The sequence below is a fragment of the Anolis sagrei genome, chromosome 2 (genome assembly GCF_037176765.1).
Source record: "Anolis sagrei isolate rAnoSag1 chromosome 2, rAnoSag1.mat, whole genome shotgun sequence".
In the NCBI taxonomy this organism is placed as follows: domain Eukaryota; kingdom Metazoa; phylum Chordata; class Lepidosauria; order Squamata; family Dactyloidae; genus Anolis; species Anolis sagrei.
Genome location: NC_090022.1, coordinates 85,878,366 through 85,950,454, shown reverse-complemented (window position 1 = coordinate 85,950,454; position 72,089 = coordinate 85,878,366). Strand labels below are relative to the sequence as shown.

The window sequence follows — 72,089 nt, the reverse complement described above, 5'->3', positions numbered from 1 at the left end:
TTTAGTGTCCAATAAAATTTTGGGTCCACAGAATCAGGGGAAACTGGTGGCAGTCATGATAGTGGAGCAGTGAATCCTCTCTAGGTTTTGGTTTTGGTTTTAACTTTAAAAGAGCTATTGGGGGGGGGGGCTGCACAGAGTATGGGAAAGAAGAAACTCGAACTCTTAACAAAGACATATTCATCACATTTGCAGGCCACATGAAATTGGGTAAGATACTCCAGAGAACAGGATCAGGATTCAAAACACCTTCACAGTTTAGAGAGCTGAGCCAAAACTAACAAAATGAACTTCAGCAGAAAGAAATGTCAATTTAGCCAGGAAAAAATGAAATGTGCATGTATAGGTTGGGTGACACCTGGCCTCACAGTACATGTGAAAGCAATCTAGGAGTCTTAATAGACCACAAGCAGAACATGAGCCAACAGTGTGATGTGGCAGCTAAAAAAGCTAATGTGGTTCTAGGTTGCATCAATAGGATCAAAGTGTCTTCTAGATTTTTAGGCAGTCATAAAAAGATAGTGTCCGAAGAAGGGCAACCAAAATGGTCAAAGGTCTGGATGCCAAAACCTATGAGAAGCAGCTTAGGGAGCTGGGTATGTTCAGTTTGGAGAACAGGTGGTTTTTAACTGCAGTTTTCAAATATTTCAAAGGATGCCATACTGAGGAGGTCACAGGCTTGTTTTCTGCTGCTTTAGAGACTAGAATGCAGAGTAATGGATTCAAGCTGCAGGAAAAGACATTCCACCTAAACATAAGGAAGAATTTCCTAATTGTTATTAAACAGTGGAACTCACTGCCTTGGAGAGTGGCGGAGGCTCTGGCTTTGGGGACTTTTAATCAAAGGCCGGACAGTCATTTGTTAGGATTGATTTCATTGGGTTGGATTGGATGGCCCTTGTGAACTCTTCCAATTCTATGATTCCATTATTCTATTCAAGATGCTGGATAGCTCCCCTTTGGCCAAAAAGGATCAGCACCTTGGAGAGCTCCTTCAATGTTCAGGAAAGGATTTATTGCTTCAGTGATATCAGAGCTGCCACCTACACACACAGAAGTCTTTTTAAAAAAAAACTCTAGAAGCTTTTAAAGATTTATGTGGTGAGGTGGTCCTTTGGGGCTAAGGATCAGATTGCAACATGGTAAATCTTCAGAAGAGTCCAAAGGAGATTGGTCAGATCTCATACATTATTCACAAAGATGCATCTTTCTTTTGTACGTATGTGTGCACACAAACAAAGACTTTCCCACAACTTGTAATCACTGATGCATACAGATTAACAGAGGAAGTGAGCTGATTTTGCTACTCAGCACTAAAAAAGGACACTCTTTTAATCGCTGAACATAGAAGAGTTTTTTGGTTTTTGATTACATAGTGATCAAAATGGTTTCCCTTGCTTGTGAAAAGAGATTTGGGGACCCAGAAAAGAAGTGGGGGTGGATGAGAGGGATAGTTACACTGACTTGTTTTGAAAGGAAATGTAATGATGAAAGAGGGATATTTTGAGTGAAGAAGAAGGTGGCAGGGGAATAACACATGTTGGATTAAATTCCCACATTCCCCAAGCCAGTGTGAACATTGGCCATTCTATCTGAGGAACTTGAGGGCTTTTAATCCAAAAGAGTAACTTTTTCCAAGCTCTGGGGAATGTAATGCTTTACCTGCTTAATGCCTCTCCCCTATTCCAGAGAACTCCTTTGTGGGATTTGAAATGCACACAGGGAGATTTAGAGCAGAGGAACAGGAAGTAGAGTGACCAGTCATCATCTCTTCTTAATGCCATTTTACTTCTTCATCATGCCTCTGAAATCTGCTTTTATTTTTGTAAAATAAAATAATATTTTTTCATTATATGCATTAGTACCATTTTATTGGAAAGTGGCTTCAATCCTATTTGTGGGACACATGTTACATGAACAAATTAATAATTAAATGTAAGTTTTTGAGGATGCGATATTTGATGCAGAGGCATCAAACACATCTTCTGGCTTTTGCTGCTTTGCTTTGATTCTCTTAAGACGAAGGACAGGGGGCGTTCATCAGCCTTGTTCTCAGGAATGAAAACAATGTGCTCTAAATACTTGGCATTGCTTGGACTGGGGTGGAAATGCTGCATCTGATGGCCGCCAGCACATCAGGGGACAAACTGTTTGTCAGCATGCCTTGGAATGTGTTGGCATGGGACAGAGGCTCCCACCAATCTAAAATCCAGGCGATGAGACCAAACACACTGGGAAATCATCAGGATATTATTGCATTCTGCCTACTTTATCTTTTCCCTTTCCCCTTAATCCTTGCCGAATTTCTTCATCTAAGCCTACACATTCAGAAAATGATTGGAATGAACAAATAAACAGTCTCTGTCTACCCCCTCTAAGCAGAATTTCCCAGCTCATATCAAAAGCAAAAGCATGAATTGGGAGAAGCGTTCAAAGAGCTGCCATTGTGTGTTATAACCACAAGGTCTGCATATGTAATTGGCATAAATAGTGGAGGAGGTAACAATAATGATATTAACTGTTCTTCATTAGGAAATCTGTTACTTCACCACTAGGTTTGTTGTTCAGAAATCAATCATGCTGCCTATCACTTTGCAAGGTACCGGTCTGTTGATGATAAGCGACAAAAATAAAAATCCTAAAGGGTCAAACCAAATAACTGTGCCACCAGCTGCTGGCCTTAAACAGTTAAGATGTAAAGGGAAAAGGGAAAAGGCAATAGAGTGTAATGGTTACAGTGTTGGACTGGAACCTGAGAGATCAAGTCCCCCTTGAACCAAGAAACCCTGGTGATCTTGGACCCTTCCTTACTCTCTCAACCTGGCCTATTTCACTGGGTGGTTGGGGTTCAAATCCTTGCTTGGATGTAGAAGCTCACTAAGTGACCTTGAGCAAGTCACACTCTCTCAGCCTCGGAGGAAGGCCGAGACAACTCCCCCCCCCCCATATGAATAAATCTTGCCAGGAAAGTTCTGAGATGTGGTTGCTTTAGTTTTGTTTTAAATTGGAAATGGAAACAATGTGAAAGCACCCAACGACAACAACAACAACAACAACAACAACTTACTTCAAGCCAGAAGTTGAATGAAGAGCAGAATTTGCATCATGGAAGGAGTCGTGATGGAAGAAAGGATGATGGTAATTAAGGAAAAACATGAATCCCCCCCCCCCCCATTGTCTTTGCAAGTTGCAGCAGTGACTTAATGTGGTTTCCGTCAAGGGCACAGCACTTTCAAAGCCTTATTTCTTCTTACTGATGGCTTCAGACGAAAGATGGAGTTATCAATGACCTCCAATCAATGACCATGGAGTCCTACTGAACCTGCTCCAACAGACGGGAATAGCAAATATAGAATAATAGAATCACAGAGTTGGAAGAGACCTCATGGGCCATCCAGTCCAACCCCCTGCCAAGAAGTAGGAAAATTGCGTTCAACGCACCCTCAACAGATGGCCATTTAGCCTCTGGATAACAGTTAAACCATATGCTTCTACAGTGGTGCAACTGTTATCCATGGGAGTGGTTAAAGAGTGTAGCATCAGGGGACTCCTGCTCAGCCACATGACCACTAAGCTGTGTGTCCTCCATGGAGTATAATGTAAAAACCATATTACACTGATTTAGAAGAAACTGTAGTGGCTGCCAATATGCTTCCTGTCCTCAAGGTGCTTTGAAGACATTTAACACTCTAAGTAGCTTTGGACCACTTAGAGAGTGATTCTCAGCCTGTGGGTCCCCAGGTGTTTTGATCTTCAACTCCCAGAAATCCCAGCCAGTTTACCAGCTGTTAGGATTTCTGGGAGTTGAAGGCCAAAACATCTGGGGACCCACAGGTTGAGAACCACTGACTTAGAGTGTTAGGAGCTCTTTTTTGCATTTCCACTGCCGAAGGTGGAAGCCCTCTTGGAGGGGACTTCCCTGCATCACATCAGGAAGGACAACATGATGTGGGAGGAAGGAGAGGACCATCTCTGTGGTGGCACCCCAGTTGTGGACACTCTTCCTTTTGATGTCTGATTGGTGCCAACATCACTGTTATTTAGGCACCAAATAAAAACATAAACATTAATTAATATTCTTGGAACTTAATTACTTTTACAAAAAAACACACCTTCCCACATACATTATATTAATTCATTTTAAATTATTTCATTTTAAACTCTATTAGTCTGTTATTTGTTTAATATGTTTTTAGTTTTTTAAATAACTTCAGTTATTCATACTGAGTAACCGTTAAATTTATGGCATGCTGGCCTGGCCTCCCTGGATAAAGGACAGGATATAAATATTTCAATACCTAAAATAATTAAAGTAAATGCCCCTGTCAGTAATTTCCGGTTCAGTTTGCTGCATAAAGGTGGGGGGAGGGGGCAGGTCAAATACTCAATCCTTCCTTTCAGCACCACCTTCTGGTCAAGGGATGTAAATGCAGATGTTGCGGTTCAGATGATATGTAGTAATGGAGTCAGTGAGTCAGTCCCTAGACTCCACCATCAGGATAATCCTATCTATTTAAAGCACAGTTTTCCATTTTGATTAATAAAGCAACTCTGACCTACTCACTCTTGCTGCTCGATGGATACTCTTTTCCCCCCATTCCTTAGGCAGCCTTGAACTTGATAATGGGGTGACCATTATTGTGATGTTTTAAGTGCCCTTTAAACAATTTAAATGTATATTTTTAATATGGGTATTTATTTAATTTCCCAATTCTTTGACTGTATTTAGTTTTAACTCTAATTGTAAACTCCAACAAAATCACATGAAAGAAAGCCCTAATGTGCACCAGTGCTCTGTGGTTTGTGTAACCACCATCCAAGAATCCAACTGCACCATGAAACCACTTTTTTCAACACCAGTTTGAAACTGCATTAAATGAGGCCATGTCTGAGTTCAAATAAACAGAATTGATCTTTACATCGGTCCCCCCCCCCCCCCTAATGTTATTGACAAATTACTTTGGGTATTTTCTTACATTGGAATAACAGGGCAGAATTTTCAAACCAATACATAATTAGTATTAGGTGGAAGAAGCTTTGGGCCTTTTGTTACACAGCTCATTTTACAAACAAAAAACAGCTCTCCACCCACCCTTTGACGGACTATAGAGCGGAGACCTAATTCCATGACAGCTGTTGCAATCCTGAGTTAATGACTTCCTTACTATTTTCAGCATTTTCATTCCTTGTATCACTCATCATCAGACACAGATTTAGACACTTTTGTTCTCATGCCCCACAAGGTGGCACTGTTCTATCAGAGATAACAAAAGTTTAGGAATCTGGACTGCCCTTTACTAACGTAATTCTCCCTCCCTCTCTTTTCTGAATCTAACAATATGTTGTTTGTTTGTTTGTTTGAAGTATCCATGTATTGCCTCCCAGCCCACATGAGCTAGCAAGGCAATCAATAAATAAAAACAACACAACACAAAGATTTTTTTAAAAAATGCATTTAAATACTATCTTAAAACTCATAAAAGCAGTCTAAAACAATCTTAAAGTGTAGTTTAAAAACAGTCAAAATGGATATTTAAATATTGCATGCCATGAAGAACAGCATTGTTTTGGCTGCACACTGGAAGCTTAAAAGGGATGCAATCAGTTTAACTTCCTTGGGTAGGGAGTTCCATGGTTGGGATGCTTCTACAGAAAAAGCCCAGTTACGACTACCACTACCACTATAACCACCACCACCACCACCACCACCAATAATAATAATAATAATAATAATAATAATAATAATAATAATAATAATAAACCTGCCTTTCCCTGTAGCTCAAGGCAGGGTACAACATTTTTTTTAAAGATAAAACACTACTGAAACGCATACAACATGGTACACAGAGCTAAAATACAAGTTAAAATCCATTGATGAAATGCAGATTAAAATGCACAACTTAAAATTGACTAAGAGGCCTACCAGAAGAGATGGAACATCAGTACTGTCTTAAATTCTGACAGCTGACTTAGCTGTTGAAGCTCTTCCAGCAGGTCGTTCCACAGTCCTGGGGTGGCCGATGAAAAAGTTCTCCAGTTCATGGTTGCCAGTTGGGTTCTGGCTGGTTGGAGTAGCTGCCCCCTAGAAGACCTTAGTGTCCTAAGGGGTAGATGATATGGGTGATCCTGTAGGTAACCTGAACCCAAACCATGTAAGACTTTAAAGGTCAAAACCAACACTTTGTACTTTGCACAACTTTATTAGGTGTTGAGATATGCAACAGGGTCTCCTCTGAAGATCACCAATTTCTGACATAAACAAATGAGAGAAAGTTGTCTTTCAGATATTCTTGAATATGGCTCAAAAGCAGATTGGAAGCCCATGCTGGCTTGCTGGTGCCCAGTGTATAAACTCAGGGCCCTTCCAGACAGTCCCTATATCCCAAGATCTAATCCCATGTTTTCTGCTTTAAACTGGATTATATGAATATGCACTGTCAGATTTTTTTTCCATGTCAGGAGCAACTTGAGAAACAGCAAGTTGATTCTGGTGTGAGAGAATTGGCCATCTGCAAGGACATTGCCCAGGGGATGCCCGGATGTTTGATGCTTTTACCTTCCTTGTGGGAGGCTTCTCTCATGTCCCCACATGGGGAGCTGGAGCTGACAGAGTGAGCTCAACCCACTCTCCCGGAATTTGAACTGCTGACGTGTCAGTTAGCAGTCCTGTTGGCACAAGGGTTTAATCCATTGCGCCACCGGGGGAGACAAACTAAGCTTGTCTTGTATTCTGCTCAGGTATTACTAAAAAATTATTGTTTGTATTTCTAAGGAAGATATCAAAGATATCACCAAGGATCACATGCAGCTTCAAGGCCTAGATTTTGTCCACCTCTGTACCACTAGATATTACTTTCTGTAACTAGATATTACTTTGCATGTCAGCCAACAAAATCAAGCAGAGTCGACTTCTGTTGATAGGGGAATTTCTCATGATTTGGGTGGAAATATAATTAATGTAATTCATTTTCATTTTCTCTCCAAAGTGAAGCACACTGGATGCGAAAGAGTGCTGCATCTTGATCTGGATCTATGTGTGGCCAGGAGCATCCTTTACCATCTTTAACTCCTTTCATAACTGCAACCTTATCTGGAGAACGTAGATCACACTCGTTTTATTTTTAGAATGGACCATTACAATGCTTCCTACATGGGTTTGCCTTTACAGATGGTTAGGAGAAAGTAGCTAGCAAGAAATCAAGCCATGAAGATCCTGTTAGAAGCAAAATGGTAGGGGCACATTACAACTTTCACCAATTACACTAGTTGCCACGTGGTCTTACATATTGTTTCTGTTGACAACATTTACAGTCCTGAGTGGTCCACAGGATTGCCTCTACACATATTAAACTGCCCTAGCCTTACAACTGCCACCAGACACCTGCTCACTGAGATGGCTTTTACAGCTTATACAGTTAGGAAGCAAGAGACATAGGACCTTTTCAATAGTAGCACCATCGCTCTGAAAACATCTCTCATAAGAGATCCAGAACATTCCCTCACTCCTGTTATTCAAAAGGTTGAAAATGCTTTTATTCGAGAAGCTAATTGGACTGAATTAGCACCAATTACATTAGTTCATTTCTTTGCATGCATTAGCACTTGTTACTTGCCTGTGTTTTATTGTTAATGTATTTTAATCTCATTATTGTGAACCATTGTAATGACATGGGTTATAAGTAACCCAAAACAAACACACCCACACACCCCTGTCTTTCCTTTCTTTCTTCTGGTGCTTGCTTTGATCTCTGCCTCCTTCGATCCATGCTCTTGCTACTAGACTGCAAGGGATTACAAGACCAGAGGCTCCAAACCCCTTCTTTAATCTGCCCTTGACTGTCTTAAAAAGATTAAAGCCTGATGCATCTGACTTGGAACAATAAACTTAGTTTCCTACTACTTCTTGATTCAGTTAGCTGTAATCAGGTGGCTTGGGTAGGCATGGTTCAAAGGTGGAGACTTGGTTCAAAGACACATGAAGGGTGTTCAAAAGCAGATGTTGTTTGCAGTGAGGTTTGGCCAGAGATGTTTGTAGAAAGATTGGCAATGAATGTACCATGCCATACCATACCGCTGGAAAAGTACTAGGGAGAAAGTGCATTCGCAAGTTGATAGAATGCCGCAAAGAATTTCCATCCCTTCAGTCAAATACACAAATGAATTTGAGCTGATTCAGTTACTAAAAGCAGGTTGGGGAGATAAGGAAGACTAAAACTTGCTCTTTCTCCCAGTTATAGTCCTCTGCTTTACTGCATTTTGCAACAGTTTGGGAGGTATGAGAGAAAGAGGATTGACCACAATACAAAATTATACCCCCACCCCATGCAAATGCTACAGTTGCAGTATTGACTTTTGTGGATTTCATAATTTATACTTGAGATTAAAATGTACTCTCTAACATTCTCGAAGTCCTCTAGTGTGACTATAAACTTCCTCTGGTTATGCTGGAGGACTAAGAGATTTCAAACAAGAATACTTATCTGGGAATCTCTATGTCCTCCACTCTAACCGTATCGTCACCTTGCAGCAGAACTTGACCACAGAGTCAGACTGGAAGACCTAGAAATTCCTAGAGAGATGTTATCCCAGGTAAAAAGAAATTACAATTTCATTATTCACAGTTTTTCACTTCCATGAGATCCTGTGCGCTCAACTCCAGTGAATGTGGAGGGCTGAATATACATGAAAACCAATGCCAAAGTGGTCCAATAGCAAAGATACAGACTCAGGATGAGTTACAGATGCCTCCAATAATCTGCACACAACTAACAATTAGTGCAGGGCAAGAAAGACTAATGTTTTCCTTGTAGTACCCGATATAACTGATAGCTAAAGCTAACAATGGGAGCCCTGGGTAGCGCAGTGGGTTAAAGCGCTGAGCTGCTGAGCTTGTTGACCAAAAGGTCGCAGGTTCGATTCTGGGGAGTGGCGTGAGCTTCCACTGTCAGCCCAAGCTTCTGCCAACCTAGCAGTTCGAAAACATGCTAATGTGAGTAGATCAATAGGTACTGCACCGGTGGGAAGGTAATGGCGCTTCATGCAGTCATACTGGCCACATAACCTTGGAGGTGTCTACGGACAATGCCGGCTCGTCGGCTTAGAAATGGAGATGAGCACCACACCCCAGAGTCAGACATTACTGGACTTAATGTCAGGGGACAACCTTTACCTAAAGCTAACAATATTTGCTCATTTTTGACCTGGATGCTCCAAGGCAGCACCACTAGAGGGCCTATATTTTTGCAAAATGAAAATCCTACAGTTTTTCTGTCTGGGAATCTGGAGTTCTTTGATATGTTATATGAAACCCCTCTTTCTCCCAGGATATTTTACAAGTCATTGGTGAGAATGGTCTAGGGGAAATGTTGCCTTTTATATATACACTAGCCGTCCCCTGCCACACGTTGCTGTAGCCCACATGGGGGTTCTGTGTGGGAGGTTTGGCCCAATTCTATCGTTGGTGGAGTTCAGAATGCTCTGTGATTGTAGGTGAACTATAAATCCCAGCAACTACAACTCCCAAATGTCAAGATTCTATTTTCCCCAAACTCCGCCAGTGTTCACATCTGGGCATACTGAGTATTTGTGTAGAGTTTGGTCCATCATTGTTTGAGTCCACAGTGATCTCTGGATGCAGGTGAACTACAACACCAAAACCAAAAGGACACTGCCCACCAAACCCTTTCAGTATTTTCTGTTGGTCATGGGAGAACTGTGTGCCAACGTTGGTTCAATTCCATCGTTGGGGTTCAGAATGCTCTTTGATTGTAGGTGAACTATAAATCCCAGCAACTACAACTCCCAAATAACAAAATCATAAGTTTTTGATGGTCACTCCTTGTGTTGTGAGATGTTTTGTTGCCAAATTTGGTGTGATTTCGTTCATTGGTTCTTTTGTTTTTAAGGTACTCATTATGCACAGATCATTTTTATATATATAGATTATGTTGCTGTGCTTGAAGTGCTGTATTTCTAGGTGTTTCAGAGGAAGGACTCATTATAATCAAGATCAGATATCTTTCACAGAAACATATTGCTGCTTTTAAATACAGTATTACCAATATATTCATGGGAGATTTGTTCCAGGACTTTGCATGAGTGCGTGAAATTGTGGGTGAACTGTATTCAACCAATGATTTTCAGTGGAAGCATACCACAGAGTCATGCTAGAGGATCTAGGAAATGCCTAGGGAAGACACCTCTCTAGGCATCACTAGGTCCTCCAGAATGACACTATGGTCTCTTTCCAGCAGAAGTATACCACAGAATAGAACTGGAGAACCTAGAGAGAACATATTTTTCTTCAAACGTGGGTAAATTAAACTACAGATACTGGTCCCATGGATATGGGGGTCGTACTATATCTAGCCTCCATCTGAGAAGCAATACTATTGGTATGTTTCTAGCCTCAGAGAAAAAGGAAAAGAAGCTAAACAATCTTTTAAAAGCCTGCCCGCCTACTCTGCCTATACTGTCTAGACACATGGGCAGCTGTAATGGTTTGTGTTAAACCGAACACTCTTAACTTACAGGTCTATATCCCAGTTGTAAAATGCATGCCCCTTTACAATCCTGATTGGCCCCCAACTCTGGTGACAAACCAATATCAAATAAAACCATAGGTATGGTTTTAATTAAAGCTATTGAGCTATCTGACCTTGAAGGAGCTGGGGGTGGTGACGGCCGACAGGGAGCTCTGGCGTGGACTGGTCCATGAGGTCACGAAGAGTCGGAGACGACTGAACGAATGAACAACAACAACACTGAGGCTAACTGAACTTACCTATAAATCAACAATGTTTTATTTTAAATTTCTTTAAACTCTTTTAATGATACTGTTTTAATTTATTAGATTGTTTAGTGTGCTTTAAATCCGTTTAAATTATTTTTTAGAGTTTTGAAATGGGGGCCATCTACAGGTGTCAAAAATAGTGGTGCTGAGCTGGAGTAGGGTATTTTGGATCAATGCCACTGAAGTCCACATGGCCAGGTGGCAGGTGTCTACACTGCATGGCCCTGAACAAGCCCAGTGGCTGGATAGTGTCAATGGAAACAGAATTGATTTGGTGTGGCTGGACCACCACTCTTACCTTCCCTCTATCAATGAGGCCTTGGTGGCAACTACCAACCACAAAAGTGGTGGTGGTGGTTGCTCAGCACCTGTATAATGCATAGTCAGAGAGATGAAATGAAGCAACTGATGAGAAGAGGAAAAAAAGAAATCACTTCCTCCTCCCTCCCATTTTCCAATCAGCTTGTCGGTCTGGCTACCATCACAACAGGTGCTGAGTGACCACCACTGCCAATTTCAGGCCTGGTGGTTGCCACCATACCCAGAACAACAGGAAAATGTAAGTTCCACCCCCTGTTCCTGGACTGCCCAAAAAGCAAAATGGCTTCTGAATAGGAAATGGCCCAACTGTTTACATTGGCCCAAAATTCAAGTGAGTTCTAAAGCTTCTGGGAAGCATAGCATAGAGTCATGATATTGGACCTAGGAAATGCCTTGGGAAGACACCTCTCTAGACATAGGTTCTCCAGAATAACACTATAGTCAACTTCCAGCAGAAGCATACCATAAAATTGCCTGGAGAAACTAGACATATTTTGTCAAATGAGGGTAAATGAAATTGCAGGTTTGGGTTCCATGGATATGAAGGTTGAGTTGGAGAAAGCAGAATGGTTGTGAAAGGAGCCATAACCACTTTTGAATAGGAAGACCCCCAACTCTTTACACTGGCCCAAATTGCAGGTGATGTCTGGAGCTTCAAGCTCCAGAGCAACCCTTAATTTTTAAATGCTGGAGGAGGCCTTATTAAGGAGCCTTCTCCTGCATTAAGGTGAATGGACCTTGTGCTCAAGTGGACAACACAGAATCCATTCACCCTCAAGCTGACTCATTTAGCTTATGTAGAAGGGGCCTTGGTTAAAACTGCGTTTCCTCTACACACCCTTGAGACTGTATGATCTAGGGTCTATCTGGAAGTGAGATTAGATATTAGATTTTCCCACCACTGACCAAGAGGAGCACTACAACAGAATGAGAATGTGACAGCAACTTTATCTTGTGCGGGAATATTGGGACCTTTAAAAGATCCCTTTGGAGGGAGTAAAGTAATTACATTCCCAAATCTAGAATGACACTCAAATAACACCTTCTCCTGAATCTAATCCACTTGCTCTCCTATATTAAGAAAACAGGGCTGGATGTGAGGCTTCTTCTAAAAAAACACTGTGGTGAAATTGCATCATTCAACCAGCAATGGAAAGTTACAAAATGGCCAACCTTAGCCTTCTGTAGCCTTTTCTTTGGTGGTGATCATAATGCAGGATGGTCTGATGCCAGATCACAAAGGGTACAACTGTTTTTCACGAACAAACTTTTCCGAGCATAATTCTCTCTTCTGTCATAAAAGAGACCAAAAGGAAACGTTATCAGTAGATCTTTATGGTGCTATTGTGTTTGCAGCTCATCTCTCTTGTTTCATCTCACCCTTCCCACCAAAGTAAATTTTCACCACAGAGAGAATTCACTCAAGACATGGAGGGAGAATCCATAAGCAAGAAACTGACATTTGGGTTCTACACTTTAGGTCTTAATCTGCTTCACTAGACATAGTGACCTTTTTTTTTTTTTTTGTCGTGTCAGGAGTGACTTGAGAAACTGAAAGTCACTTCTGGTATGAGAGAATTGGATGTCTGCAAGGATGTTGCCCAGGGGATGCCCTTTAGTGACCATAAAGGGTAGGGATGCATCTACTCCATAGAATTAATGCAGTTTGGCACCACTTTAACTACCATGGCTCTATGCTATGGAGTCATGGGAATTGTTTTTAGCCTTTTCTGCTAAAGTGGGCTGGTGTGTCACCAAACAACAACTCCCATAATTCCATAGCTTTGAGCCGTGGCAGTTAAAGTGGTGTCAAACTGCATGAATTCTGCAATGTAGATGCACTCTGGTTGAAATTCTAAATTCCCTGCATATGATATCTGCCCCTTCCTAATTTGATGCCCTCTAGATGAAACTTACAACAACTGAAACCATCAAAACAAGCAAAAATGTACTGAGAATGATGGACATTGTGTCCACATTAAAGTGGAGAACACACTAAGTTCGAGAAGAGCTCAATAACTTCCGAGAGCTTTTTGTGAAAGAGTGCTGGATGAAATGTTCAGTGTCCTTCTCAGCACACAAAAGACTATTTAAAAACTGAATAGTCTCCATTGAGGCAGGTACTTTGAATGTACCAAATGATAAGACTGTGGGAGGAATACAGGGACACTATTGGTGCTTGCCCCACAACTGTGATTGCCTCTCTGTCTGGAACCTTGTCTTAAAAACTTGTTTGAACATTTTTAGAAAAGTGGTAATAGTTTATGGAATCCGTGGTTTAGCTCAAATTTTGGAAGCTTAACACATATGATATTATAATTGTATTTAATTAAATGTTACCTCTCTCCAAAGACCTGTTATTAAGACATATCTTCCTTCGATGCCAACCATTTACCATCCTTGTATTTTCTTGATTTTCTTTATTCAGGGTTGCGTATACCTCATTTGGTGCTTGGGATAATTTTTCATTTTCAACTGTAATACATCTGTGCATTTCTATAGTCCTGCTTAAGTGGTTTACATCATACAACTATCAAAATCAATATTAGGATACAATTCAGATATAACAACAACAACAACAATTTATTTCTATCCCTCCCTCTCTCCCTGGGGACTCAGAGTGCAACAAAAAACTGCCACATTCATATTTTCAGTATGCCTAAAAACTGGTGGGATGCTTGCTTGCCAGCTGTGACTGTTTCTGAACTAAGATAACTAAGTTTCAATGACCTATGTTCTAGTAACACTCTAGACTGAGTACTGCAACACTTTCTTTGTGGGACCATCTTTGAAGAGGATTTGGAAGCTAAAAGTAAGGCAAAATGCTTCAGGTACCTTATACTCAAATCTATCTAGCATTAGAAACCATTACTCTATATTAATCTGGATGAGCAGATTTGTGCTCTATTCTTACACAGATATACAATAACATTCAAGGACCATATGTTTGGGGCTAGGGGGTTCTAGTCCCTTAATGGTAACAGGTAAAAGCAACTGCTTAACCTTAGTAAATTGAATTCAGTCTTATTGACATTAATAGGATGACTTCCGAATGTATCAGATTATAGCCTGGAGTTCAACATCACATCCTATAAATACAAAGAAATACAATGGTATATTTTCTTTTCTTTTTTTCACAAAACACCGCTATCTTGTACTTTAGTTTAATTTCATGTTAACTGAATGAAGATTATGTTTCACATACAATTTTAGCACAGAGGTAGAAATCACGTAGCCCTCCAGTAGCTGCTGGATTATTATTATTATTATTATTATTATTATTATTATTATTATTTACAGTATTTATTTACAGTATTTATATTTCACACTTCTCACCCTGCAGGAGATTACAACGTACATATACATGGCAAACATTCAATGCCATCGACACACAAGATATATAGACAGACACACAGAGGCTATTTAACTTTCCAACTTTCATGAGGGTATTCTGGCCACCAGGGGGGCTGTCGCTTCACCATCCATTTGAGACACTTATAGAGTACTTCCTCATTACTTGCTTGCTTGCTGGAGATTTTAAATTAGTTAAATTAGCCTCCTCGCATAAGCTAATTGACAGATGCAACTGTCTTTCAGGCTGCAAAGGTTGACAGCAAGCTACACACAATGGTTAGAAGCGCACTCTGACCCAGGATGGCTTCGAACTCATGACCTTTTGGTCAGTAGTGATCTTATTATTAAATATCAGCATTCCATGCCAGCATAATCCATGATGAGAAATGCTGATTTTTCAGTCCCACACCATCTGGAGAACCCATCCTAGTTGTAGAACTGTCAAGTCAGTGGCCTATTATAGTGCATCCTTCTGACTGTATGCATGTTAAAAAGTAAGATTGAATATATTTTTTTTATTTTTTTATTTACCATATTTATATACCACCTTTCTCAGCCCAGAGGCGACTCAAGGTTTTTTTGCTACTCTCAGTCCCATCAATAGAAAAATAGTGGCATCATAAAGAAGCAGAATGAACAGAAGAGTATGGGGTGGATAAAGTGCAACCTTTGGGAGGCATGTGTCCCCTAGGAGTAAAAGAAAGAAAGAAACAACAGCCCTCCAATGCCTTAATGACAGTCAGAGATATTTTTGCTTCATTCTCCCCAACTCAGCCATCTTAGACCTGAGAGAAGCATTTTTAAAGAGGAAATAAAGTTCTTCTGCACCTATTTTACTCCAGAAAGGTACATAAATATGGTGAAATCCCTCCCCAAAGCATGGAGGGCATCTGGGAAGACTTGAAGGCAAGCGAGCTCCAGCCATCCAATTTCTTCATGAAATCGAACAGCAGAGCCAGACTGAACTTGACCAAAGGCCACTGTCATCCAGTATTATGTTCCCTTATGGGTCTATCAGCAGCCAAGCATAAGATGTATAATATCACCCTCCACAATTTCCCTCCTCAACCTGCATTGGATGCCATGCTGATTTTGATCCTGGAGGAAATACACAATCCTTACAATCCTTGATAACTTTATGCAAGGCCTGTGATTTTTCTGATACTATATTTTTCCATTGTTCTGCTCAGAGAAAGGGAGAGATCTGGGTTAAAACAAAGGGATTACTAGTTTTAGATAAGCATGACAGGAATGTGACCATACCTTGGTGACACACACATTCCTGTGATCCCATGCACATGGTATGCTCTACTCTCCTTGCTGTTTTCCCTCCTGGATGTTCCCCCAGTAGGTATGGCAGGGTGAGGAAAAGAGTCAAAGTATCTGTTGTATATTGATTGTTTAGCTTCCCCTACTGTTATCTTAGAGAATGTAGATGTTTTCAGTGTCATGAGAATGACTGCCCCTTGTAGTACCAAAAACTATCGGTGTGACACCTGCAAGAGCAAGACTGGAACTGGCACTCCATGCTTTTGCAATGTCTGGAAGAGGATCTCCTACAACTTGTGGGGTGGGGCATATACTGGAGCACATGGGTTTTCCTGTCAGGTGTAGATGTGGCTGAAGGGAGTTGCTGATGCTCACTGTGGAAAATATAAGTGAAGAGTCTAGAGGACAACATTAGTTTCACAAAAGCTTTTCCAGAAGGCTTATGTCAAATATGAATCTTCAAAGTGTTTCACTTTTGCTGTTCAATTCTATGTTTTTGTTTTTGTCACAAGGGATGGACAAGGTTTCCCAATTCACTCAGGAATGTTTACTGAAAAGAAGGAATCTTAAAGGGAAACTCCAACATGAAACTGCTGAATAGAACTTATCAAAAAGTGTGATGCTATCTGTTTGGGTATGAATAGAGGCAATAGTTTCCTATCCCACTACAGCTGTTATCTTAGGAATGCTAGGATGATTTTGTTATCACCAAAACTAGTTTGGTAAGGAGTCACTAGGCTTTTGCATACATTTGATGTGTTTTACCTGAATTGTAACAGACAGTTTTTAAATGCCATTGCCGCTTGAATCCCACGGTTTTCCCTCCACCTCCCTCCTTCCTGTCTTTCCCTGTCAAAAGAATGGGGGGGGGGGGGGGGAGGGAGGGAGAGCAAGAAAACAAGAAGACTTGAGACCAAATTTTCTGGAAAATGTGATATTCTGACCTGACCTGCAACAGTAATAAAGATAGGTTATGCTTTAAGATGCTATGCCAGAATCTTGTTACTACAAGTGTTCCCCCACTTATCGCGGGGGTTCCATTCCAGCACCACCCGCAATAAGTGAAAAGCCATGAAGTAGGGATGCTATATTGATTTTAATATTTATACATTATTTTACGTATTTTATATATTATTTTTTTACCCACACTTCCTTGCCCGCCTCCTGGCCCATCCTGAGGGCACCTGCCTGCCTCCCTGGCCTCTGCAGACCCCAGCAGAACCTCTGAAGCCACACAGGCAGCAGCGGGCCAGGAATGCAGGCCTTCCCCACTGTGCCTCAGGCCACCGCACTTCTGGGGTCTGTGGAGGCCAGGGAGGCAGGCGGCCCTGCCGTTCCTCCGGCTGCCGCACTTCCAGGGTCCCTGGCCTCCACTGAACATAAATATTTTATATTTTATATTAATATTTTCAAAAACCCATGAAACAGCAAGTCCGCATGAAACGAACCACGAAACAGTGAGGGAACACTATACATTGCTTATCTTCCTTTGCCAATCTGCCATCAGCTAAAAATGGATCACACTACTGAATAAATATTTTACTTTTGAAAATTGGGTCTCATTTTCATTTCTGCTCTGCAAGCTTATGTGGTATTTCCATTATTTCCACTGCTTCATCTTTTGGGCTTACTTTGTACAAATATCCCCTTTCCTTATTATTGTCATTTAATTTGATACCATTACACTTCACAAATTAAACAATAAAATTGACAGTTCTCCCAAAGGTATACAATCTATATACACATATTTTTAAAACAGAATATGTGAGGGAAGGAGTAATACAGATATAAAACCAACATAACATGATGGTGAAACAAGCTACATGCATTTTAAAATCAATGCAACATAATGCGAAAAACAACATCAAAGGATACAAGATTATTTTAGTAAATTAAACTAAACTTTAGGAAACAACAAGGTTTTAACTGAGTTGTTTTTCTCAAAAAAGGGGTGGGGATAGGAAGAAAAATCTGTTCAAATTTAGGAAACAATTCCAGGTATATGGAACAGCAAGAAAAAGGGTGAATCTGAAGAGGACATTCTTGGTAGATGAGAAACCTCAAATTCATAGAATGAACATCCTAAAAAGACTAGTAAAGAGCAATGACAACTGAAAGAAATGTTATTTATTGGTTGAAAGAAGAATCTCACACTGGATCCAGAAAAGAATAGGCAACCAATGAAGAGACATCAGAAAGAAGCTGACATTTTAGCAAAAGAATGGCAAATAGAAACCAGAAGACTTAAGGCCCTTCCACACAGCCATACATTGCCATATATTCCAATTCAAAGCAGAAAATGAGGGATTTTATTCAGCTGTGTGGAAGGGGCCTAAAACAACATAATGGATGACCAGTCAAAAGAAGATTAGAAGATGATTATAATGAACAAGATCAAGGTATGAATGTTTCTTTTCTTTCTGTATATCTCTGATGCTCCAGATCTCCATATCATACACCTGATGAAATGGACCCTGCTTTATGAAGGCTTGTGCCGCAATCATGGGGATGCCATTTAAATTATTGATTTATTTTAATGAAATAAGTTTGGGTCTATGGGTCTATGGGTCTATTCATCTAGAACAAACCCAGCTAGTACACTCAACAAAATGTCCCAGATAGATAATGCCTTGTCATTTACTATAACTCATATAAACAATTAAGTAGATTCTGCTAACTGGCCTAAATTTAATCTATACTATGCTATCACTTTAACTGTCATGGCTCAGTAGTAGGGAATCTTGGGGTTTGTAGTTTGGTCTGGACCTAGACCAAACTTGGTATGCATACCCATCATGATCCAGCTTAAAATACTGGTGGGGTTTGGGGAGGAGTGCTACAGGATGACAGGAACTGTAGAAGATAATGGGAGTTGGAGTCTAGCCACATCAGGAAAGCCACATGATTTCCACCCACAACTGAAGGCATGACTCTATTTCTAACCACTCAGACAGCTCAACCTGCTTACTTGCCTATATCTCCCAACATCCTTATCCTTTGCAAGGCAGGCTTAGGGATAATAGGAGTTACACCCCAACAACAACTGAGCTGTATGACCAATTAGGAGGAGAGCTGCAAGTTGCAGCCCAGCCAAATCTGGGGCTGATGGGAGTTGAAGCCACCCAGATTTACAGCTAATGGGAGCTGCAACCTGACCAGGTCTTGGGCTGATGGGAGTTGCAGCTCATCAGCTGTACATTTTTATAAAAGATACCATTATACAAGTATGTTTTTTTCTAATAACCATTCATTAAATAAACAATGAGTATTTATAATAAATACTTTTACAAAATGTCTTACCTGTACAAGGGCGAGCGTTTAAGATCTAGTCAGGAGATGCTATGGTTTTGAACTTTGACTATGTTTGATGGATTTTAACTGAATTTTTAAATACTGGTTGTGTTTATTTCTGTTTTAATGTTTGTAAATGTGTATATTTTAAATTGGATACCAACGCTTTTATGTCAAGCCGCTTTAAGTCCCCTTTGGGATCATAAAGTGGGGTATTATTATTATTATTTGTTAGTAATATATACACTCCCAGGATTCCATAGCATTCAGACATGCCATTTAAACTGGTGTCAAAGTGCATTTATTCTACAGTGCAGGTGTATTTTACATTGTGTCCTGGTGGATAGAAAGAGGGAAGTTAAATTGTATCAAGAAGGACTGCAGTTTTAAGTATTTCAATCAGGTTTGTTTTTTGCCCCCTAGAACTCAATATTCACTATTCTCTGTTTAGTCAGGCATGAATTTAACCAGACAGAGATCTTGTCCAAAGGTATTTCTGTTCCTCCTATATATTTTCCTATATGTATATATTTTCCTCATTGCCAACAACGGTTTTGCTGAAAGCCTGCTCTTCTTTTGCTCTTTCCTTTATCTTGTCCTCCTTTCTTGAACAGTCTCAGATTGGACCTTTCACCTCACTACAAGAGGAACACAACAAGCAACTTATGCTGTGTCAGGTGGAAAGGGGAAGGAAGGTGGAAGTACAAAACAGTGTATCCAAGCACCCAAAATATTTCCCTTCAGTCTCAAGCTGGTTGCAGAAAAATCTCTGGAATTTCAGGGATAGCATAGGAATCCTATATCTGTGTCCAAATAGGCTTATTATCAGGTCAATATTTTTAGGACAACCACGTATATTCCTACCAAAGAACAAATCATTAAATGATTGTGCTGGGGTCTTCAGTATTTATATTTTTTCTTTCTGTTTGATCATGGGTGTTATGTGTTTGAGACATTTTGAAGAGTCTTGGGGGTGAGTGGGCATGGCCTGAAAACTCTATATATTCTGTTACAATATTAACAGAAATTATATGTGTAAAAAGTGCTTTCAGATTTGTATAGTTGGGAATTCTGTGGTGATGGCGATAGAGCTGATGACCTCTTGATGTTGTACCTGTTACCTTTGCTTAAGGGAAAAAAAACTTGTTTCAGAAAAGTGTTGGGTGTATTGTAAGACAGCACTTTGATTGGGTCTGCTGTGGAAAAAAGGGGCCATGGTGGCATAATGGGTTAAACCACTAAGCTTCAGAACTTGCTGACTGTAAGGTGTGGGATGATCTCCTGCTGTTACCCCAGCTTCTGTCAACCTAGCAATTCAAAAACATGTAAATGTAAGTAGATCAATAGGTACCGCTTCTGCGGGAAGGTAATGGCACTCCATGCAGACAGGCCAGCCACATGACCCAGGAGGTGTCTACAGACAACGATGGCTCTTTGCTTAGAAATAGAGATAAGCACCACCCTCCAGAGTCAGATACAACTAGATTAATGTCAATGTTACCTTTACTATGGAAGAAAGAAAGCAATACATACACAATTGTTATGTTATTGCTTTCATGAGAAAAAAATCAGTAGATACTGGCTTGATCTGGGATAATATTAAATATTAAGAAAGAATGTGTAGCAGAGTTAAGTGAGGGAAAGGAATGAATGAAGACAGGCAGCACTGATGCCATAGCCTCTTATTGCCAATATAACAACAAAGCAGACTGTAGCGTGTAGCAAAACAGTGCCAAGAACATCTGAAATGGACATATCTTTAAGTTATCAGTGGAAACCTAATAGGTGTTAATGATTTTGGTTGTTGGCAGCTCCAGGCCTTTTGTTGTTGTTGTTGTTGTTAGTTTCAAGAAATATATCTAGCAGATCTGAGTGACTCGTGATCCTTCAAGCTGGATATATCCCATCACCCTTTCACTGAGACAAACCTTGTACTTGACTATCACTTTTGTTTGTTTTGCTTTCTTTCACACCCAGCAGGCAACCAAAACCAAGATATCTGGGCCCTTGGCGGGACAATTCAACCTTATACCTAACTGGTTTCATGCAGTTTGATCAATCACACATTACGCAACTCTAATTTTTAGCCTTAGATAATGGTGACACTTGGGTAGAAAGTTTGGGAGGCCTTGCTCAGGTGGAGAAGCGAACCCATCAAATTGAATAAACATGATAATCCTGAAGATTTGACTTCAGTGTGAAATCCTTTTCTAGTATAAGCTTTAGGGAGCAGGGTAATAAAATATTTGCTCATTGCAAAGATTTGTCATAGTATTTACCTACTGACACCTCAGTTTGTACTTTACAGAAAAAGTATCCAGTACATCATAGTTGATCCTAAACCTGATGCACAGAAATATAGCTGCAGAAGAATTAACACTGAGACAACTTAGTGCTTATGCATTACCTGAGGGCCATACCACCAAATGAGAAAGTATTACTTGGCAAATAACAATTAAAGCTATTAATTGGGCTATATTTCAGAGGAAAACAATGACAAATCACCTTTAAGCCCAAGAAAACCCTATAAAATTCATGGAATTGTTCTAAATCAACATGCATCTTGAAGGTACAAGTGTAAACATTTCCTAGCCCTTTTAATCTTATCTAAGGGTGAATTTACACTGTAAAATTAATGCAGGTTGACATCACTTTAATTACCATGGCTCAATGTTATGAAAGCATAGGAGTTGCAGTTTACAAGGTCTTTAAATTTTCTCTGCCTCACCAAACTACAAATCCCAGAATTCCATAGCATTGAGCTAAGGAAGTTAAAGTTATGTCAAAGTGCATTAATTCTACAGGGTAGATGCAGTTCAAGCTAGTAGCCAATCTCACATCATATAGTGAAATAAGGTATGCATCATTTAGGCAAAACCTTCTAATTTTAAATTCTGATCATTGCATGCCAATCACTTTCAATAAAATTAACTGATTGGAAATTCCTGATAAAATGAAGGTGATAAATGGTTATTGGTTTTTTAAAATATTAATATGAATTAAACTTGTAGACAAAATGTGAAAATTTAAGAAGAGAGAGGTAAAATTTAGGAATTGGCATAGAACGGTAGAAAAGATGGTTGGAAGTCATATTGTTCATGTATTTTTAAAGTGTGTGGTCATCATATATGTGTGCTTTTCTTTGTCAGGTTGTTTTGAGTATATGTAGAATTCTAATAAAATTATAGCCTAAAACAATTAATTTATAATATTATGAAAGACAGAGAATGCAAAGGGTAAATTCCCTCCATATCATTCAGCTTTTCAAATCATTTTTTTTCTTAAATGAAAAAAGTTCAACCCATTTTGGGCACCCCTGATAAGGGAGGCATACCAAGATCTCCTTTTAAGACAAGCACACAATATTTTAAGCATGGCACTATACTGAAGATTTTACAAACTTCAGGGGGAGTATAACCCCATCCAACACAGGTTGTAACCCCATGCCCTTTTACGCCTTTTGACTAACCAGGAGGACCTTTGTCTTATCTGGATTTAATTTCAATTTATTCCACACAGCTGAATAAAATCCCATATTATCTTCTTTGAACTGGAATATATGGCAGCATGGACTCAGATAACTCAGTTCAAAGCAGATATTGTGGGATTTTCTACCTTGATATTCTGGGTTATATGGCTGTATGGAAGGGCCCGAAAAATAGCAAAGCACCCCTGAAGGCTATGCCTTTTTTGCATGCAAGAGAAACTTCCCAAAAAAATAGATTAAAACAGAATCTCATTGATTGTATGGTGGGTGACTCACGTGGGAGTGGGGGAGGGGGGCAGAGAATATAGTGCTGGTTTTAGCCTATAACGGTTCTGGCCCAGCTTACTTGTCTGATGGTATCTCCCTCTATGACTCACCTCAGAGGTTCAGGTCATTGGGGGAGGCCCTGCTCTCAATCCCACTAACCTCGCAGGCGTGGCTGGTGGGGACAAGAGACAGGGCCTTCTCAGTGGTGGCCCCCAGCTGTGGAATGTCCTCCCTAATGAAATCAGATCAGCCCCCTCCCCCTTAAATCTTAAAACTTAAATCATGGTTGTGGGACCAAGCATTTGAGCAGCAGATGCAGCGATACTAATGTAAATGACTTATGTGACTGACAATGAACAGACTTTGGATTGAGACTTTGGATTTGTTATTAAATTGATGTTTATAATTGATGTTTTTAACTAATCGTTTTAAGTGTAAATGCTATTATAATTGTTTGTTTGGCATCTAATGGTTGCCAGTTATGAGCCGCCCTAAATCCCAACCCTCAAGGACAAGATATAATATCTGAAATAAATAAATAAATAAATAAACGAAGGGCCTCAGACTCCCTGTTATGTGTTGCCCTTGTGCTGTTCTGTGACTCACTTCTTTCTGAATTTCCCACAATTACATCTGACAACCTGTAGCTTGAGGTCAATTTGTTGTGAAAGGCTTTGTAGCAAATTGCTGCTCTTAGGAAATGGGACTTTGCTTTGGCTTCAAATTAAATTTTATAGCACAACACTCTCCATGGAAAGAAGTGTGAAAACATTCAGTTATCCCAGTTTCACCTCAATGGTGGGGGCAGGTTGCGCTGCAGATAGTAGAAGAATCAAAATGAAATGCCCAATGCCTTTGCTCAAGCATTGGCTTGCATTAGCTGCATTTAGAATCCCCTGAAATAAATATGCTTAAATTCATGCTTAAATTGGAATGTTTTCCCAGTACTGGATGTGTATATTTTGTAACTAAAATAATATTCTGTTGTGCTTAAGAGATAAGACTAGGTCTATAATAATTTCCTTTATTTTATTTATTGACTTCATTTTCATCCTACCATTCTCCTGATGTAGAGACTCAAGGCAGCTGACAGCAAACATGACCCAATCCAATTAAAAACAGAGCAATTGTATTATCTTAACATAATGCCTTACATTTATGACATTCCTCTAACGTTGGTTTTGGTTATGACTATTATTTACCTGCAAAGAATATTATGACTAATTTTTAAAAGACACGGGTATACAATATTCCTATATCCAAAATGCTTGGAACAAGAAGTGTTTGGGATTTTTTTTTCAGATTTCAGAATACCTATACAGGTATATGCATTTACTTACATGAGATATCTTGCAGATGGGACACCAAATTCACTGATGTTTTATATTCGCCTGATATACATAATTTGAAAGTATTTTTATACACAATGTTTTAACAGTTTTATGCAGGAAACAAAGTAGGCATATATTGAATCATCAGAAATAATAATAATAATAATAATAATAATAATAATTTTGGAGCACAATACTTCTGACCTCACAATCATGTTAAAAAATAAAGTATGGATCATAGATGTTGCAATCCCAGGCGACAGCAGGATTGAAGAGAAACAACTGGAAAAGCTGACATGATATGAAGGAACTGCAAAGACACAAGCCAGTCAAGGTGGTCCCAGTGGTGATCAGCACACTGGGTGCAGTGCCTAAAGACCTTGGCCTGCACTTAGCACAATCAGGGCTGACAAAATTACCATCTGCCAGCTGCAGAAGGCCACCTTACTGGGATCTGCATGCATTATTCACAGATACATTACACAGTCCTAGACACTTAGGAAATGCCTGACCTGTCTGATCCAATACAACAGCCAGCAGAGTGATCTTGTCTGCTGTGGACTCATCCTGTTGTGTTTCAAATAATAATAATAATAATAATAATAATAATAATAATAATAATAATAGCTTTATTTACACCCTGCAAAGACTCTGGCACAAACCAGTCAAGGTGGTCCCAGTGGTGATCGGCTTGGCCTGCACTTAAACACAATCAGGGCTGACAAAATTACCATCTGCCAGCTGCAGAAGGCCACCTTACTGGGATCTGCACACCCCCCCCCCCCCCCATACATCACACAGTCCTTGAGAAGTGATCCAATTGTAATCCAATTCAACAGCCAGCAAAATGTCTGGTGTGGACTCATCTTGTTGTGTTTCAAATAATAGCTTTATTTACATCCTGCCACCATCTTCCAAAAAATGTTGTTATAATAATGTCAAAGATTAAGTGCCCTTTTAAAAATGCTCTTAGAATGTTCTTCAGGACTTTAGGAATTGTATTGGCAGCCACATTATATAGCACAGAGGTCCTCAAACTGCTGGCGGGCTGGATTATAATTTGAAAAAAACATGAATGAATTCCTATGCACACTGCACATATCTTATTTGTAGTGCAAAAAAAACAAAAACAAATTTAAAACAATTCAATAATTAAAATGAAGAACAATTTTAATAAATATAAACTTATTAATATTTCAATGGTTGTGTGGGCCTGCTTTTGGCTGAAAATATTGTTGTCGTTGTTGTTGTTGTTGTCGTTGTTGTTGTTGTTGTTGTTGTTGTTGTTGTGTGCTTTCAAGCTCTTTCAGACTTAGGTTGACCCTGGGTAAATGATCTTGGAGGGCCATATCCGGCCCTGGGGCCTTCGTTTGAGTACCCCTGATATAGCGTCTGGATTTTTTTTCCCCTTTAAAGGCCAAGATAAAGTTCCCAAAGAGTTAATACCTTTTCGGTCCTGTCTTCTGCAGAGACCCTCATAAAATAATAAACATTAGTGAATCCTGTTTGATTTGCAGTTAGTTATAAAGCTGGTGCACAGTCCAAAGTGAAGGGCTTCTGCTTCTCTCCCGGCTTTGAAAGAGAGGGACTTGGAGCACAGTCACTCTCCCTCTCTTTCTCTCTCTGTGGATAAATACAGGAAGATCCCGGTGAGAAAATTCCCTCGCTCTGTGTATTTCTGGAAGTGCCTCGACCCTCTTCCCTTTCCCAGCAGGATTAGGATATTTCCTTGCGGTCATGTTCTGCAATGTGGAAGGCAAATTAGCACTTCCAGCGATGCTTTTCAGGAGCTTCCTCTCCCCACGAGGGCATATTACTGGAGCCAAAGCTGAAGCGACTCTCGCCAGAAGAGAAGTGGCAGTCAAACGGGATTCATTTTCCGCACTCTTAGGGAAATCTACCTACCTGCCTATCAGCAGCCCCCGGTGGCGCGGTGGGTTAAACCCCTGTGCCCGACAGATCGCAGGTTCGAATCCGGGGAGAGTGCGGATGAGCTCCCTCTGTCAGCTCCAGCTCCCCATGAGGGGACATGAGAGGAGCCTCCCACAAGGATGACAAAACATGAAAACATCCGGGCGTCTCCTGGGAAACGTCCTTGCAGACGGCCAATTCAGTCACACCAGAAGCGACTTGCAGTTTCTCAAGTCGCTCCTGACACAACAAAAAAAAATCTATCACCTATTAATTGTCTATCTATCCCTCGGAGCGTTCCCATGATTTCTGTATGTCCTGCTTCGCTCTCCAAACATATCTATATTGCGCCATAAGAAGAAGCGAGTAACATAAATGTATCATCATCAACAACATTATGAACTGATTTTATTGACATCGAGGGGAATGCTAGATTCAACTTGGGCCTCATCACACTAGAGGAAAAAAAATCAGTTAAAATCCGGTTTCTGCCTCCTGCAGAATTTTGGGGTTTATAGTTTAGGGAGGAGCCTTTCACAGCCTCACTAAACTACAAGCCCCAGAATTCTGCAAAGCGCATTTTAAGTGGTTTTTTTCCTCTAGTGTGACGAAGTTTTTGGAGCTGGAAGGGGTCGCCAGGAAGGGCAAGTGCAACCTCTTTGTTGTTGTTGTCAACTGTTGTCAACAGGGAATGAGGGGGAGTCGTCCAAGGGTGCCTCTCCGATGCAGAATCAATGCAGATCGGCAGGGCTCCATGCTGTGGGCTCCTGGGAGTTGCAATTTGGTGAGGTGCCAGTCCTTTTTGGCAGAGAAGGCTCAAGAAAATGCGTGGCCCGGCTTCTTGCAGGGGGTTGGACTGGGTGGCCCACAAAGTTTCTTCCAACTCTAGGATTCTGTGAGTCTAAGTGCTTGCAAAACCACGGATCTCATGATACAATAGAGCCATGTCCATTTAAGTCAGGCCAAGCTGCTTTCCTTCTACAGTGCAGATGCGCCCCAGATCTTGAAGACTCGGGACCCTTCCACACAGCCATATAACCCAGAATATCAAGGCGGAAAATCCCCCAATATCTGCTTTGAACTACGTTATCTGAGTCCACACTGCCATATATCCCAGTTCAAAGTGTGGGGTTTTATTCAGCTGTGTGGAAGGGCCTTCAGAGCTCTGGTTTGATTCAGGAAAATACAAAATTAAGCAGTCTCTTTCCAGAAAAAAGAAAGACTCGCCAATCTCCCAGGTAATCTGACATGCAAGAAGCTCTTGCTCTATAAGCATGTGGACAAGAAAGGAGGAAACCATGAAAATGAACAAAATCTGGCTACCAGTATTTTAAAAACTCTAAAATCAGGACAGTAAATAAAGAGCAACACCCAAAAAGCAGGGGAATTCCAGACAAGGATCAATCAGGGCCAGCTAACACCTCCAACAAAGGATTCCCCAGGCAGCACTCAGTCAGACCTTGGAGCTGCAAGACCATTAAATACTAATCAAGGTGATTAATTGCAACATTCCCACTTGTCTCCAACAGACAAGAGTTCTTACTCTCACCCTATACATTCTTCCACAGATATATAAACCCCACTTGGCTAGTTTCCAACAGACCTCACAACCTCTGAGTATGCCTGTCTTAGGTGTGGGCGAAACGTCAGGAGAGAATGCTTCTGGAACGTGGCCAGACAGCCCGGAAAACGCACAGCAATCCAGTTTTTGCTAATGTTTGGGTGGAATTTCCTTAAGGCTCATGGTGTCGTGCTTTAATTTATGGAGCAGCAGAAAACAAGCGGACCCGCTCGTCTACGGGTCTTCCTCCCATTCCCACGTGTGTTAACCCCATGCTTGTCGTCGACCACAGGGCTCCACTCCACTGGACCTCCTGGCCGGCTCTCCAGCGCCCTGAGGAACACTCCGCAAAGCTGAGTTTCTGAAGCCTTCCGAGGTGGGAGGTCGGCAATGGTTTTAGGAGCTGATACTGGTACACAGACCAGCACTTTGAGTAGTACTCCTCCTCGTCAAAAATATATGAATAAGACAACCTCTGAGAATGTCTGCTATAGATGTGGGCGAAACGTCAAGAGAGAATGCTTCTGGAACATGGTCAGATAGCCCTGAAAACTCACAGCAACCCAGTGCCTTCAAGTTGCTTTTGACTGATGGCGACCTTAAGGCCAACCGGATCGTGGGGTTTTCGCAGCAAAATCTGCTCAGTGGGCTTTGTTCTTGCCTCCATCCGAAGCTGAGAGAGTGTGACTTGATTGAGGTCCCTCAATGGGTGACCTCAATCATCCCAGGAGCTGATCGCAGGTTATGGGCCCTTCCATATAAGGGCCCTTCCACACAGCCCTATATCCCAGAATATCATGGCAGAAAAGCCCACAATATCTGCTTTGAACTGGGTTATCTGGGTCCACACTCGGATAATGTGGGATTTCCTGTCTTGATATTCTGGGATATAGGGCTGTGTTGAAGGGCCCAAGGATTCGGAGCAATGGCTTCAAACTACAGGAAAGGAGATTACATCTGAACATGAGGAAGAACTTCCTGTTTAGCAGTGGAACTCTCTGCCCTGAAGTGTGGTGGAGGCTCCTTCTTTGGAGGCTTTTAAACTGAGGCTGGATGGCCATCTATCGGGGTGCTTTGAATGCGACTTTCCTGCTTCTTGGCAGGGTATTGGACTGGGTGGCCCAGAGGGTCTCTTCCAACTCTATGATTCTATGAAATCAGATCATCTGGTATTTCAACAACATTTTATTATGGTCCAAATACCCTTTTTGCAGTTTAGGCATACAAAGTATGCAGATAATGGGATTAAGAACATCCAGTTGATTGAACACAGAAATGGATAAAATTTACAACAGCAAAAACTGCTTTAAAAACATGTTGACTCCAGTGTGTGCGTGTAATATATATATATATATATATATATATATATATATATATATATATAAACATGTTGGCTATATTATATGTATATATCGCCAACATGTTTTAATATATATTATATATTACAATATTACACAGACACATTGGCTAGAATACCAATCAACACACTTTCTAGCCAAACGACTATCCATAAACGTTCCAGGAAAACATTTCCGTTCAGTATTTTTCGATCTAACATCAAAACCCAAAAACCCGAATCTCTCTCTCTCCCCCCCCCCCCCCCCCATATATGTTGTATTGGTCATATTATTTACCACTGAGGAAGCTTAGTGTCATGCCAACTGGAATGACGGTTTCGCTCAGGCATGGGCAAACTTCGGCCCTCCGGGTGTTTTGGACTTCAACTCCCACATGCATGATATGGAAGGCTGACTGTCAAATATCAGGAGGGACATCCGCAATAATAAGGGACACTTGCCAGCCCTTTAAGCTCCCAAGAAGACGAGGTCCAGCTTCCCCAGTTCAGCTTCTCCCCTCAAGAAACCTTAAATTGGGAAGGCCCCGCAGAAACTTGTTCCTGACGGTAATAATAATAATTACAATAGCAACAACAATAATAATGCACTCTTCAGATTGAATCCGCTCCAGAAGCAGCTAAACCAGGCCTGGGCAAACTTCGGCCTTCCAGGTGTTTTGGACCTATATATCCCATGGGATATATTGAGCATGGTGATCAGATCATGATATGAATAAACATAACAGTTTAAATAATGTACCAGTAAGGCCTTCTCACGGACCACCATGAGAATTTCGGGGGGGGGGGGCTGAAGCCCCCCAAGCCCCCCCCCCCCGGCTACATGCCTGCCTGGAGGGCCGAAGTTTGTCCAGGCCTGAGCTAAACCATAATTCCAGTTGTTTCCCACTCTCTTTTCCTGTCCGAGTCCGATTTCTTTTGCTTTCTACAACGGCAATGAAATCACCTCCACCTCCCTTCAAAGCGTAACACCTTTTTAATGGATCCGAGTCTCAGTTTTGGGACAAAGGCAATCACAACCACAACGATCAGGGTTTGGGATCAGGACCAGGCTGATCCCAAATCACAACCACAACGATCAGGACCAGGCTGATCCCAAACCCTACTCGTTGAGGTTGTGATTGCCTTTGTCCCAAAACTGAGACTCGGATCCATTAAAAAGGTGTTACACTTTGAGCCAGGCTGACCTGGATTATATACCTCGAAGGGGGGATTTGGAATCTAAACTGGAGGAGGAGAGTCGGATTTTTTAAAGCCGCCACTCAATTTTTGGGCACTTCCAATTTTTTTTAAAAAAAAATCACTAGTTTTGAAAAAGCCCGACTTAAAAAAATCGATATCTTCTCAAACCATGGAGTCCGTTCCTTCTACTTCGGCTTCTACTTTGTTTTTAGAATTTGTTTTAAAAGGAGAGAGCCTTCGAGGTGGACTGAATTTGGGAAAAGTATAAAAGGAAAAGTATAAAAGTATAAAAGTTTTTTCTGGAAATGGAGAATAATGGAGAGGTGAGGGAAGCACGCACCTGGGCTGCTTTTGCTCGCGAGAAATGTTCATGCGTGTTAAGAAGCGGGAATGTCGGGCTGAAAAGCCGAGAAGTAAAGAAACTCTTTGGACCTTCCTCCTTCAAGCCTGGTGTTTATTATTAGCTTTGCGATCAGGTGCCAGGGAGGTTTCCAGGGATGCATCTGCACAGCGGAATTAATGCAGTTTGACGCCGCTTTTACTGCTATGGCTCAATGCTATGGGATCATGGGAGGGCTGCTTTGGCGAGGCACCAGCGCTCAATCGTTGCCAGAGAAGGCAAGGCCTTGTAAAACTGCAACTCCCACGATCCATTGATAGCACTGAGCCATGGTAATAAATGTGGGGTCAAAGGCATTCCTTCTAGAGACCCGCCTTGGGTCTCTTTTTCAGAGAGAAAAACACGCGATATAAACAACGAAGACGGCTGGATCTACACTGCAATATAATCCAGTTTCAGAATGCCAATTAGTCAGTCATAGCAGAGCACTTGATGAACCAACCTGGACACAGGATATTATCTGAGAACATAGAAATGCTGGCCCACTCTAACAACCACCATGTCAGATTACCCAGAGAAGGCACTGAAATCCACAAGTATGTGGACAAGTTCAACAGAAAGGAGGAAACCATGAAAAATGAACAAGGCCTGGACAAACTACCTGTATTAAAAAAACCTCTAAAATCAGAAAGTAAATAAATAACAACAATCAGAAACAGGGGAATTCCAGACAAGAATCAGTCAGGGCCAGCTAACACCTCCCAACAACGGATCCTCCAGGCAGCAACCACCGGGCTTTGAAATTGCAAGGCCCCAGCTAACACATCCAAACAACGGATCCTGTAGGCAGCAACCACCCAGGCTTGGAAACTGCAAGGCTATTCAATGCTAATCAAGGTGACCAATTGCAACATTCACACTTGCCTCAAGCAGATAAGAGTTATTTCTCCCACCCTGGACATTCTTCCACAGATATATAAACCTCACTTGCCTAGTTTCCAACCGTTCTCAAAACCTCTGAGGATGCCTACCATGGATGTGGGTGAAACGTCAGGAGAGAATGCTACTTGAATATGGCCATAGAGTTTAGAAACTCTGCCAATGAACTGTTTTGAAACTGATTATATAAATCTGGATCTCCATTTCTATATCATCCAGTATCTCATCCCAGTTTATCTTGCTTTGAACTGGATTATTTGACATAGAATCCAATGCAGTAAATCTGCATTCAGAAACTGGATTATATGTTGTGCAGATGGGGCCTAAATCTACACTGTCACATAACCCAGTTCAGTGCAGTTAATTCAGAAACTGAACCCAGTGTAGTAGATGGGGCCTAAATATCATAATAACTGATATACTGTTTGATACAGTGTAGATCAGGCCTGGTCCAATTTGGGCCTTTCAGGTGTTTTGGATTTTAACTCCCACCATTCCTAACAGCCTCAGGCCCTTTGGCTGAGGAGGAAAAGGAAGGGGCCTGAGGCTGTTAGGAATGGTGGGAGTTGAAGTCCAAAACATCTGTAGGGCCCAAGTTGGACCAGGCTTGGTGTAGATGCACCTCAGGCTACTGTTGAGACCCATTCGGGGATGGGACCTGCTCCTGGTGTGGGAGAAACCCCCGACTTCTCTTCCTGGGCCCTCCACCTGAGCTCCCCCTCCCCTTTGGTGCCTTTTTGTCTCTTCTGGGAATCTCTCGTCCCTCTTTCCTTCCTTCCTTGGAGTCATTGGCCCCGTTGGAAATCGCCCCTCTGTGATCCCTGGGCTTTGAAATGCAAGGCGGCCTTCCCATGCAAAAGAGCTTGGCCCCATAAAAAAAAAAAGAGAGAGACCGGGAAAGAGAGAGGAGCCCTTTCCTCAGGGAGGTGCTTTGGCAAAGCCAGGCAGGAAGAGCGACCTGAGCCAGAAGTTCAGGTGAGGCGCAGGCAGGCGGAGGAGGGAAGCAAAGAAGGAGGGAAGGGAAGGGAAGGAAGGAAGGAAGGAGGCGGAGGAGGTCGGGCGCAGCATGCCCTGGCGGGCCCTGGGCCAGCCCGACCAAGAGGAAGAGGAGGATGTACGTGGGCTACCTCTTGGATAAGGAGGCCAGCATGTACCCCAACCCGTCCCGGCCCCCGGGCCTCGGCTTGCCCCCGCAGAACTACGTGCCCGTGGGGCCCCAGTACCCGGAGTTCGCGGGCTACCACCCCCACCACCCGCACGCCCACCACGTGCCGGGCCTGGGCGGAGAGGCCCACCCGGGGCAGCCCTCGGGGGGTGCCTGGTCCTCGCCCTACACGCCGCCCCCGCCGCCCCCCAAGGAGGACTGGCACCCCTATGGCCCGCCGGGGGGTCCCTCGGGCAACGCCGCCGGCCAGCTGGGCTACGGCCCCGCCGACTTCAGCAGCATGCAGCCCACGGGCCTCCTGCCGCCCCCGCCCCCCATGGGCGCCCCCGGGGCACCCCAGATCTCGCCAGGTGCCCAGAGGCGGACCCCCTTCGAGTGGATGCGGCGCAGCGGGACCGTCGCCGGAAGCACCGCCGGACACAGCGGTAAGGGGCCTGGACTCTCTCCCCACTCCTGCTTTGCTTTCCAGTATCTCCCGCTTCTCGGCTTCAGAGTTTTCAGAGTTTGGCTCCTTGAGGGATCCAGGGCCAGTCCAGCGAGACAGTTCCGACTCAGAAGGAGAGCCCTTGCCAGGACAGTCAGACCTGTCCTCTCCCAACTTGCATGCCCCTCACACAGACTGGCAAGGGACCATACTTTAGGACAGTGGCTCTCAATCTTCCTCATGCCGAGACCCCTTAATACAGTCCCCCACGTTGTGGTGACCCCCAACCATAACATTATTTTCACTGCTACTTCATAACTGTAATTTTGCTACTGTTATGAATCCTAATGTAAAGATGCAGGATGTATTCTCATTCACTGGATCAAATGTGGCACAAATATTCCTTGCGCCCAATTTTGAATATTGGTGGAGTTTGCCGGGAGAATTGATTTTGTCATTTGGGAGTTTTAGTTCCTGGGATTTATAGTTCACCTACAATCAAAGAGCATTCTGAACTCCACCAATTATGGCATTGAACCAAACTTGGCACACAGAACTCCCATGACCCACAGAAAATACTGGAAGGGTTTGGTGGGCATTAACCTCGAATTTTGAAATCGTAGTTCACCTACATCCAGAGACTCAAACAATGATGGATTTGGACCAAACTTGGTACAAACACTCAACATGCCCCAATGTGAACACTGGTGGAGTTTGGGAAAAATAGACATGACATTGGGAGTTGTAGCTGTGGGATATATAGTTCACCTATAATCAAAGAGCATTCTGAACCCCAACATCAATAGAATTGGGCGAAACTTCCCACACAGAACCCCCATAACCAACAGAAAATACTATGCTTTCTGATGGTCTTTGGTCACCCCTCTGATACCCCCTTGCGATACCCTCGCCCCAGGGATCCTGACCTTCAAGCTGAGAAATGATGCTTTAGAGGTAGGACACATGCAGAAAGATGCATGTTTAATCCCAGTCATTTTCAGCTTCTGCATGAATAAATATGTAGCAGGGACTAGGAGATCTTGAGATATGGGTTGCTGTGAGTTTTTTGGACTGTTCGTATCTTGAGAAATAGTTGGAACCAGAGCAGATAATATTAGATGGAGAAAGCAGTACGCCATCTATTAAAAGCCGAACTCAGGGCCGAAGCTGGATTCAGGCCCCTTCTTCCCTGCCATATAAAATCATGATAATCTGCTTTTATATGGCAGGGTAGACCAGGCATGGGCAAACTTCAGCCTTCCAGGTGTTTTGGACTTCAACTCCCACAATTCAAAGTCCAAAACACCTGGAGGGCTGAAGTTTGCCCATGCCTGGTCTACACTGCCATATAATCCAGTTCAAAGCAGATAATCCATATTATCTAATTTGACAATCTGAATTATATGGTAGTGTAGAAAGGCCTTAGATGGACCCGACTTAGTATACAATTGTCACCTATACACATCTCAATATCGGAAGTAGTGCATGTGTTTGTCTCATGTGGAGAGACGGGAGAGTAATTGTTCTAACTTTAGTGCCACTTGTAAACTGACTGGGAATAGTCTGAGGGCCACAGGTCACAGTTTATGAGAAAGGCACAGTTTTAGACCCACTGAGGTCACTGTGTCTTGAATGTGTATAACTCTCATGTGTCAATCACATTGGTAGTAGTGACCATACATGTATTTACCTTGAATTTACCTTGAATTAGTCAGTCTGTGCTGAGGTTGTAGTCAGATTTATAGAAAGTGCATTACTCAGTTAAAGCTACAGTCATTTCAACACAGAACTGCATTCAAAGGAGAATGTTAAGGGGATAAGATGGCAGTGACAATAACATGTAACAACAATTGGGCATGATTTATGGATTTTGGCTGTTTGTATGTATGTTTCCCTCTCTTTCTCATCTACACTGAGAGGCATGATTAGAACTCTCTAAGAATTATCTGATATTTCAGTTGTTTTCAGTATCACTGTCAAACACTTCACCCAGATTCTGACACTGAGTCACAAGTTAATTTTTCTCTTGTCTAGTAAAACCACAGCCAACCACACTTATAAGGTCTACATTGTTAAAATCCTCAGTGCAGGTAAATATCATCTTTCAGTGACATAGAAAAGAAAATGAAATTGAACTGATTACCAAGTTTGTTGAACGCAGTTTTTCAAAATGAACACCTTATTATGTCTCCCAGTTTGTGGGGCATTTTCTCACTTCTTGATTTTAGTATGCAGTTTAATTCAGAGTTCAGCCTTGTTGTAGTATCTTTCAAATTGGTTCTGATTGACCCTAAGGTAAAGCTATCTCATTGTTCTCTTTACAACATTTTTTTCTGTTGAAGTTTACCATTGCCTTCCTCTGAAGTTGAGAGTGTGTAATTCCATAAGGTCACCTAATAGCTTTCCATGGTTTGGCAGGATTGGGACCCTGGCTTCCAGACTCATCAGGCCCTTCCACACAGCCCTATATTCCAGAATATCAAGGCAGAAAATCCCATATTATCTCAGTGTGTACTCAGATAACCCAGTTCAAAGCAGATATTGTGGGATTTTCTGCCTTGATATTCTGGGATATAGGGCTGTGTGGAAGGGCCCATAGTTCATGCTCAAACTGCTGCACCACATTGGCAGTTTTACAGGGACAATATTTGAGACCAACAGGTATTTGTTCTTGTAAAAGCATTCATGTTTCGGTTTGATGCAGCATTCTATACCATTTTGAAATATGTATATTTGATTTTTACTAGATGTGAAGTGGTTCTGTTGTCTGCTCAGTTTCAAAAGATGTGCATATTTAGAAAAGGAAATATGCCAAGAGGGGAGAATGGCATATCTTAATAATTCTATTTCTTCTTACTCCATGGCTAGAAATTTAGCCAAACTTCTGAGGGCTCTTCCACACAGCCCTATTTCCCAGGATATCAAGGCAGAAAAATTCACATTATCTGAGTGTGGACTCAGAAAACCCAGTTCAAAGCAGATAATGTGGGATTTTCTGCCTTGATATTCTGGGATATAGGGCTGTGTGGAAGGGCCTCAAGTTGAATGATTGAAATGCTCTTATAGAAAACTCATTTAGTTCATTTATTTCCTTAGAAGTTTTCAATGAGAGGCTGCTGTGTCTTGATTGCTTATGGACTCAAGTTGCAGAACTTTCTTGGCTCTTTTCTAATGGTAATTTGGGGAAATTGCAAACTATGGTTTTCTACTGAATTGAGGCAGTTGTTTTCAGTATCAAGTGAAAATGTTATGTAGTGCTGGGAACTTTGATTAAGTATGTGGAAAACTCACTATACTGGCTTTGCTGAAAAATCCTGAACTGGCAGTATCCTGTGAAGTAGCAAGGATGTTATGTATTCGCATAGGAAAAGGAGTTAGGTGGAATGGGATGTGAATTGTTGTCATGTGCCTTCGTCCTTTTCAATTTATAGAGATCCTAAGGAAAATCTATTGTGGGGCTTTTTAGGGCAAGATTTCCTCAAAGGGTTCCTTTGCCTCCCTCTGAGGCTGAGAGAATGTGACTTACCCAAGCTAACCCAGTCGGTTTCCATGACTGAGTGGGGATCTGAACTCTGGTCTTCAGAATGGTATTCCAGTTCTCCAACCCACTACACCAGGCATGGGCAAACTTGGGCCCTCCAGGTGCTTTGGACTTCAGCTCCCACAATTCCTAATAGCCTTGCGTCTCTTTCTTTCTTTCCTTTCTTTTCTGCTTGAGCAGTTTAGGGGGACAAGGAAAGGGCCCGAGGCTGTTAGGAATTATGGGAGTTGAAATCCAAAACACCTGGAGAGCCCAAGTTTGCCCATGCCTTCACTACACCATGCTGGCTTTTGCAGAGATGGGAGGATAGGGAGTAAGAAGTATTTATTATACTTATATCCTACTTTCTCTAACTGAACTTAATGCAGTGTACTTCACAGGTAACCTTTAGCCCATATGCTTCCTATATCCAACCTTCAGCATGGTTGTTGCATCACGCACCTTCAGATCCTCTCCCAATAGCATGTGAGGTATTTAAGGTTATATCAGCCCTGATTTTCATTATCACCCTTCTTTCCTTACTCATTCAGTGATAAATGGTTAAAGCACTAACTCCTTGGACTGCTTCATTGGGAGCACATATGCTGGGAGTGTGATATCTTTGGATACAAGGAAGCATAAGAAGAAGACTGGGCATTATCATATGAAAAATGTAGACATCTGAAGTATACCTACACCTGTGCATGAGAGACAATAAGGCAACCAGTGAATCCGATATATGCTTTGAGGTGGAAAAAGAAATTATGTATATGGTGCTATGAAGCGTGTGCATTCATTTCTAGAAGTACAGGCATCTGTACATCAGTCATATAACTCTTCCACACAGCCATATAACCCAGAATATCAAGGCAGAATAATATGGAATTATGATTGCAATATTGTGTCCTGTCTCCCTTGAGGAAGCCTTGTTTAACCCAGGGCCCTTCCATACAACCATATAACCCAGAACATCAAGGCAGAAAATCCCACAATATCTGCTTTGAACTGGGTTAACTGAGTCCACACTGCCCTATAACCCAGTTCTAAGCAGATAATGTGGAGTTTTGTACGGCTGTGTGGAAGGGGCCCTGATTGTAATGGGAAGTTGCCTTGTTCCCCTTCCAGAGTTCTGTGCTCCACGGATTTCAGATCAGGAGAGAAGGACATGCCCCCCTTTTCTTCGTGGATGACCGACCCAGAGGGAATTTCCCGGCAGGATCTCCACTCCATATTTCTCTTAATTTCTTTTTCAGGGCAGTTTGATATTGCAAAGTGTCAACAGTCCCCTGAGATAGGCTGATGAGGAAAGGCTTTGGACATCAATTAAGTGGCATATGCTGGGAGTGGAAAATTCTTGTGTGCCTTCAAGCCGCCTCTGGCCATAGCGTCGCTCTCACCTGCTTTCTCTGACCAGATTTGTTCAGGGGAGGCTTGACTTCGACTTCCGACGAGGCTGAGAGAGTGTGACTGGCCCAGGTCACCCTAGGGTCTGCCATGGCTGAGCGTGGCTTTGAACCCCGCTCTCCAGGATCCTAAAGTCGGCAGTTTGAGCTCCAGTCTGTCAGCCTCAGCTTCCCATGCTGGGACATGAGCGAAGCCTCCCACAGGATGGTAACACATCGGGGCGTCCCCTGGGCAACGTCCTTGTAGACGGCCCATTCTCTCTCAACAGAAGCGACTTGGTGTGAGCGAAGTCATTTCTGACCCGAAAAAGGTTGCTTTTGACATGACAGAAGCGCTTCTTAAGTCGCTTCTGACACGAAAAAGGTCGCTTTTGACACGACAAAAAAAAAAACCCATTGGGCTTGTAATTTGAACAGCCATCTCTGCCCCACCCAATCCCAGGATCATCCCATAGCACTGAGCCATGGCAGTTCAGGCAGTGTCGGAGGGCGCCACTTCTCCAGTGGAGATGCGGCCCTGGTCCGACGGTGGCTCGGCGCCGCGCTCGCGAGCGCGTGGAAATGGCGAGGCGCGGATGGAGAGACTCGCGTGTTTGCAGGCTCTGCCGCCCAGCCTCTCTTCTCCGGGCCGCCTTCGCTGGGATTTCCTCGCCTTGGCCCTGGTGGGCAGCGCCGAGGAGGAGTCGCCTTTGGCCCGGGGTCGCCCTGAACTCTTGACCCGGGACGAGGGCTCCTCCAAAAGCGGGGCGGGGCGGGCAAAGGGACCCCGCGGCGCTGCCTCGGCTCAAAGGCGAAGGAAAGGGCCGCCCGGCCAGCGCCTCCCCACAAGCCCAGGGGCGCCCTGGCCCTTTCTCATGCAGATTGGACGGTTCCTTCGCCGCTCGGAGTCCCTTTGATGCCGGAGGTCCGCCGCCTGCCCTTTGAAGTGGGGCCGGGCTCTCTCTCTCCGCCCCTCCTCTCACCCGGCAGAGGCGGCGAGCCGAGCCAAGACCTGCCGGAGCAGGCCTGGCCCAACTTGGGCCCTCCCTCCCGGTGGTTTGGGCTTCAACTCCCACCATTCCTAACAGCCGATTAAGCGGCTGAGGGGGAAAAAGAAAGGGCCTGAGGCTGTTAGGAATGGTGGGAGACAAGTTGAAATCCAAACCACCGGGAGGGAGGCCTTGCTGGAGCCTCTTGCCTTCTTTGGCAAAAGAGGGGCACAGACCTTTCCAAGGAGAGCGCTCTCTGGGTTACCATGCAGTGGCATCGGGGCACCCAGGGGGTTGCAGCCCATGGAAAACTCCTGTCTGCCTGCTTGAAACTCCACTACTACTACTACTACTACTACTTCTTCTTCTTCTTCTTCTTCTTCTTCTTCTTCTTCTTCTTCTTCTTCTTCTTCTTCTTCTTCTTCTTCTTCTTCTTTCGTGTCAGGAGCAACTTGAGAAACTGCAAGTCACTTCTGGTGTGAGAGAATTGGCCATCTACAAGGATATTGCCCAGGGGAGGCCCGGCTGTTTGATGTTTTACCATCCTTGTGGGAGATTTCTCTCATGTCCCTGCATGGGGAGCTGGAGCTGACAGAGGGAGCTCATCCATACTCTCCCTGGATTCAAACCTCCAACCTGTATGTATTCAGTCCTGCCAGCACAAGGGCTTAACCCATTTGGCCACTCTATTCCATTGTGCTGAAGTGTGCTTAAGCACAGTCCCCTTTGGTTAGGAGGCCCCATCTTCCTGTCAAGTATTTTTAAGGCAAGATTTTGCTTACATGGCGCAGTTCTCCATTTGAAGGCATCCCGTTCTGAGCAATTCCAGACACAATGATAGAGCTGGTATTCTATGGGAGAGTGCCACAAAGCAGGCAGTGAAGGTCTACCCGCCCAAGTAAGGAAGGGGGCTCCTAACTGAACGAGCACAGGGACTCATTCGTCCTAAATCCAACACTGACTGTATCCAAAAGGACTAGGAGCAAAAATGTGGATTTTGATTACTTGTCAATTTTGGAATGTCTGTATTTGCCTGTTTGTGCCTAAGGCAATTTCTTGGAGATGGGACCCAAAGTCCACATACAAAATGCCTTTTACGTTTCACATACGCTTTGTACATGCAGCCTGGAGATAGATAGCGATGACAGTATATATAATTTTGAGCACAAAACACGAGTATTTCAGAATTCCAGAGAAGGTTTGCTCAATTCGTTTTTGGAAAGCAAGGTTAACATTGAACTATGCAGACAAAGTCCTCAGGTCCTCTGGCAGAGCCAACAAGGCCTTGTCCCTAAGGCCCATTGATCCTCTCAAGAAGAATGAATGGGCATGTGCTTCATAGAGATAAGAAATCTACAAAAAAATATAGAAAACCAGCTAATGAAATTGCCCAGAGTGTACTTAAAGAAATAAACTAGAGTCTAAAACATTCTGCTTGGGCTTGCTCAAGTCCCACAGTGTTTGTTTTTCTTAGTAAATAATGTATTCAGTCATTGCAAAATTGTCTTCTTTTTGTGCCATCTCAATGAACAGAATGAGGGCGGGCAGCCTTGTGATTGACAGGTGCTTGCTTTCCTCCTTCTGGAGCAAGCATATTCACTGTACCATCATCACTGCTTTGCACTGAGTTTGGGGGAGATATATGTATGTGTTCCTTTAAGATGCCTGTCAGCTTATGACAACTTCTGAATTTCAAAGGGCTTTCTTAGTCAAGGAATACTCAGAGTGGTTTTGCCAGTTCATTTCTCCAAAATATAGCCTACAGCACATGGTATTCATCTCCTATCCAAGGACTAACCAGGACTGACCCTGCTTGTTTTCCAAGATCAGATGAATCTGGTGCCTTTAGGGTGGCCCCTGATAAGCCTGTGATTCCCAGATCTGGCTTAGTGGGTTGAGTCATTATTATCAGTGGATCTTAAATTGTACTTTAACTCTGTGTATTTTGCTGTATGTCTTTTAATAATTTTTCATTTCTTGTTTTAATGATTTATCTCATCTCCAACCATAGAGAGAGGTAGGCAATAAAATTATTATTATTATTATTATTATTATTATTATTATTATTATTATTTGAAACACAACAAGATGAGTCCACAGCAGACACTCTGCTGGCTGTTGTATTGGATCACATGCCGGACACTTCCCAAGTTGTTGTTGTTGTTGTTGTTGTTGTTGTTGTTGTTATTGAGTCAATAATATTTCACTTGCCTGGCTTTTGCCTTCTTGATACTATGCTGTAATGACCCACACAAAAGCAGATGTTGAGTCATTTAAGAAATGGCAAGACATTCTTGCGTTTGTGTATCTTTGTAATATCTGACTTAAGGTGACACTAAGGTGAATTTATTGCGTGATTTTCTTGGCAAGATATGTTCAGAGACAATTTCTTGCCTTTCTTTGAGACTGCAAGGATATGATTTACCCAAAGTTACATAGTGGGTTTCCATGGCTAAGTGAGGGTGCAAATCTTAGTTTCTAAACTTGCAGTCCAATGTTCCAACAGCTATACCACACTGGCTCCAGGTTAAAATTATGTGATAATAACCAGTGTTGCCTTGGCAGAAGAGAATCCATAGCTTTTTGCTTCTTTCTCCTTTCTCTGATATCCCCCAGTCTGCCCAGTGTGACTTAGTACTGGGTAGTATTAGTGAAGGGTTTGGAGAGAGAAGAGGAACTCTGCAAGTATCTGAGCTGTTCATTAAAAAATCAAGAGCAACTATATATTTGCAAAGTAAAAGAGGCAGTAGGTAACATGTTTACTGTTTTAAGGCCATAAAGTCATAAACAATCCTTATATTTACTAAACTCAAGAATGATGACCGAATAGAATGGAGTTTCTGTTCATTTTCAGATTGATAATGCCAATCCCATGGAACAGATTTGGGGACTTTATCTTTCATTTCGGTGATTTGTTTACTTCCTTAAGATTCAGCAAGATGGATAACTTTGGGCCAATGAAATAATCACACTTTTGATATCTTTGTGGTTATCCTCAGAACCCCTTCTAACAAAAAAGAAAGAAAGATTAAAATCCAGTTTTGACTTGATTTGGTGTTGTTTTGTGCTTTCCAGTAATTTCTGAGCAATAGTGACTTTAAGGCAACCTGTTACAGGGTTTTCTTGGCAAGACTGGTTCAGATAGTACCTTAACTTGATCAAAACGTGAGCCAGGTAATATTTTAAAATTGTGGAAGCAAGAATGGCATGTTTTATTTGGTGACAGTGAGAAACACAGGAATAAAGTTTTCATCAAATTTTACTTTTTACTTTTACAATGTTATACAGTAAAGTTGTATTAATAAAAATGTAGTGTCAAATGCTAGTTAAGCTCAATGTGAAAATTAACATGGGAAGCCCGCCAGGTGGTATGCTAAATAAAAGACTAAGAAGCTATTGTCTCCTTCAGTGCACTGGCCTGTTATTTCTAAAATGTTGTGCTCATAGAAGGTGTTATGTAGAATAACTCCCACAATTCCTAACAGTCAGTAGGCTGTTACAAATTGTGGGAGTTGAAGTCCAAAATACGTGGAGGGCCGAAGTTTGTCCATGCCTGTGATAGATTCTCATTAGGGTCCCTGTAAGTCAGAAATCACTTGAAGGCAAGAACTATTATACTGTGTTGTAGACAACCTCTGAAGATGCCTGTCATAGATGTGGGAGAAACGTGAGGAGAGAATGCTTCTGGATCATGGCCATAAAGCCCGGAAAACTCAGCAACCCAACTATTATACTATATATCTAATGTAAATATTATAGCAAAATGAAATTACAGAAGGATATATACACATTTCCTGCTGTAATTTTATTTCATTATAACACCTATCTATTTATAGTACAATAGTAGTAGTAGTAGTAGTAATAATAATAATAATAATAATAATAATAATAATATTTTTTATAATGTATTATTATAAATATCATTCTTTACATGGTTCCATCTATGTATACCGCATTTTGGAAGCCAGCATGGTATAGAGATTTACTTGCAATTCTGGCGACCAAGGTTTGAATCCCCTCTCACTTCTGGAAACTCACAAGTCACTCAGCCTTAGAAAAAACCATGATATTGGCGTCATGACTTAAAGGCATACAACAACAAATATACACATCCATCTGGTGCTTATAACAGTGACAAGAAAACAAATAACTTCAAATTATTTGAGAACTATTATTCTAAAACACGATTATTATTGTTATTGTTGTTATTATTATTATCATCATCATCATCATCATCCTCCTCCTCTTAATTATGGCACTAAGGAGTGGGGTACTGAGAGATGTTGTGTTAGTCTCCTTCCCGCTAGCAAGCCATGCTCACCAGCACCACAAAACTCCTCTTTTCAGAATGACAGCCTGACTCTAGTGAGTTTTGGGGAGTGAGATCAGGAGACAAAGCATAGCGAAGACATTGTAGTTAGTTACATGTCCCATGCAAGATCTTAGCCATCATCCTTTCTGGGCCTAGGACAAAATTATTACATCACATGAAATATTGTGTTGAAAAAGTTTACAGTGATTTATAGAAGTTTTTACAGTTGTGGCCTGAACATAATATGGAACAGTTGTGAGCTCTGAAATCAGAAAATGACGAAAGTAAAAAGCAGGTTAGAGATATGAACTTTCAAAATACACAATGCTGTGTTTGTTAAACTATCAAATAAAAAAAAAAGAATGCTACATCAAAGCAAAATATCATTAATTGGGCAGGATTAGGGGCAACAGTAAGAAAAGACAAAACTCTGATTAGTTGTAGTGTATTCTGCATGGGATTATGGTGCGAAGAGAGTAAAAAAAACCTTCCTTTAACTATTGAGAAAGATTGCCCATGAAAATTACCTAACTATGTGTCAATCTTATATATATATATATATCTGTATATGCAGATATGAAACTCACAGGGTGCATGTCACACACCCTATTCAAGTCCCCATTAATTTCATTGAATTTCCTTAGGCAAGGAATACTTAAGGTTTGCTATTACTATTCCTCTAAAATATAGGCAAGTAGTATTCTCCTGCAGGGTCTCTCTACCAAGTATTAACCAGGCTTGACCCTTAGATTCCAAGATCAGACAAGATCTGATGCCTTCAAGGGACCTACAGCTAATAGGTAGGAATACTTCTGTTAGTATATGACACTTTTACTTGGATTCGTCTGGTGCTGGTAAATCACTTCATATAAAGAGAGAGCATATCATATTCTGTTCTGCCTTCTCGTTCTTCTTTCAGAGTCAAACACTTTGAAAAAGATTTTAATAAGTATGAAACAATTGAATGTAATTGCACAATTAATCAATCCAAATAGATGAACACTTGGTATCATGCTGCATTGGGATAAAAGACTAGCATTTCCCTTAGAAGTATCCACTGTTTAATCATGCAAGTTATAAATCATAATACTGGCGGTTTGTAAATTAAAGCCTTCTGCTTGGTCTCTTCTTGAGTAAACAGCTTCCAGGATGTTTTCTGGGGGGCTGCCTCACTAATCAGGAATGAGAGGTTTCTAAGGATTCTTTGATTTTTAAGATACTTAGGTCACATTATTAAGATGGACCTACACTAGCATTCGATCCTGATGGTTTTGATAACATTCATTTCCACAGTTTTCATGATTCAGATAGGAGTTGCAATCAATTACTTATTGTCTTGGAACCAAGGTTGAGCACAAAGATGTTTTTTTGAAATGTAATTTAATGAACACAAGTTCAGAACTAGACCTTCTAGATTCAATACCAGGCATGGGCCAACTTCAGCCCTCCAGGTTTTTGGGAGTTGAAGTCCAAAACACCTGGAGGGCCAAAGTTGGCCCATGCCTGTTCTATACTATGACCTTTTGGATGTTGTTGGTCTCCAGTTTGTGTCAGGCTCAGGTTTCATAGAGATGCGTGTTGGGTGTTGCTGTCCAAAAATATTGAGAAAGTGACTGGTTCCTCAATTCTTTTAATTTAAGAATAATGGATTTTAAAGCAGTTTGGACACCTTGGTTCCTAAAATAAACAAGTTCAGTGCCTTGTATATATTATGCACCATTGTCATAATTAGGAGATCGAATCATTTCAAACAATATTTTCCTAATCCATGGAGTATGTAGCATTTTAAAGCATCAAATAAACTTGAAACTTGAACAAATAATATTAAAATAATATTAGTCACAATCTTAAAACAAATAAATTAAATATACTTAAAATATATAAAACTCAGACCATAGGTGTACATAATATATTTGTATTTGTTCTCCATTTCCTCAGCAAAAATAAAAAAATTCAGCTCTAAGATACACTCTAGAGAGGAAAGCCTTAGAAATATCATATCTCTTGGAAAGGAATTCCAGGCCGTGAGTAGAACTATAGCAAAGGTCTGCCTGCGCCTACAAATCCAACCTGCGTTGACTGTGATATGAACCAAAACTCTCCCTTAAGACCTTCAGAACAGTGAGAAACACAGAGATAAAGATGTTTCTCTATAAATGCCAGAGCTGGAATGCTGGGGGCATTTTAGAGCTCATACTATCACACCGATCTTAATTCTAAAGTCAAGGAAAACAGTTGATCCAGAGTTTGTGCAATGGGTTCATTGGCTCCTTATTGTTATAGAAGGAATACATTCTTCATAGGCTACACCATGCACTGGTGCTGTTGGGCATTCCTTGTGGTGGCATTTAAGACCATGTTGAGTGAAAGTCTGTTTGTATAATAGGTCTTTCTTCTCCATTTAAAGTCTGCTCCACAATCTGCATTAGAAAGCAGAGGAAGCTCTAAGACTGTTAAACTGCTGACATTTTACTCACATAGAACAAATCTTCCCAGTGAGCTAGATAAAAGTTTACAAAAGGCATGAATGACAAAAGCAAGATCCCAACCAGAGGAAGCCCTGTGTCCAACTTTTAGTCTAACTTCAAGACCAATGCTAGATTCACAAATATTCTGAAAAAGTATGTCTGCACCTTCTAGAAAATATTAAGTTGCCAATATAAAATGCCTTTTTATAATTATAGTGCTATTTTTCACACTTAAGAAAATATGTGGGAGATCTGTGAAAACTGACTTCCCTGGGTTTTTTTTAATGTTAATAATGATCTAGATTAGGACTATGGTGTGAAGGGAGGAGGATTTTGAGATTTTAACCCGCTTCCTGCTATTTCCCAGTTGAAATGGCCCTGCCTCATATGTATGCTCCTTGTCATGCAAAACAAATAGCAACTTTAGGGAAGTATCCCTCATAGGGAAATAGGGCTGGGAAAAAACTTATTCCCCCTTTCCCAGTGACATGACTCACTTCTGAATTCAAATTCTTTTTTCTCCCTATTGTTAATTTAGCATGAAGGGGGAATGCCTTAAAAGCATTACATTAGAGATTTGAAAAGTTTGATTTATCCACTGTGGGCAGGAAATTGGAAGAGGCAACTTTTCAAAATTTTAACTGTACTTCTTAATAATTCAGTTGTGATTCTAGATACAATATGTGTGTTTGCGTGTCTTCTAGTTACACACAAACCTATGGATTGAGTCTCCTCGGGTAGATAGAGCAGAATATAAATAAAGTACACTATTATTATGGATGTCATAGGGGTTTTCTTAATCAAGGAGTATTCAGGATGGTAATAAGACATGTAAGGAAAGCAATTTAATAACAAAGCTAACTCATCTTCACCCTTTGCTACCATATTAAAATATGTAGAGGTAGCCATATGGGTGCTTCTAAATCTTGGTGAATGTTCATATAAGCCTGCAAATATTTGTATAATTATGATTCAAAGACTGCAATTCTAAATGTATTTACTAGACAGTCAAATCGTATACAATGGAATTTACTTCTAAATAAACATGCTTTATACTACATGGTAGAAGCATGAAATGAACTGTCACAAAGCTTTGTAATGAGTAATAGACATAGAAATTGATGGAAGCTAGTTGCAATGAACCTTTGCTGTTTTACATGTATGTAAATGCTGAGCAGAAGCAACAAAATGCATTTCAGCAATTATTGTTAAATATTTATTCTTTTAATGTGCAGAGAATGCTTACAAACTATTTGTGAAATGTACACTTCATAATTGTAATTTTTGAGAGCTTTCCTTTTGGCTTTCATTTCATCCAACCTTTAAAAATAGTTTTAAAATGGTTTTTGCATGTGTTTTATATCTGAGCTTTGAAATGTCTTCAGGTAGTTATATAGATTGTATGATGTATCTTTTCCCTATTGTTCAAATAATTTTTCGAAAAGAATGATTCCTGTTCCTTTGTTATTGAGTTGAAATATCCTGACGGCACCACATCCCATCTCATCTCAGAAGCTAAGTGGATTTAGGCTCGGATAGTACTAGGATAGGAATGGAATACCTGATCGTGATTCCAAAGAGGCAATTTGTATTTTAAATAGCACACCTTCAGTTTTCTTGAACAAAAGGGAGAAAATGAAGGGTTTGGGCAGAGCATGTCACCATATTTGGGAACTATATCAAATCTGTATAGATATAGGGAAAACACTTCTCTCCGGCCGGCTCAATTTCTATTGAGTTTCCCATGCATAGTTTAAGATTCTCTGGGGAGGCCCTGCTCTCGGCCCCACCTTTATCACAAGTGTGACTGGCGGGGACGAGGAGCAGGGCCTTCTCGGTGGTGGCCCCTCACCTGTGGAATTCACTCCCTGGGGAAATTAGGTCATCGACATCCCTCCTCTCGTTCAGAAGGAAACTAAAAATATGGATATGGGACCAGGCCTTTGGGTAATCTGGCAGACAGATAAAGGACAAGGACGACTAGAGTTGGATGGAATTATGACAATGCAGAATGAATTTACGGATTTTGAACTTAGCGAACATTGGTCATTAGATCGGTTTTTATTAACTGTTATTGTATAATTGTATAATTGGATTGTTTTAACTGTTTATAATTGTTGCTGCTATGTATTTCATTTTATTATGTGTATTGCTGGCATCAAATTGTGCCTTTTTGTAAGCCGCCCTGATTCCCCCATCGGGGTTTGAGAAGAGCGGGGTAGAAGTACTCGAAATAAATAAATAAATAAATAAACAGTGCTGCTGTAAACAGTTTTTTGTCTTTAAGACTGGTTTTTTTTAAAAACTTGGCTTTTATAGTGTTTTTTTAACCAGCTTTTTAAAAATGCTTTTAACACTTTGCTACTTTAAAAAAGGGTTTATCATGACCATCATTATCAGACTCATTCTGATGTTGCTAAGTAAATGGTGGCAGTGCTGAATGATTTCACGATTAATGGCAAACCAGTTTTGCCACATCATATTGAAGAAAACATTTGATTGAAATCCAAATTAGTATTCTCAGACACATTTTCTTGAGAAGGTTGCATGGAAATTGAGATTCATTCAAATCGTGGCAGATGGGAATGTGTTAGTTTCCAAATGCTGCTCTGTAGTTCATTTCAGAGTGTAAGTGGATAATTTAATAGGCTGCTCTTTAATCTGTATATTCTTACATCCAATTTCATTGTGAGTGTTCTAGAATGATAAAATTTGGTGTTGGTTTTCTGTATAAAATATATCATGTCTTATTTTTGAATCAGTATATAACAAATTTCACTGAAACTTAACTGATGCAGACCCTATTTCCTAGTTAGATAATTTAAATATAGATGCACGTAACTAAGTCTGACATAAGTGTACAACCAGTGTTAACATATTTTGAGATCTATAATTTTAATATAGTGGTGGGCAAAGTGCAGCCCAGCCAATACTGATGCTCTGAGCACTGACAGCTTTTCCTCCATGTACAGAGATACACAAAAATGCATAGCATATATACACAAGAAGTATGCACATATACACATAGTTATTTCTTGAATTATTAACCATGGTGTGCAGCTGGCCTCATAATGAGATTTGCTTTACAGCCACCAGCCTTTTGTCCAGTTTACAATCTTTTAAAATATTCTTTAAAATATTCTTTCTAGGAAATCTAGGAAATAGGTATATACATGTCTGTATATTTATCCTATGTGTCTATGTTCACCAGATGTTAAGCATATTAAAATTAATTATCTAAGTTCATGCTGGCAAATATAGACCCAAAGAGAAAAGCCCATTAAAGCACCATAATGGATTGCTTTTGGCATTTTGGATCATAAGGGAACTAGATCTAATTCTTCTTTTTTTTAAAAAAGCAATTGCACTTTTTTCTTTCTTTAATGATCAGCACTATTGAGTCTGCAAGAACTGATCTCTGTTCTAGTCTAATTCTTATGTGCGTCTCTTTGGAAGAACATTTCACTCCGTTGTGTGTTGCTTATTTGCAATTGCATACAGGATTATAGCTTTTATCTTTAATATTTGCATTGATTTCTATGCTATAATCACCATGTATCATCTTTTTATGATCACCATGTGTTTTTAAAATGATTCTTTGTTCTAAAAGTTTTGCACTGTATTACATTATAATGGATCACTACATTGATCATTAGGTTGCAGTTTAGAAATGTATTATAAGTGAGTTCTTTTGGGATGTTGGGGCTAATTACAGGTTCCTAGTCTAAGAAGAATGTGTTGGTGAAATACTACAGCCACTTAATTATTTGTAGGACTCATAACTGACTAATTTTTTTAATTAATGTATACAGAATTTCACTGAAACTTAACTGATACACTCTATTTCCTAGTTAAATAATTTGAATGTACATGCAAGTCATCACCACTGAATTAAGCCTGGCAAAAGCCTTGCACCAGTGTTAACTACATATTTGAGATAGTCCATTAGTATTGCAGCCCAGGTAATACTAATGGACTACATCCACTAGTACTCTTGACTGTTAATGATACTGGCCAGGGTTTGTGAGAGCTGTAATCCACCCTACTTTAATGGCAATGTTACCAAACAGTAAATGTTTTAATTCTTGTACTGAAATTATTGATATACTGTATTTTCAGAGAAGGGTGAACATGGTCATAGGTCTGGAAGCCAAACATTGGAAGAACTTTCTGATGCTAGGAACTGTTTGACAGAGACTGCCTCGGAGTGTGGTGGAGTCTCCTTCTCTGGAGGTTTTTAAGCAGAAGCTGGATGGCCATCTGTTGGGAATGGTTTGATTGTGATTTCCTGCATGGCAGAATGGGGTTCGACTGGATAGCCCTTAAGGTATCTTCACATTCTATAATTCCATGGTCTTCTTAACAGCAGTTAAGTTTCCCAGCATGGTCTTCTTAACAAAACCTTTGGATGTTTAATCTTTTCTTTTTCAATTCTGGCACATTTGTGCTGTTGAAAAACAATGTTCTGTTCTCAAACACCTGCTGCATCTCAGTAATTAGTAATAGTGTATGCTAGTGATCCAAAATGCTTTTTCTTTTTCAAATCCTATGCATTATGTGTCATTCAGTGTACCAACTAGAAACTCCCTTTTTTGGTTTTTCAAATTAAAGTACAAATGTAACAGATATTCTAATAGTAATGTTTTCCTTCCTTCAGCAAAAGTTTCATTATCAAAAGCAAAACAATATAAAAAACATGGCCTTTGAGAAGGGTTCTGTTGACTGGTAACATTTTTGTAAAAATTAGTAGACTACACCAATGTTGTAGATAGAAAATTTTAGTTTAGTTTAGGTAATTCCTAAACTAAGGCCTTGTTAAACTGTTTCATAATAGGATCAAAATTGCCTCAATTTCTATAATCAGAAAATAACAAATTATGTGTATTAGGTATTAAAGAAACTCTGCTTTTCTTAGGTCCTCTGATCTAATTCTGTTGCAGCGCAATGTAAAGAATTTTTATTATGCTGGGAAACTTTACTGCTGTTTTAAAAGTCACTGAGAAAAGAAGCTGTTTTCCCTTTGTTATGAAATGTTGAAAATGTGTTCGGCACGGTTGGAGCCAAAAGGTGTTTCAAAGGCACAGGGAACAGACATAATTGTCAGGGAATTGTAGTACCTGTCAGTGATCCTATGTTGCTTGTTCCTGTTCAGTTTCCCCATTTTCTGCAGTGCCATCCCTTTGGTTGAATATTCTGCATAGTGATGACTATTCTGCCCAAGAGTCTGTTCTTCATCATCCTCAGTGTTCAACCCCCCCCCCCCCCCCCCCGTGTTTGTACCTTAACATTCATTTCAGAGATCAGATTAACTTAGAGCCCTTCCAGTCAGGCCCTATATCCCAGGATGTGATCCCAGGTTTTCTGTTTATCCCAGATTATCTGGCAGTGTGGACTCATATAATCCAGTTTAAAGAGAAAACCTGGGATCACATCCTGGGATATAGGGCCTGTCTGGAAGGGCCCTTACTTTCCACTTAGGAATTTATTTTCTTTAAATTTTGAATTCATTTCTGATTTATTTTGGATACTTAAACTTCATTTGGAAGCAAAACCACTGTTTTTAGTTGGTAATAATCTCAGACGGGTTTTACAGCACAGTGTATACAGATTGTGGTCAAAGTACTTTTCAATAGGTAAACAGGTGTGTTTACTGCCTTCATGAGAATAAATTAGCATTAGGAAATTTCTGTTTTGATACATCCCATGCATTTCCCTTTTTTTTCAAACCTTTGGCTCAGTTCTCTGGGGCTCATGGGAGATATAATCAAAACCACCAAGCTGAGCAGGCTGCGGCAGCACTTCCTTCAAGAAGGGCCACAATACAATGAATGACATGATTGGTTTCTGTGATCTCACTTATACAAAGAGCTTTGCAATGATCTTCTCACTTCATGAGGAAATCCTACTGAAAAACATAGTGAGGCACTCTCTTTGATGCATCAGTTTTTTTTACTTGTGTGTGTAAATAAATGTGGGCTTGTTTGTATTTATATGTGTGTGTCAGAGATGGTGAACTCACATGCATGTGACACTGTTTCTCTTACTACCCAGAACGATGAGTAACAAATTGAGAAGTAAAAGGACTCCTTATCGGTCTGCTTAGTTCCAGGCCACGTGGCAGATGACTTTTGAAACAGTGAGGAAGGAGAAGATTTAAAGATCTTTCAGCTGCTTAAAAGGAAAAATATATGCAGTAGGGGATTAAAATAATCCAGCCCTCCAACAGTTTGAGGGACTATGACCTGGCCCTCTGTTTAAAAAGTTTGTGGACCCCTGCTCGAGACCCTTGATCATTTTAGTTGCCCTGCTCTGGACACATTCCAGCTTGTCAACATCTCCTTTCAATTGTTGCCCAGGTTTGTTTTGGGGTCACTGTAACCTGAAAATGACTTGAAGGCACACAACAACAACACAAACATTTCACTAGGGTGAAAGTATGTGGACCAGAACAGTTGTAAAGTTAGGTTTTTTTGGACTTCCATGATCTATTTCAGTTTCGCTATGATTGATTTATACCCTGATGTGTCATCAAACAGCCACACATTTGATCTGTTTTGTTTTTTAGGCATGAAGAGATAGCAAAGGGTAATTTATTTCATATCAGTTAACCGGAATAAGTCATGGTCTCAGAACAATAGAATATACCTTTGACCTTGACAAATATCAATACTTTGTCATGAATTGCCATAGGTAAAAGAATTTGAATGAGTACCAGTGTGTGCCCGTACCACCACATATACTCTGGGGTGATTCCTTTTATAGTTCATTCAGCATATTAAAGCAGCTTCCTTATCTAATGATAGCTAAGTTGAGCACTAATTAGGGTTACTCATTAACAAAGTCAGTGATAGCGTCTGTTCATGGAGGCATTATTCCCCATTTTGAACTCCTTGCTTCTGGCCTCATGCTTGGGTTTATTTGGGTGGATCAAGGGGGTCATTTACCTCATATGTGTGTGGCAAGACTCGAGAGAGGAGGGGGATCAAAATAAGTGAGCCTGGCTTATCGAAAGATAGTCAGGTGCTGGCAATAAACTTTTCAAATATGTTAAAAATGGCAATTAGCCTCAAGACCTGCTTTCAGGAAAGAGTGGTTTAATTGATAAAGAATAGTATTTAATTGGAAAGCAAATATAGCAGGAGATTGTCTTTGAAGTCAGTGAAAACAAGATAGTTTATACTTTTAACCATCAAGATATGAATTTCGACTTGAATTGGCAGGCTCATTTTGTTAAAAGTGATGGGAAAGTGATTTAATTCTGATGGCATTTCAGACATCTAAAGACAGGGAAAATCAGTAGTAAAATTGTGGCACAGTATTGGTTAAGTCCCAAACATGTCATTGTGATCAGTGGAACTGTGTTTAGATGATGACCCCATAGAAATGATTTAAAGCAGATTTATGGCGTATATCTGCTTCATCACAAGAAGAAGTGACTACATAAAATCTTGTATTCAGAGAAGCCATATATTTTTAAATGTCCATCATTTCAATTTGATCATTTCTATTATTATTTTTTTCAAAAAGCATGAAATGACACCATAGACATTTCCTTTTTAGGTGTAATTTTTTTTTACTGATTTTTAGAAAAAAAGGGGGGAAAATACAACACCAAAGGAGAAGACTCAAACAAACCAAGCAAACATAACACAATCCAATTAAACAATAAATACAAAGATATAACTTCCTTCCCTTCCTTTGAGGTAGAGAATCTTCCTAAGTCTTCTCGCGTTCCATTTGGTAAAAAGAGAAGCTTAAATATCCAATCTTTTTTTCCTGTTTACAGAGACTACTTATTCCTTCAAATATTTCTCTGTTTTCTCCCATTCTTTCTGCACCTTGCTTAGGGAGCTCCCCTTCATTATTCTAGTTATTTTGTCCTTTTCTGTGGCTTCTCTTAATTTCAGTTGTCAATCAAAGATGGAGGGTACTTTAGTTATGTTTCACTTTTTTGCCAATACTATCCTTGCTGCTGAAATCATATACACAATTATTCCCCTTCTAGGTTTATTGATTTGTTCATCTAGAAATGTGTTAGTGAGAAAACCCCTTAAATGGGAAGAGAATATTTTCCAAAACATATCCATATAGACTGTATTTGAGAGAGCAGGTGACTGTGTAATGTTTTCCTGGTTTGGAGTTAAAGTTTTGACTCCTTTCTTTTATTGTGCTTCCTGCAGCATGACTTTATTTCTGTTGGCCATGCAGAAATACCACAGGTGTTGCTTTCTCCCTTAATTTTATGAAATTTTGTAAACAATTGCATGAAAAGCTGAAACAAACATAAAAAATATGCACTGGGAATAACAGAATGTATCTTTGCATGTGTATGTGTGTCCGTGCCTTAAAGTTGCCTATTAAAATATGTTGAGTCCATTAATTTAAGGCTTCTCTTAAGCTGGGAATACTCAGCGGTGGTTTTGACAGTTCCTTCCTCTGAAATGCAGACTAAAGCACCTCGTATTTATGGCCTATCTCTCATCCAATTACTAATCAAGTTTGACCATGCTTAGCTTCCAAGCTGGTGTCTTTAGGGTATTTTGGTCCAACCCGGTCCAAAATCCATGTCAGTTGCTGAACTGTTTCAGTATGAAAGTGGAAACCTTTCAGTTGTTCATTGCTGACTGTTAATCAGTCCAATTCTTTGGACTTACTATGCCATTCTAACACATACAAGTTCTTCCTCTTTTCCAGGGAGGGAAAGGTCTTTCCCATGGGAACTGGAAATGGTTTTGCTAAATGGGCTCAACTTGATCACCAGTCACATTTTATAAAAGGAGCCAGGGTTCAGCAGCAGCAAATTTATAATGAAGAAGTATAATTGACATAATTAATTCCAGACAGGAAACAATCAGAGTCAGCCAACACCTCCCAACAAAGGATTCCCCCAGGCAGGAAGCAGCCAGGCTTTGAAGCTGCAAGGCCATTCAATGCTAATCAAGGTTGCCAGTTCAACATTCACACTTGCCTCAAGCAGACAAGAGTTCTTTCCCCCACCCTGGACATTCCACAGATATATAAACCTCACTTGCCTAGTTTCCAACAGACCTCACAACCTCTGAGGATACCTTCTATAGATGTGGATGAAATGTCAGGAGAGAATGCTTTTGGAACATGGTCATACAGCCCAGAAAACTCACAGCAACCCTTATAATTGATATATTTTTATTGATTATCTGCCTTTCTTTGAATGAGGCTGAATTGATATATGCAAGAAAACCCCACTTATCTAACACGGTAAACAACATACTGCAGTATATTGTGTAGTGAGGGTGCAAGTGGTCCCAAGCAAGTCCCATAGGCAAGAACTCATGAAAGAGCAGACTCCTTGTCCCATTAATGGGATTTGTCTGTAATTTGCAAGCATTGAAAGGGCGAGTTGTCAGATAACAAGTCATCTGAAGGCAGGGGAATACTTTGTGTACAGCTTTTGTGTGCAACTCTTTCCCCTTATAACACCCATGCGAGAGTGAGAAATTAATTGACTGCCCCAAAGATCAATCCCATTTCAGCTTTCAAAATGGAGATGAGACTGATGAGGAACAAGGGATGGATGAGATTTTGCCTATACATTATGTCTTACAACACTAAATGATTAATTAGTTGTTCTTTGGCACAAATAAGTATGCTTTTGTGCACAACATTCTGCATTAGATACAGTTCATGAAAACTTCTATTGAATCTCTAAGTTGCTGCGTTGTTTATTTTACTGCAGAAGGCTAACACAGCTACACATTGAGAACATTCATCTCTGCTTAGGATTAGGTTCTGTTGATCAGTAGAGCTTACTCTGAAATAAGCTAACGTTCATATGTACAGATTGTATGTGTGTGTATATAGAAATAGAGCATTTATTGAAATGTGTGTTTAAATTTTCCAGTATGAATTATCTAGTCAAATCAAAGAACTGTAACTTTTGTATCTTGAGATAAATCCCCAATCCAACACACCCATGTCTTGGTGATATATTATATTTTATGCCACATGCGCAATACATATAGCAGACACATATGCATACATAAATATCACAACTTGTGATTTTACATGTACACATTCATTGATGAGAAGCAAAAGTATGAATCTGGGCTTATGGGCTTGGCTGTCAACTAGAAAGTAACCTGGGCCTTTTCACCTGCCACCTGTTATTGCTGAGGTTTTTTATCACCAATAGGTTAATCATAAATTGTTCAGTGTGGCAACCTGTCTCATCTCTCTTGTAGGCACACAGTCTTCTAGTCCGTTTGGTACCAAGGCACAAGCCAGCACAAAAAGCTGGCTCACTAACATGCTTGTGTTTAATAATACCCCTCCCTTGTTTATTCTTTGCTTTTTAAATACTGTCTAAAAATATAGAAAAAATAGCCTTCTCCTTTATAGTACAAGCTATCATCTTATAGAGCTTGGAGGATGGAGACAAACAAAACTTCTATACAATCTCTATGTATAGTATACTGTCAATAGAATCCAGAAGAGTTGCAGAAAGGCACTGGGTTTTAGTGTACAAAGCTCAAAGCTAAATGGGATTTTTCATTAAATTCCTATACATTTGGAGTGCACTGAAGCATTTCTTTTAAGGTGGCTTTGGTCCTTTGTAGAGGGGTGAGGGTTGTTGCCATCCTCTTACACCACATAAATATAGCACTTCAATTCTATTTTAATTCCCATGTCTCCATCCTATGGAGTCTTGAAATTTTATTTTAGGAAGGATCTTTTGACAAACTCTGATTCCATGGGATGCAGTCATTACAGTTAAGATGGAATCACAGTGTTATAACTATGTAAGATACACAGAGATACTTGCAGGAATACCTCAGCAAGCAAGAGTCCAAAAGTGGCAGGCTAAAACCCGGAACCTCAATCCATGATGGATATCAAATGAGAAACTTCCCTCTGGGCACACAGAAGACTGGGCGGCTTGGAACAGAATCACAGAATCATAGCATCATAGAGTTGGAAGAGTCCTTATGGGCCATTCAGTCCAACCCCCTGCCAAGAAGCAGGAAAATTGCATTCAAAGCACCCCCGACAGAAGGCGCTGAACAGACTGTGCTCTGGTACCACGGGATGCAGAGCCAACCTTCAGAAATGGGTTCACAAAGTGGAGTCCATGGCATGCAAGTGTGGAGAAAAGCAAACCACAGACCACTTATTACAATGCAACCTGAGCCCTGCCACATGCACAATGGAGGACCTTCTCACAGTGACACCAGAGGCGCTCCAAATGGCTAGCTTCTGGTCTAAGCAAATCTAGTATAATGCCAAGTTTTTAAACTTTGTATTTTTAAATACATTATAACTGTATCTTCAACTTGCTTCTGGCATGATAAATATAACTGTGTAGTGTGAAAGGACAATTGCAACCGCTGTGAGTGGTAATCAGGAGGTTTTAGTGCCCCTGCTATCCTGAAAAAACTGAATTCCATCTAAAGCACCTGGAAAACAGAACAGGGCATCATTTTGTTTTGTTGGGATCATGCTGTTGATGAAAATTCAGTTTTGCATAGAATCATAGAAATGCAGAAGTCATTTAGCAGGAATGCATACCTCAGTTGTTTCAAGTTGAAACTGGAACTGGAACTGGCACTGGATCCATTGGAGCCAAAGCAATTTATAATAGGAGCTTGGTTCAGACCAGGTACCTGTAAGCCAGACTAGAACTCCCTGTGTGCACATGTGTACATACATACACATATGCAGGGGAGTGTGTATTTGTATGTAAACACACACACATACACTCCTTCTGTCCTAACTGGAGAGAGTTCACAGGGCATCAGATGGATTGGTTGCTCTCTTTCATAGCCCCTACCAATCCTGGCCCTGGTTCTTTTTTTTTTTGGGGGGGGGGGCGGTGGTGGCTCAGCTTGAGTCTAGGAATCTAAGTTCAATTTCATACATGTATAATGCGTACTGTATTTGCATGACCAACTCTTTTAAATTTTAGCGAGCTTACTTGCAGAATAATGGTTATAGGATTGCAACCTAAAATGCTGGGAAAGTCCAAGACTGTCAGCTCTGAAAACTCATGGATACACTTTTTAACTTAGTAATTCTGGGAGATGCCTGAAGCCACACAAGCTCAATTGCAACTCCTCTGCTCACCTTTCAGGTGACTCAAATAAGATTGTGAGTTATTCCTACATTACCACATACGTTACACAAAATATTTTGCATGAAACAGCATATTAGGAACTTTGATAGTCAAATGCCCTAAACTTTCCTAGCAATAAGATAATGTTTGGTTTTCCTTCTTGCCCTGGAATTTAGAACACAAGCCCCTTTTTGCCTCTCAAGTCTTTGCTAGGTTGATTCATTGTGAGTTATGTTTCTAGCAGTTGGCATATTTAAAATAGGTACGATCCTTTAAAAAAGTTGGTTGTTTTTAGTCAGATGATTGGTCCCATATATACTTCATTGACATGTGCTGTGACTGGTAATGCTGCTTTAAGGTCTCATGCAGGGACTGTCCCCATCTTCTGCTATCTGATCTTTTTGACTTGAAATGCTGGGGATTACAACTGGGATCTTCTGTGCTCAATGCACATAGAATAAGGGTCAGTAAATTGAACTTCAGGCTTGAGATGAAAGAGCTTTTGTAAGAAGCAATAGATCTCGAAAAGAATACTTTTTTGGACTATATGTAGGTTAGCTGAAGAATTTTTGAAGTTGTAATCCAAATATGTAAGTTTCCTGATACTGAGTAGATACTTTATCTTTCTCAAGGTGATACCATTTAACCTGTTCTAGATGGGGCTAAACCCCTTCAAAAGGATCAGGTTCACAATCTGGAGATGTGCCGTTTCATGAAAGAGCCACGTTATCTTGAGGTATGGAGCACCTTCCACCAGGTTTGTGGATTAACTGGTCACTGGATAAAGAGATAGTTCATGCCCAGTGAAACTGTGGTTGCTAAGATACTAACAGCTCAGTGCTGGGAACATACTTCACTGATGTTCAAGGAGATTTTGTGGCTTCTGGTTTCTTTTTGCTTTCAGGTCACCTCTCGACTTATAGCAGCCTCATGAATTTTGTAGTGTTCTCTTTGGAAAGGAAATACTCACAGGTGGCTTTGCCTGTTCCATCCTCTGAAATATCAGCAGTGGTTCTCAACCTGGGGTACCCAGATGTTTTTGTCCTACAACTCCCAGAAATCCTAACAGCTGGTAAACTGGCAGGGATTTCTGGGAGTTGTAGGCCAGTTTACCAGCTGTTAGGATTTCTGGGAGTTGAAGGCCAAAAATATCGGGGAACCCCAGGTTGAGAACCAGTGGCATACAGCATCTGGTCAATGCTATCTTATCCAAGTACTAACCATTGCTGACCCTGCTTATCTTCCAAGTGAAGACAGGATCTGGTACCTTATTTCGGCCTTCTGAGTCTTCCCTTTTGAGCCTATGTGATTTGGAGATATGAGTGTTCGAAATAAAGCTTTTTCTTGGAATGGCCTGCATCCTCACTGGTACTGATGATGAAGAAGGAACAGGCTTCAAAGAAGCCAAGGAATGAAGAAGAATGGGGGAAGGATTGGAGGGGCCGCATACATAGGAAAAAGGCAATCTTATCCACATTAGGGTGCTGTGTGATTTCTGGGTTGTATGGCCATGTTCTAGCAGCATTTTCAGGATTAAATGCTGCTAGAACATGGCCATACAACCCGGAAACCACAGAGCACCACAGTGACTCTAGTCGTGAAAGCCTTTGACAATACTTATCTACATTGGCTACTGTTATCCTTCCAGGTCTGTATCTGGAAGAATACAACATTTTTCTTATTTTTCTAGGTCTTTTATGCTTTCATTTTACTCATTTAATTGTTGCTTTCACCAGTATTTTATCTAACTATTCAGTAATTTAAACACCGAACTATATTTTGTGAAACTATAGTGCTTTATACTTTTAAGAAAGTACCCTGGAAAAATGGTTGAAGAAGGCAAATATTAAAGAAATGTGACAACAAAGTGATTTTGAACAACCTTTTCTCTGTATGTGCATAAACGTGTGTTCTTCCTAATGTTTAGCTGGAAACTCCTTGTAGGTTTAATTCATTGCTCCATGTCCTCATTTTTGGAGCAGTAGAACACAAGCTAGCTCCCTCTTCAATGTGACATTCTTTCACATATTTAAACATAGTTGTTGTCACTTGGAATCTTCTTTTCTTCAGGGCAAACCTAATCAGCTTCCCAGGCCACTCCTCATAGGTAATGGTTTCTAGACTTGCTACTATTTTGGTTGCCCTCCTCAGGACATGTTCCAACTTGTCAATATCCTTCTTGGAACTGGACACAGTATTCCAGGGGAGGTCTGACCAAAGCAGAATGAAGCAGGACTATTATTTCCCTCAATCTAGAGCAGTGGTTCCCAACCTTTTTTGACCAGGGATCACTTGACCAGGAACCACTTTGACCAGGGACAACTTGACCAGGGACCCCTTTGACCAGGGACCACTCTCCAACATTAGTACCAAAAGGGTTACAAATGGTCAACTTTAGATTCAGTTTAGGGTGCTGATTCAGAAAATTGCATTAGGAAGACCACGTCAGCTCTAGTTTCTGATACAGAACATATACCATGGAGAGCGACAGGGAAGGAGTGGCAGGTGGAGCGAAAGGAGCAGAAATAAAATAAATAAATAAAGAGGAAGGAGGCTTGCAGACCAGATTTTGATCCTCACGGCCCACTGGTGGTCCGCGGCCCACAGGTTAAGAACCACTAACCTAGAGATACTAACTAGGGACAAAGTCTATATTTCAACCTTTTAACTTCTTCTGCCTCATTTAAAATCCTCTTAATATTCATGTTAGCTGTTAGAAATACAAAGAAGAAATGCACTTGGCCAATTTATGAACTGCCTGCACACAGCTTAGAGTTGTGGAGACCAGTATAGCAGTAGTAGTCTCACCACTGCATTCAAGTAACAGTCTTGAATTCCACCAAATAACAGGCTTGACATAAAGAGGGTTTTCATGAAAAACGTCTTGCTGTGATTTCAGCCATCACAGGAGGGGTGTACGCCCATGGCGAGTGCATGCTTGGAGTATTCTTTCTCTGCACAATCCTGGTATCTTAGGGCGAGGCTTGAGGATGTGCTTCTGCAAACTATCCTTTAGGTGTAGTAGAGATAGCTTTCCTGCTAGGGAGCATAACAGCATGGTAAGAATGCCATGAAGGTCAACTTGAATAATAGAGCAGAAATAAAATTGCAGGGAAAGCATTCTATGAAGAGACCTATAATTCTTCCATTCTGTTTATTTGACATATAACCTGTTCTTCTTTCAAGAGATTAGAGACATTTGAATATGGTCCCGATGGTGGTTTCTGATTCAAAGGACTTAAAAGGCCCAACTTGCATAGCTTTAGTTCTCCAGCTCTCCAAGGCTCCTTCAGGTTTTCTACTTGTTAAGATGAGAAACAGTCTATTTTTAAAAACAAACTTTTAAACTTACAAAACACTACAATGCCACATTATGATTCTTAGGGTAATAACTTCATAACATACTTCCTTGATTTCAAATCAGAAATCCACTAGGCTTTCCACTTCTGTGGTTATTACACATACACGACCCACATGAAAGTGGGGAAAATGTGAACAAAAAACCAACTTTTAAAAACCCAAGACAACACCTGAGGCCAGTCTCCACTGTCATATAATCCAATTTCTGAATCCAGATTATCTGCTTTGAGTCGAATTATATGGCAGTGTAGATTCATATAATCCAGTTCAATACATAATATGAAATCAGAAACTGGATTATATAGTAATGTAGGCCCAGCCTAAGAATCTCTAGGGACCTCATCACATGAAGGTGGGCAGTGGGGGAATCCTTAGGGTAGCAGAGCAAATGGTGGGGCAATGAGGTGAATCGGTCACCCAGCACTCTGTATTGCTTGCATCTCCCGCTTGTCCATCACATGCCGAAAAGATTATTTTATTTACGATATTTTAATCTCGCCTTTCTCCACAGTGGACCCAAGGCAGCTTACACATTAAAAACATACAAAAGTTAAAATATATTTTAAAATAGATTTAAAACTAGCCATCCCCTGCCACGCGTTGCTGTGGCCCACATGGGGGTTCTGTGTAGGAGGTTTGGTCCAATTTTATCGTTGGTGGGATTCAGAATGCTCTGTGATTGTAGGTGAACTATAAATCCCAGCAAATACAACTCCCGAATGTCAAGTTTCTATTTTTCTCAAACTCTACCAGTGTTCATATTTGGACATATTGAGTATTCGTGTAGGGTTTGGTCCAGATCCATCATTGTTTAAGTCCACAGTGATCTTGGGATGTAGGTGAACTGCAACTCCAAAACCAAAGGACATGGCCCACCAAACCCTTCCAGTAGTTTCTGTTGGTCATGAGAGTTCTGCATGCCATGTTTGGTTCAATTCCATCGTTGGTGGGGTTCAGAATGCTTTTTGATTGTAGGTGAACTATAAATCCCAGCAACTACAACTCCCAAATGACAAAGTCAATTTTTTTTTAGTAAAGGACATAATTGGGTTGTTTAGGTATATTGTGTCCAAATTTGGTGCCAATTTGTCCAGTGGTTTTTGAGTTCTGTTAATCCCACAAACGAACATTACATTTTTATTTGTATAGATCACATTTTTAATATAAGCACTTAACCCCTACTCTGTATAAAAGTCCTTCAACATACAGGAATTTTACCTTAGTGCACCTTTCTGGCATGATCCTGTGCTGTCCTCATGATTTCCTATCTGAGTACGGATAGTCTCTCATGTTCAGAATTCCCTCTTTGCCAATGCAGACATCACAGAGCCCACTGGAATTAGCTGTGCATCATGTGATGAGATCCAACAGGTTCCGTCCTGTCTGCGTGGGCAAAGTGTTCTATGATTGGGGATTTTCCCCATGTTATGAGGTACCTAGTCCTCCAGCATGACTCTAAGATCAACCTATGGAGATTCGTCATCAAATTGCACTAGAGACCTAGAGATTTCTAGAGAAATTTTTTAAATAAAATCTGCAAATAATCCAATTCACAAATGTTGAACCTAGAAATGTGTAGTCCTGATTGTTTTTCTTAATATTTATATGAAGAATGGAATTTGGTGTGCTTTCCCTATTGTATTATGTTTTAATAGCTCCAGGAGCAAAATACCTGGTACTTTCTGGTGTTCTACTATCTGTGGGAGATTGGTAGCTATATGTTCAAACTAAATTTGCACTGATAACTTTTCAGACTTAAAATAAATCAGTTGAATGCATTGTGTTCCAATCTCCTAAACAAAGTTTAAGGAAAACCCACACCAAGGTACTGGGTTTTACAGTTCAAAGCAGATAATCTGGATTTTATATGGCAGTGTGGAAGGGGCCTTGGACATGGAAATTCACTGGGCAATCTTAAATAAGACACACTCTCTCAGATTTAAAGAGAAACTCCCTTTGAGCAAACCTTTCCAAGAAAATTCTGTGATGAGGGTCACCTTGGGTCGCCATAAGTCAGAAAGCACTTGAAAACTCATAGTAGCAATCCATAAACCCTTATTTGCTTCATGTGGGTTCAGAGTCTTTTGAATGAAACAGTGCAACCATAATATTGGAAATTACCTTACTTCAAAGCTAGATATAAGGGTGGCTGCAAAAAAAATAAAATACTACTTCATTTGTATGTTGTTCTCTACCCAACTGTCAACAAAGATTTGTCTTGTGCACGGCTCACAAGTAGCATACTGAAACCCAGTTTGTGTAAGATTGCACATAGAGCTTTTTTCAACTAATTTTGGTGGGATTTAAAATCAATTTGTCTTAAATGATAACACATCCAACAGGGGAGACACCTTAGTCTGTTTTAGGGTCCAATCACACCACATTGCTATAGCACTATTATTCCATTTTAATGACTATGGAAACATCATATAACAATTGGGTTATTGTACATCTGTAAGACAGTTATACCAATGACAAAAAGGACAATACAGGCCTATGTGGCTGTTGTGATAGGAAAGCTTTTCTTAGAACCCATCTAGTATGTATCTGTAAACAGAATTCAGGACAGAAATAGGAAATGGAAAGTGTTGTGAGATAATTCAACACAGATGGCATCATGTTCAGCTTGTCTTTTTTCCCTTCCCACTCTCCCTCCCTCCCACGTCCCGCCCTTCCTAATTTAGAAGCATAATGTCTCAGAATCAAGAATCAATAATCTATCTCAGGAAAAAAAAAATGAGATAATGTGCCTGCATGAATTCAGGTCTTCAGGGGTGTTCTTAACACGATACTCATAATTAAACACCATAGCTAAAGTCAAGGCATTTTAGATCTTATTGATTGAAATGGAATTGCCTATGTTTCCCCATTAGAGGTGGTGGGGATTCAATGGGTGACAAACTGGTTTCATGTTCCACCATTCTAGTTGTATGGGAGTGAATTTTGGAATTGTTTTGAAGTGTCTTTAAAATAAGGTTGCCTAAGTGAAAACTAAAGAGGGTTTATTAGCTTCATAGGTTATCACTCGTGGCTGAGTATGATTGTCTTCCAAGGGTAGAGTCTTTGCAGTGGGTCCATAAGTGACTGTTAAGATCTATTCTGGATCCATATGGGTTTTCAAAGTGGGCACATACATTTTAATGGTAGTATAGAAGAGAGAATACCAGCAGGTTGGTTATAACCTGGTTATATAGTATCCTTAGGGTCACCATAAATCAGAAATGACTTGAAGGCACACAAAACCATGCTAAGCACACCATATTCCTATAAAAGATAGCACAATCCCATGCAGACTTTTAAAAGCAAACATCCTCTCTTATTGTGCTCTTACAATAATTCAGTGCTGTCTTCCTCTTGAGTCTAACAACAATGACTGCTTCTTCTCCTCCACTTTATTTCTATCCCACCTTTCTTCCCACAGGGACTCAAAGCAGCTAAGAAGAAGAAAAATAAAATTTAAAATAACAGATACAAAAATAAAAAGTCAACATTTATGGGTGGGCACAAAAGGTAAAATACAGTTAAAATACAAGAGATACCATTGAAAGTTCAACATCCCACCCATAACATCTCCAGCATTGTGCCTCTCATTCTTCTCCAAATGCCTGCTGGCACAGAAAGGCCTTTTTCTGCTTGCAGAAGGCAAGCAGGGATGGGGCCCTCCTGGTCTTTCTTGGGAGGGAATGCCAAAGTTTGGGAGTAGTTACCAAAAGGGCCCTCTCCCTTGTTCCCACCAAATGCACTTGATGGTGGGACAAAGAGAAGGCCCACTCCATATGAATGTAAATTTCTAACATGTTCGTAGAAAGAGATATGGTCTTTCAAATAACCATACCCCCATCACCACAGAATTAGACTTTCAAGAGTATCCCAAAAGAGACAACATGCAGTTGGGGTACATATCATTGAACAGTATAGAAGACCCCAAATCTATGCATGAGAAATAAGGACATGGAGCAGTGGAAATATGTGGTAGTCAGAGAAGTTTGCTATCTCAAGCATGTCCTGTCAGCATGACGAAGGAAATTGTGTATCGCACAAATTATGTGGGAATCATCTTTGAAGGTCCTTTGTCAAAAGTAAATGTCAATAGTAAACTGTGTAATGCAGTTTAAATCTGTGTAATGAGGTTTAAATCTCACACTAAGTAAGCTGTGCTACCAGGGTTGTACCAATGAATAAATGGATATGCTGTCTTAATGCAAATTTAAAAATATATACATGTGAGAATGAGCTTGCCATAACTATGGAAAGAATTAATTTTAAAAAGTTAAATAAATAATACGATATTATACAGTAGCATATACCAATAGTAGCCCCTCTCCCACCAATATCCTTCATTTTCCTATCCATCTATTCCTCTGTGTACCTATGACAATCCATCATGCAACATGTTCCTGATATTTCACACTCAGGCACTTAATTCAGTCCCTTACTATTTACTGTTTAGGCAAGACCAGAACAAAAGACAAGTATCGTGTTGTGTACACAGATCATCAACGTTTGGAACTAGAGAAGGAATTTCACTATAGCCGCTACATCACTATCCGGCGGAAAGCAGAGCTGGCAGCAACGCTAGGACTCACTGAGCGACAGGTTGGTGCTGCAAATACAATGCAACAGTTGCTGTATTTAGTTTGTTTTTTTCCCCTGCCCTGTCTTTGACAAACCCACTCGCTAATATGTTGAATCTTGCCTTCCTTCTTCCTTCTTCCAATTCCTTCTCATCCGTACATTTCTTGGTCACTATATGCTTCATCACTCTCAACTTTTTCTACCTGAACAGCCTCATCTTGTCTCTCTGACTCCCTATCACCATCTTGTTCATGCTTATTTTACTTCTGCTTGGTTTCTCCTGCCTTTGTTTCTGCAGGTGAAGATATGGTTCCAGAATCGGAGAGCAAAGGAGAGGAAAGTGAACAAGAAGAAGATGCAGCAGCAGACTCAGCCTGCCAGTACAACCACTCCCACCCCACCAGCCGTTGGCACACCAGGCCCAATTGGAGGCATCTGCAGCAGTACCACCAACCTAGTTTCCTCATCTCCAATGACTATCAAGGAAGAATTTCTGCCTTAAATTGAGCCCTTCAGTTTGACCTGCAGATAAACTTACGTAGAAAAAAAGTATGGATTGATCCTGAGAACCAAACAAGTTGGCAGGTTTTGAGACTCAGCAAGATTGTGGTCATTGCTAAACCAATGAAATCATTTCCTTTACACCTAGTGTGTTATTTGGTACAATACCACTGGGAAAATATTATCATTAACTCATTCCTAAGGATGAAATTTTATTTTACTTAAAGAAGGGACGTGCTTGAATAGTTGGCCATGAGAGGAAACGGGAAGAAATAGAAAACCAGGTCTTACAAGAATTGTTCCAGCATCATGTCAAGCCTGGACGATAGTCAGCGTTCAGACCTGGGTCATAAAGGAAGAGCCAGGGTTGAGTTTGTGAAGAAAACCCTCCCCAACAAAGTTCCATCCATAAAGGAAACTTGGCTGGATCACACAAGAGCCCAAGCTTGAGTTGTTCTGGTATTTGTATGTTAGGAGCTAAAGTCAGTAAAATGAGTAGGTAAGAGCAAAACACATCAGAGAGGGTTAAAACCTGACTATATGCAAGGTATGAGGAGAGAGAAGTAGTCCTGAATCAGACTACAAAGCAGGCTGACATGCAGCATGGTTTTTTTTAAAGTGAAAATTAAGAATGTTTAATAGTCCATATATGACACATTGAATAGTGTTTTAGCAGTCTCAAGTACAAACATGGATCACTTTCTGTAAGAGTTTGGAAATGTTACTTATTCAACTATTGCTTCCAGAATGTCATCTAGCCACAGCATGACAATTTCAAACTGGTTCCTAGAGGTGGAACACTAGAACTTAGGACAACTACCTAGTCATTCACAGGCTTCTGTTCACCCTTTTTGTTAGTATCATGGCTCTTCCAGGATGCTTAATATACTGAGGAGATTCCAACCCAACAAGTCCCATCCTGATTTATTCTATGGGTCTATACTTGCATTTTGATATATAGGCTTGCTTTCAAATAATTCAGATGAGCAATGATAATTTTCCAGCACGACCAATGTGCCATGATTCTAGGAACTGAAGTCCCAAACATCTGAAGGACCAAAGGCTGACAACTCCTACCTGGGGTGAGTGGGTGGGCGGGCTAGAAACATTAAAAATGCTTACAAGGGCTTCCTGCACACAGCCATTAAGTGCATGGTTAGCAATGCACTTATTGTGTCAACCGTACAAACAAACTAGAAATACACTTATGTGCACCATAGCATATAACTGATACTGGGAACATAGATCACACTACATGTGCCTTTTACCCACCCCCTGGCTTGCAGCAGCTTCCAGGGATCTGAGACAGAAATAATTCTTTCTATTACCTATTATCTCATGTTTTTAACTAGACATGCCTGGGCCAAACCTGGGTTATTTGGCATATAAAAATATGTTTTACCATTGAGCTACCAATGTCTTTTCTGCACACTGCTGTAATGGAGTCAGGACTTTCTAGGACACTGCCAAATGTTGCCTATTGCCCCACACCTTTTTAGACTTTTGTATTCTCTCTGAGTTTAGCTGAAATGTTCACAAAGAGGTGGTTAGTGGCTATTCAGTAGCTTCGGACTTCTGCACCTAAATGGTTGAAAATGGGAAGGAATCATCAACACATAAATGAAGTGAGTGACCTTTTTTTAAAAAAGCATTACTCATAACTGGAAGGGACTGAAGTGGGAATTTGGAGCACACATGTCTTGTATTTTTGGCACTAACAGAAGCAAATAAAATCATTCAAGGGAAACTGAAATTTTCCCTTTTCATGTTGACTATGTTTCTTCCTTTGACTTGCCACAAAACTAATGAACCTTTCCCCATTTGAAAATAAGCCATTCAGTCTGCATGATTTGGTGTCAAATGTGATCTGTCAATCTAGAAGGCCAAAGCAGGGAGAGAGGGCTGAAGTTTATTTCTCTCTTGTTGAAGACCTTAACCATGTGGCTGAGCATCAAATCTTGATACTTCCAGCCCACACCTCTGATGCACATTTGGCTTTCTACTCCCTCTAAAAAGATATTTATTTTTCCTGACACTACCACCTATGGTACTTAGGGCCAAAATATTGATGTTTGCAATTATTAATGACTTGGGATATTTTTAAAACTAATATTTTAAGCCCCCTTGAAAATTGTTTTGATATATTAATTATTCTTTCATCTGTTCTTAAAATGTCAAAGGTTTGTGATTTCCACAGTATGAATTATTTGGAGGGCAGACAACCGACAAAAAAGATTAGTCTTCCATGTACAATGAAATCCATAGAACAGTGATACCTTTATTTGGACAACTTAAAAATGCAAGATATTTTGAATGCAAGGAACCAAATCCTGTCTGAACTTGGAAGCTAAGCAGGATCAGCACTGGTTAGTACTTGGATTGGGAACTGGGTTAATTGTAGGAGTTGTAGTCCCCCAAAGGGAACTTGTCCTGGACTCAAATTTGAGGTTGTCCTAGTTCATTATACCCACATCGCATCTCCATGAATCTGTGATGTTGAAACTACTACTGTACTTGGTGCTTCAAAATTCCTTTGCACAAAAGCATCCCCTCCATATTCCTACCTGGCCAAGGGATGGACCAAGGGAAGGGGGGAGATATTTTTAGCCAGGTTTGACCCTTCAGTAGCCTCACTCTCACAATTCTAACTAGAAGCTGGTGTTCCTTTGCACAGTGTTCTCCTGTCCAGCTTGAGTCTTTTTGAAATGGTTGATTCCAGTGTGATAATTTAAATGTTAAAAGTTTGTGGTTACCTAACCTGTTAATTCAGTATAAACTCAATTAGTACAATCCTTTTCTAGTTGTTCAGCTCTAGTCAACAGAGCTTTATGCAAATAGCACTATAAAGGGATTTGGTATGTTGGTTTGTTGCTACTATAGTCTTTGATCTGCTGTCTAGGGAGCCCCCGGTGGCGCAGTGGGTTAAACCACTGTGCCGGCAGGACTGAAGACCAATAGGTCGCAGGTTCGAATCTGGGGAGAGGCGGATGAGCTCCCTCTATCAGCTCCAGCTCCTCATATGGGGACATGAGAGAAGCCACCCACAAGGATGATAAAACATCAATTCATCCGGGTGTCCCCTGGGCAACGTCCTTGCAGATGGCCAATTCTCTCATACCAGAAGCGGCTTCCAGTTTCTCAAATCGCTCCTGACACAACAAAAAAAAATCTGCTGTCTCATTTATAGCCTTTTAAAATTATAAACTTTTTTTCTCCCTTCACGGCTTTGATTTTCTGTTGCCTCTCAGAACTGAATTTGACTGATGTTAGAAGTTGGAAAGATGTATTTCTCCAGATCTGCATGGAGAGTGGTGATGGTTTCTTGAGTGTTGATGGGAGAGTGTTGCTTCATGCTAAACATAACCACAGCTGTTAAACTAGAGAAGGGCTGGGTCTTAATCTCACTGTGTATCATTTATCTGACTTGTTGGAATTCTGATGCTAAACCTCAGGGTTCCATCTTGTCCCCCTTGCTGTTTAACATCTACATGAAGCCGCTGGGTAAGATCATCCGGAGTTTCGGGGTGCGGTGTCACCTGTACGCAGATGATGTCCAACTCTGTCACTCCTTCCCACCTGCTACTAAGGAGGCCGTCGAAGTCCTGAACCGATGCCTGGCCGCTGTAATGGTCTGGATGAGGGCGAACAAACTGAAACTAAATCCAGACAAGACAGAGGTACTCCTGGTCAGTCGCAAGGCCGAACAGGGTATAGGGTTACAGCCTGTGCTGGACGGGGTCGCACTCCCCTTGAAGGCGCAGGTTCGCAGCTTGGGTGTGACCCTGGACTCATCGCTGAGCCTGGAGCCCCAGGTTTCAGCGGTGACCAGGGGAGCATTTGCACAGCTTAGGCTCGTGCGCCAGCTGCGCCCGTATCTTGGGAAGTCTGACTTGGCCACGGTGGTACACGCTTTGGTCACATCCCGCCTCGACTACTGCAACGCTCTCTACGTGGGGCTGCCCTTGAAGACGGCCCGGAAGCTTCAGCTAGTCCAACGCGCGGCAGCCATGTTGTTAACGGGAGCAGGACGCAGAGAGCATACAACGCCCCTGCTGTCCCAGCTCCACTGGCTGCCGATTCGCTACCGGGCCCAATTTAAGGTGCTGGTGTTATCCTACAAAGCCCTGAACGGTTCCGGCCCAAAATACCTTGCAGACCGCATCTCGGCCTATGAGCCCACGAGGGCCTTGAGATCATCCGGGGAGGCCCTTCTCTCGGTCCCGCCTGCCTCACAGGCACGTCTGGCGGGGACGAGAGAGCGGGCCTTCTCGGTGGTGGCCCCCCGGCTGTGGAACACCCTCCCTGTTGAAGTTAGACAGGCGCCCTCCTTGATGGCCTTTCGTAGGGGCCTGAAAACATGGCTCTTCGAGCAGGCCTTCAACTGAGAGTATCTTGAAGCGACACTGGAATGGACTAGGACTATGAATTTTGGATATGACCCCAGGACTTGACGAAGCGGATTTTTAGTATAAGTATATGTCATGTTGTATTGTCTGGTTTGTATTGTCTTGATTTATTGTACATTGTCCTTTTCTGTTGTTGTTCACCGCCCCGAGTCGCCCTCGGGCTGAGAGGGGCGGTCAATAAATGCAATAAATAAATAAATAAATAAATAAATAATCTTGGTCTGAAGCCATGTCTCCTGGGCGATGGATGCTTCTAGATGAAAGTCTACCACAGTGCTACCAATCAAAAAAACATTGCACTCTTGGTCAATTTCCCCTCCAAAGCTTTTTCTTTTTTCTTTTTTTGCAAGAAGAAAGACAGATGCACCAGTGGGAAAACATGGAAGGGTTACAAATGGAAGAAAATATAATCTGGACCCTCTGTAAAATTCCAGCTTTGACATAGGGTGGATTCAGGATGGAATCAGCATGAAGTAGAGCAGAGATGGGTTTTGGAGTAAAATTTGGCTTGTGGATGCACACTACTGTGAGAAATTTATTTGCTCATTCACTCTCTAAACTGGAAAAGTGGAAGTCCAATTGGACAATGATGGAACAACCAAAACTTCCTTTGCAAAGCAAGGCACAATGTCTTGTTTTAGAGGACAGCTGTTGTTCCAGGAGTGGGCTGGTGGCTGAAAAAATGGGAAGGAGACTTCCAGGAATTTGCAGGCAATATCTTGCCTATGATACTGTCTATTTCCCATACAGTCACACCAAGGATCCTCTTTTAACATTACACCAGCCCTTTCCTAATCCTCTGATTCTATGGAGAATATCACATTAGAGTTCTAAAGTTCAGGTCCATGTTTCCCTATCACCTGGTTTGTTCCTTCAGAATTCTGGGAAATGTAGTTTAGGGCAGAGCCTTTGGAATTCTCAGCCAGAGAAGACCTTAGCTTCCTTAAACTACATTTCCCAGAATTCTGCAGGAACAAACCGGGCAATAGGAAAACATAGACCTGCACTTTAGAACTCTAATATGATATCATCCTATGAACACAACACCCTTATGTTGGGCTAGAGAGGTAGATCATCTAGCCCAGAATAGTACCTTCATAGCTAAGAAAAAGCACCTGCTTTAGAGAAAATGAAGGTGGTTGGAATGCTTATTCCTTTATTACTCATATTCTGGAATCAAAGACAGATCTACCTAAGAATGGACTTAATAATATTTGTCATGAGTGATGATTAATAAGGCAATTTCTTATAATTTTATGAAATCTATTTTTAAGGTAAATCACAAGTTCCACTCAACCTCATGTAGAAATAAGTTGCACAGCATCATTTCATATTGTGTTTAAAGTTATAGTATTGCATTTGCAATGTAGTTTCCTATGAATTTCACTGGATGCTAAATCTGGAAAAGAATTGTCATTCACTGGCATGCCTTGAAGATGTGCCCTTCATGTATTTGTAAGCCAGTTCCCTTTGCCTTGGGGCTTCCTACAGGGAGCTCTT

The 72,089-nt window shown here is 40.9% G+C and overlaps 1 protein-coding gene across 1 annotated transcript; it reads left to right on the top strand.

The window, feature by feature from the left end:
* The first annotated feature begins 32,511 nt into the window (after window positions 1-32,511).
* CDX1 (caudal type homeobox 1) lies at window positions 32,512-66,184 on the top strand. The gene is made up of 3 exons (XM_060760991.2): window positions 32,512-32,989; window positions 65,558-65,703; window positions 65,981-66,184. Exons 1-3 carry the CDS (start codon window positions 32,512-32,514, stop codon window positions 66,182-66,184), a joined length of 828 nt encoding a protein of 275 aa, XP_060616974.1.
* The last annotated feature ends 5,905 nt before the right edge of the window (window positions 66,185-72,089 follow it).

Bases quoted from the DNA above. Each gene is read 5' to 3' on its own strand.
- CDX1 (XM_060760991.2), top strand. From the start codon at position 32,512: ATGTACGTGGGCTACCTCTTGGATAAGGAGGCCAGCATGTACCCCAAC. The intron at 32,990-65,557 runs GTAAGGGGCCTG...TTTACTGTTTAG, and splicing joins AAGCACCGCCGGACACAGCG to GCAAGACCAGAACAAAAGAC. The intron at 65,704-65,980 runs GTTGGTGCTGCA...TTGTTTCTGCAG, and splicing joins TAGGACTCACTGAGCGACAG to GTGAAGATATGGTTCCAGAA.